This window comes from Hydra vulgaris, chromosome 06, assembly GCF_038396675.1.
Source record: "Hydra vulgaris chromosome 06, alternate assembly HydraT2T_AEP".
Taxonomy (NCBI): domain Eukaryota; kingdom Metazoa; phylum Cnidaria; class Hydrozoa; order Anthoathecata; family Hydridae; genus Hydra; species Hydra vulgaris.
In genome coordinates this window covers 55,463,132-55,535,220 of record NC_088925.1, presented here as the reverse complement: position 1 = coordinate 55,535,220, position 72,089 = coordinate 55,463,132, and the positions used below count along the sequence as shown (strand labels likewise).

Sequence of the window (72,089 nt, the reverse complement as noted above, 5' to 3'; positions counted from 1 at the left end):
GAGGAGGTGAATTAACAAAAAACAAAAAATAAACTTAAACCATCCACCTTAAGTTCTAAAACAAATCCTGATTTCAATTAATAACAGGCTAAACCAAAATTCCTCTAATAAAAATGTATTCAATTCCTTTAGACGAATATTTGAAAATGCCCTTAAAAAAAGTGTTTTTGAAAATTTTGAACAAAAATTTGACACTGAAAAAAAGAATACAAAAAAGCGAAATACAACTAGAAATGTAATTTGGTTCAACCCCCCATATAGCAAAAATGTTTCTACTAACATAGGAAAAGTTTTTTTAAAATTGGTCAATAAGCATTTCCCACCCTCTAATAAGTTACATAAAATTTTTAATCGAAATACAATTAAAGTTAGCTACAGTTGCACAAAAAATATGGAAAGAATTATAAAAGTTCACAATAATGCTTTGTTAAACAAAAAAGAAACACTAAATGAAAAAACTACAGAAAATTGTAGTTGTAAACAAAAAAAAAATTGTCCAATGAGGGGAAAGTTGTTTATCAAAAAATGTGGAATGTACTTAATAAACAATATATTGGCATAACAGAGGGTGAATGGAAAAAACGTTACGCCAATCTTCTTGCAACAAATCTTACCCTCAGAAGATAACAGCATGCCTTGTGATGACTACAGAGAATGTGCAGAACTTGTGCTCATACATCTACGAAAAACGCCTCCTCGTGGAGTGCACTGGCTCAAGTCTAGTGCACACCATCATGCACGCTGGATGGCAACTTTTATATACAGTGCTAAAATGTATGCTTTTGGTGATCAGCTGAATTATGATCCTGAAATAATGGAAAAGTTGCGTCGTATTTGCACATTCAATGCCCTATTTTATGTGAAAGCGTGGTTATACGCCCCTTCTGCAGCCGATGCACCATCAAATGATCTTCAGTTATGGCATGATCTACATATGTTCAAGAAAATTGACCCCAAGGTAGCTGGAGTGACAATTTCAGCATTGAACAAGCATATGTGGTATCTGGCAGAAGAAACGGTCACATTTTTGCTATTTTCAAATTTAGTGTCAGATTCAGAAAAAAAACAAATTGCCAGACAACTTATCAAAGCAAAAAAAGACAAACCACTAGATAAAGGTGTTCCTGTCTTCCCACAGCTAGTATCCTCAACAAAATTGGTACATCTGATTGGCAAGAAATCCTGGCTCCTGTTCAATTTACTTGGAATTGAAACAGCCTGGTAGCACTTGCCTCCAAAGCAGTGTGAAACCGACAATGATTTTCAAGAAGTGGCAATGTTTATACGTCATGCAAAAATTGTCAATGATTTAGCTGAGAGGGCAATGAAGCTCATCACAGACTTTGCAAATACTTTAACAAGAGACAAAGCGCAAAAACAGCATATGTTGCAAGCGTTGGTACAACCAGATTTCAAAAGAAAAACACTGAAAAATCTATGAAAAAACTTACATAATTGTTTTTCCGAATACAGCTGGATCAGTATTTTTCTTAGGCCTAACATTATCATATAATGGTAGCTAGGCTAGATCATTGTTTACACATAAGTTTTGATTGCTTAAATTCAACTTTTAATAACTCTAGTTCACTTTGAACAATTTTTGTTACTCTTTCAATGTTAAACAATGTGACAATCATTTTTGTCATGGTGGCAAGGCTTAGAGTTATTTTAAAACCTTGAAATATTATTTTTTTCACTTTAAATACTGAAAGGAATGGGAAAACACCGAGGGAGCAAAGTAATTTTGAGAAAAAAAAATTGGAGCACCCTAGTCCATATACAGTACATTCAATTTCTAAAAACAACTTGTGCGCTTTGGTAAACCAAAAAATTACTACTCTAAAGAAAACTGCAATGTTACTTTGCTTAAGTCATATAAAAAAAAAGTTTCTTCTTCCGCGTATTTTCTTTAAATTTCAAGATCACGAACTCTCAAGTTTAATGCAACGGAGCAATAAAATAAAAGTAACTATTCGAAAGTTATTAAAAATATTTGGAGCCTTTAGTGGAGTTGCAACTTGCTTGAAAAATATTGTCAATGCTGAAAAATGGAAATCTGCTTGGGTTATCATTTGTGCAGAAAAACATTCATGGTTTACAGTTAAACAAGCATTTTGGAAATCACATCAAATAATCAATTTAGTTGACTAAAAAAAAACCTAAATAACTATGGTTTCCAATCTGTTATAAATGCTCAAAAATGTTCAATTAATCCACACCAGCCAGTTAATAATGAACATATTCAACTTATGCATAATGGTTTGATGCCATTGGTTTCTTACATTTTGTCCTAATGGAAGAGTCAATATTTGTGATAGTCTTTATAATTCACTGAATCCTGTTTCTTTGAAATTTGTTCAGTCTTTATATAAAAACAATGCTAGTAGTAATGAAAACTTACTTATAACTTTTCTGCATGTACAAAAACAAACAGATGATTTTAGTTGTGGATTTTTTGCTATTGCCTTTGCAGCCGAATTACTAACAGGTAAATCACGTATAGAAACAAACTTTGATGTATTGAAAATGCCGTTATCATTTTATACTTATTATCATGCTTAACACTTGTTATCATGTTTAAAGTCTCAGCATCTTTCACCATTTCCTCAAAATAATTTTTTTTGTGTATAAATATTGTATTCAAACACATTAGCTACATTTGCATAATTTTATAAACTGTAAATATTTACTTTTATCTATTAATTATTTTTTGTACCAAAATTGCAGGCCAAAAATGGTTCTAGGTTCCACTATTAGCATTTTTTCAGAAAAGATAAGTTAAGAAGAAATTTCTAATAAAGGATTTTCTCATAATAATCCCAAAGAATCATAGGGATTCTAAATACTACACGATATAAGTGTTTAAAAGGGAAATAAAAAATTAACAATGGGAAACCCAATAAAATGAGCTAAAAAGGGCTAAGGCTTGTGTTTTAGGGATGGGGGGAGGGGGGGGGGTTCAAAGAGCCGATTACCAAAAAAAGCGGTACAAATAAAAAGATAAATTATCCTCTCGATAAAATTTGGAGATGCTACGGTATTTATAACAATATTTTCGAAAACTTTAAAGGAAGTAAGATAACAAAAAATACAGCCACTTTTCTATGTTAAAATACTGTAAAACCATTTGTTTTTTAACCAATGTAAAAACTAAGAAATGTTTTTTTATAAAAATTTACTGAATTAAATGCTTTTGATGCAATCACCAAGCTAGATTTTTAGTTATTAGCTTCATTAGATGCCGCTTTAGAGCCAGCAAAACTAACAGTGGAATTGCTTAGCAGAGAAGATGCAAAATTATCGACAGCAGTTACTGTTATTGAATTCATGCTTGCAAAACTATTTGCTTACAATTACAATTAAAACTATTTGCTTACAATTACAACGCTTACAACTATTTAATCAGTACGCATTAGAGAGATGCGACGTGCCACCTCAAATTCAATGTTATATTTGTTTATATATTTCAAATTCAACTTTAGACGAGTGCTTATATCCTGGAGGAGTATTTATATCCTAAAAAATAAATACTCTCTCATATAAAGATTTTAACGATTCATCAGATAATTGTGATCTGATTTTTGTGCAGAAGCTAGTGCACCTCGAAAAAATGCGTTCGATATCTGTTGATGTGGGTTTTATAGAGAGTATCGCATTATAAAAAATTATAAAATATTTTCAAGATTTTTTGTTCTTTTGCCCGTATTTCAGTACAACGAAAACTCTTTCTTTCGAAGCCATTTGAATTGATCAGTAAATTTAGGCAAGTAAGTGATGCTATTTTTATTGAGAAGTGCGTTTAATTCATTTATGTTGCTCACAGTGCTTTAGCTGTAGTGGTTCCTCATCATTAGAAGTAATTCTAAAAAGCCTAAACGCAAGTTTTCCAGCAAAATTTAAAGTATTTTTTAATGGAACAACTGAAGGATCTTTTGGGCACTTTAACAACTGCATAACTATTCTGTTAAATTTTTCATCGACGCATTTTTTTAAATTTGAATGCAATAAAGATTCGAAATCTGTATTCATAGCAAATAGTTTTGCAAGCATGAATTCAATAACAGTTACTGCTGTCGATAATTTTGCATCTTCTCTGCTAAGCAATTCCACTGTTAGTTTTGCTGGCTCTAAAGCGGCATGTAATGAAGCTAATAACTAAAAATCTAGCTTGGTGATTACATCAAAAGCATTTAATTCAGTAAATTTTTATAAAAAAACATTTCTTAGTTTTTAACAAAAGCGCAGTCATTAAAAAAGTGAATTCCAACGATGACGAACGCTCAGATACAGTTTGATTTCTTTACCGTTTTCCTCAGTAACTTTCTTCTGAAAAAATTGATTACGAACTGAGGCCAGTTTTATAGGTTTTTTTACATTGGCTTTCATGCAGGGGTACACCAATATACCTTCTCTTCATCATGTGTTAACCTGAATTTATGTCCCATTTGAGATTTTTTGATAACTTCTTGTTTCATTACTTTCTTTTTATCAGAAAAATCTTGATGGATTTAATTCATCACAGATGTTGGATTTTTAGGAAGATGATTTCCTCTTTGTTGAATCAATGAGCAAATTAATTTATCGTATCGTATTGTAGATTATAATATATATGTAGTTTATAATATATAAATAAATAGTTCATAAAGTTTATATCTACAACTATTTTTATTTTTTATATTTTTATTTTAATATTATAATATATATTATATTTTGCCATTTTGCTTTCTACACATTCCTTCACTCCCTTTGTAATTAAAAACCCCACTCAAACAAAAATGGAGGCAATAAAAATTTTTTCCGTTAATATAATCGGCCTAAATTATGACTTTTATCTTCTGCAACAAACCCACTTAAATAAGCTAGACTCAGAAAACTTTATGCGGCAATGAAATAATCCAGGTTTATTCTCGAGTGGTACCTCACACACAGGAGGTACTTTAATCTTAACAAACCAAACTAATTATAACTTTAAAATAATTGAACATACCGATGACAAAAACGGACATTTTAATTCTACCATTGTGAAAAAAGATAACAACACTTTTCTTTTAATTAATTTATACGCAAAATCCGGATCAAGCCAATCTGACCAGTTCGAAATGAAAAAGTTATTTAAAAAAATTATTAAAAAAATAAAAATAAACAATTCTAGATCCAATTTTATAATTTTTCCCTTGGGGGAAATTTTAACATGGTTCTGAAAGAAATAGATTGGGACCCACAAATAAATCGAAAAAAATGTCTGTCCATCGAAGCCTTTAAAATATTATTAAAAGAGTTTAACGTAGAATACACGTGGAGAAAATTTAACCCTTGCATAAAATAATATATTTATAAATCCACCAATAACACCACATTCTCCAGCTTAGATCGTTTATATATTAGCGAACACATGCGACAATTAATAAACATAGAACACGAGTCGGTGACATTTCCCGACCATTATAATTCAACATGCGCCACCGTCACTCTTAAAAACTTAGATATCGAAAAAGAACTATAAATATTAAACAACAAAATCTTAAATAACCAAAATTATAACAATAAACTAACAAAAACTATAAATTTAGCCAACCAAAAAATTAATCAGTCTGAAAATAAAACATCTGACTGGGATTCTCTTAAAGAAGAAATTAAAGTTCTTTCCAAAAAATTCAGCAAAACGGAGGCGAAAAAAAACCGTAAATAAGTATATAAACTTAAAAAACAGCTAAAAAAACTCTCTCAAAAAAGCGCCTTATAATCCCAGAATGAAACATCTTAGCAAAAACCTAAAAATAAATCTACAAACCTTCGAGATAAACAAATTAAACGGCGCAAAATTAAGCTAAAATAAAATGGAGGATGCATGGCAAAAAATGCAGCAGTTTCTTTTTTCAACTTGAAAAAGCTAAAATATCTAAACAAGCAATCATTAACATCAAAGATAAGAACGAAAACGAAGGAAATAAAACAGCTGATATCATTAAAACTTTTGAAATTTTTTACAAAAACTTTTATAAAAAATGCAAAAACGATGTCACGCTGCAAAAATATTTACTCGAAAATACAGACATGAAACAAATTTCCGAACAACAAAAACATAGATAATCCCGATTGATTTAGTCGAAGTCGAAAAAGCAATAAAAACAATGAAAAACAACAAATCACCCGGCAAAGATGGGCTATCCGCGGAATTTTATAAATCTAAAATTAATATTTTAGGAGAAAGTCTAGTTAAAGTCCTAAACGATATAATAAAGAAAAACGAAATGTCAGAAACCCAAAAATAAGCCATAATAATTTGCCTCTATAAAAAAGGGGGCAAAGCCGATATCTCAAACCGGCGATATCTCAACACCGACAACAAAATACTTACCAAAATAATCTCAAACCAACTAACAAATATGCTACTGTCAATCATCAAAGAAGATCAACCGTATGCATCACCCACAGATCCATTTACGAAAACCTTGCATACACAAGAGACATTATTTACATCGCCAACCAAAAACAATTAAGATGCCTCCATCGTATCCATCGATCAAATAAAGGCTTTCGATCGCGTTGACAGAAACTTCTTATATGACTGCCTATTTAATTTTGGTTTTAGCGTGCAATCTATAAACCTTATCAAAACACAGTACTTTGACATAAGTTCACATCTAAAAATAAACGGTTTCCTGTCAGAAAAAATAGCTAGAGACAGGGGAGTACGACAAGGATGTCCTCTTTCAATGACACCGTACGTTCTCCAAGCTGTAGTTTTTGCAGGATACATCCGTAAAATTACCGAAATAAAGGAAATAACTCTCAACAACAAAGAGACAAAGCTCCAACAATACGCCGACGACACAAACTTTTACCTCTCTTCAGACAACTCTATAAAAGCTCTAGACAACGCCCTAAAGGTATACAAACTAGCCACAGGAGCAAAACTAAATACCAAGGTCTGTTGCTCGGAACAAACAGATCTCTAATAAAAGAAAATTTCCTCAATTTTTCCTGGCACAGCAACACTCTCCAGAGCCTAGATATAACCTTCTCATATTCTCAAACACAAGTAACTACATAAACCGTCAATAGGATGAAAGTGTAACATCATTAGCAAAAAAATTGATAGCTGGAAGCGTTTCAAGTTATCCATAAAAGGTAAAGCTATCATAATAAATCAAACCCTGTGTCCTTCTCACATCACACTCATACGAATCTTTAAAAACTCTACCTCCGTATTACCAACAAACACTGAAAAATTGGAATAAATTTTACCTAAAACACAATAACCATAAAAACCTCACCATCGAAGAAGTACTAATACAACCAATATTTTTTAACCCATACATACACAACAAAAACCAAACTATGAAACCAACTCCAGAGTTCATAAATAATAACAAATTTAAGCTAGGGGACATATCAAAAGTATTTGTCCAGGGCTTTCTGGAAAGCCAAGTTATTGGTATAAAACAACGCCTCTTAACAACCATAATAAAGTCACTACCACCCCGATAGAAAAACATCATAAAATCCAAAGTCAAAGCTTCGACTACAACAAAACGTCGTTGTGCATAAACACCAAAAATAACCGTCGACTACGATTCCTTGACTTAACTCCTAAAGCAATTTACAACACTTCCCTAAGTAACAACGATAAAAGTACACCCAAAATTTTTTAGAGATGACACGACATTTTCAACAGTATGAATAATTCCTCAACAAAAGAATGGGCCCACTTGTTTATATCCGTACACACAAACGAAAGCAACAACAAAGCCAATGAAATTAAGTATAAGCTAATACATTTTTCACTACCCACCAATACACTTTTAAAAAATGAGGATATAAAGCTGAAGATCTCTGCCCACAATGTATAAAGAAATCAGAAAACATACAACACATGATATTTAGATGTGAAAAAGTTCAACATTTAGTACAATACACTTAAGCCCTCATTCACAAAATATACCCGTACAATATGCCTCATTAAAACTCTTTCAAATCACTTCTTTTCTTTTCATCAACTTTTGTAAATAAATTTTATATGGAAAAACTAATAACTAACGAACTATTATATACAATATATTGCAATAGAATGAGGTCGTTCCACAACAAGAAAATTTACCCCAGAAGGACGCTCATAAAGGAATTCCAAGGCAAAATTAAAAGAATTTTGTCAGAGGAATTCCAAATTTCTATAATTAATAATAAAAAGATTTCTTTTCTACAAAAATGTAGAAATATCTGGAGCGGGGAAGATAATATTAATCTAGAAATTATTAACAAAGTTCTTATAAATTGAAATGCCCAGATATATTTTATAAAAATTTTTTTTTTAAATTTTCTTTTTCGCTTTTTCGTTTTAAATTCTTCGATTTTTTATATAGTGATTTTTTTTTTAATCTTAAAACGTGAGCTCCCTGGGAATCTGTCTTTATGTGTTTTAATAGTGGAACAGTAGACTTGTAATTTTATTTATTTACTACTTTAACATTATTAATACTTCTGCAGGGCAAACGCTCGAGGAGAATAAACTACAATACGAGCAAATAAATTTATTGTTAGTTACCGTATTAATCAAAACACCATCTGTAGCAAGATCAGCTACAGTTTATTTAAGGTTCGTTTTTCGTAAAACTGTCTATGGTTTCACTTTTTTTTTCCGATGGTGTATTTGGCTGCTGCTTGATTCTCCAGTCAAAAGTCTATTGATAGTAATTCCATAACGCAAAATATGATTTCGTAAAGTAGTTGTGGTTCCACCGGAACATGTTACAACAGAACCGCATCTATTACAGATGCCTTAAACATCTCTTAAACTTGGAACTTTACGCCGGGCAACAAATTTCCAAACAGATGACATGATTTATCTGGAAGAAAAATTTATTTTCAAAAAATTAAATAATTGATAGAAACATTATCGAGAATTATTTTTATGACATACCTTTAAGTTAATATTTTGTTGAACCAAATTATGCACTAAAACATCCGTATGTTTTTTTAAGCAATAAAAATCTTTAATATAAAAAATAGGCCATTCTATGTGAATACTTAATATTAAAATATATTTGCGTATTTTGTTCGATATTCAAACATTTTTTTTGGAATGCTTGAATAATTTTGAGATTGAAAAGACACATTAAGCTTTCCAGCAAAATACAATCTAAATAATAAAATAAGAATTTAATTACTTACAAATTTGATTTTTTATACCTTTCTATAATAAATAAACATTCAAAAGACATTATACAAAAAACCCGTCTTTGAAATCGTCTTTGAAAACTGACGGTTTTCATTTATATCGGTTTTGACCAAAAACCACGGTTTGCGGTTATCGGTTAAAACCAATTCGAAATTCGAAAAAAAACTCGAAATGTGGTTAAAACCAATTCGAAATGGTGTTGCATGACAAATGTTTCTACGGTATTTTTTCTCCCCTCGGAAAGTATGTACCGGGACAAACTTTCCCCCCGGGAAGTATATTCTAGAATAAACATTCCGAGGAGATACATTCTTTCATCCCCACCCGTAATAAATATTCCTCCGATAAAATTTTTACTAAAAACTTTGTTTTTTTGATAAAACATTTGTAATTTTTGATATGCTTTTTTAAATAAAGCTATTTTAATTATTAAATCATACACGTTGTTTTTTGTGCTTCGTTTCAACGTAAACATTTTTTTTGGTAAGTGTTTTTACGAATGACAGGTTTAGGGAATAGGGGGTGTGTGGGCTCTGGACCACTAGCCACGGCATTGAGCAATATTATAGAAGTAAATCTTTTTACAACTTGTCAATTGAAGTATTTTTTACTCAACGTAAGGGCTTAGGCTAGGAGTGTTTTGATTCTCCAATACCTTGGTGCACGTATCTATAAAGATGTTTGCAAGATTGCGAATTTAAATCAAATTTTCAAATACTTCTTTGAACCGCTTTTTTCTCATTAAAAACTTAATTACTCTTAACCGCTTTTTTCTCATTAAAAAGGAAAAATCATTGAGTTTAAAAACTTGATTTAAAATAATAATTTCGTGTAGATATCTATTATTTTTACGTTCTTCGCGTTCAAATTAACTTTGATTAAAAATAGAAAACAAAAACAAAATTAAAATTACTTAATTAAACTTTTTGAACTAACATTAATATTAATTTATAAATTGTTTTATGTATGGCTGGTTAATAAAGTTAATAAAGGTTTACCATTTTTGAATAAATGCTCTTGTTTTGTGTCTGTCAAATAGGTTGAGCAATAGAAATTATATCGGCTTGTGTCAAACCAAAACCCCATTCGCTAAAACATTAAATTAATTGAATCATTAACTTTTCAGTTCCAGCTGATAAAGCTGTTTGCTTTCCGCTTCCATGTTGACCTGCGTTTTTACTTTTATTTCTGTCTATCCATATCGATTTTGGTACTTTAAACTTGAATGTACACTTTATTAATAATATTAATTTATTTACTATTATTAATAAAGTGTACATTCAAGTTTAAAGTACCTTTATTAATAATTTAATTATATTACTTGAATGTACACTTTATTAATAATATTAAACAATACTCCATTAACCGAAGTTTCTTTTGCTCCATTGAATACAATTAAAGAGGCTGTAAATAAAAAATTTAAATTTAAAAAAATCAAAAAAGGCAGACTTGAAAAAAAAAAAAATGAATTGAAAAGTGTTACAACTTATAAAGATATACCTTTTACAACGTCAAATAAATTAGTGTTCTTAAATATATTTTTCCACCTTTACCCTTCATATCCATGAAGGCCATAAAATTTTTCGAAAACATTCTAAATTTTTAAAAGATAATTTAACTGTTAGACAGGGCCGTCCCGAAGTAGTCTCTCATTGAGGGGGGGGGGGGGGAGGGGTTTGTATGTATTTTTTGCCAACTAGAGACACACACACAAAAGAAAAAGGTCCTCAATATTTGCAATTTACCAACTATAATTCAAAACTTGCTACATGTGTCAACTTAAATGATTTTATGACAGCTTTGGGGTGGTGGGACACCCGCTACACCCCCCGTTCGGAACGACCCTGCTGTTAGATGATTATTAAGAATTTTTTCAAATATTTAATTTAAATGAAACAACCTTTTTTGAAAATAAATTAATAATTAAAATATAAAACTTTTCTAACATTGAAATATAATTATCGGGGTGACCACATAAAATTTTTATAAGAAAAATAGGATTTTAGAGGAGATTTTGCATCTTATTTAAAGGATTTTTTCTGATTATAAATGATGTAAGAGTCCAATACTGTTCTTAATTACCTAGGCATCATTTTGTGTATTCTATCTTTGAAGACGTCCCACCAACCAATTGTAATTGATTTATCTGTAAAAAAACATGAAGTAATTCTAATATTAAGTTTGTGGAGATATATTATATGGTGGAAAAAATCACACAAGTGTAAACCTGAAAACAAAATTTTAAAAGAAATATATATATATATATATTTAATTAAGTTGAAACATCTGGTATAGTATATAAACTAATCCTCTTTCTTATAATAAATTACAATATTTCTAGGGGTTATATATACCCTCGTTATTCAAGTAATACTATTGATTACTTGAATAACGAGGGTATATATAACCCCTAGAAATATTGTAATTTATTGTAAGAAAGAGGATAAGTTTACATATATATATATATGTGTATATATATATATATATATATATATATATATATATATATATATATATATATATATATATATATATATATATATATATATATACAGTGGCGGCGTTAGGGTAGGGCCTGGTTAGGCGATGGCCCAGGGCGCCGAATATAAAGGGGCGAAACTAATTAGTTATTTTACCCTTTGCTTTTTTTTTGAATGGGGTTAAATTGAGCTAGGGGCGCCGTAGAAATCTCGCCCAGGGCGCTGGTAGTGCTAAAACCGGCACTGTATATATATATATATATATATATATATATATATATATATATATATATATATATATATATATATATATATATATATATATATATATATATATATAAATATATATATATATATATATATATATATATATATATATATATATATATGTATATATATATATATATATATATATATATATTTATATATATATATATATATATATATATATATATATATATATATATATATATATATATATATATATATATATATATATATATATGTGGTAGTGATGTAGTGGTACAGCGCTCGCTTCATAAGCGAGAGGTTCCGAGTTCGATCCCACCACGTCCCTGGAGAGGTTTGTATATATATATATATATATATATATATATATATATATATATATATATATATATATATATATATATATATATATATATATATATATATATATATATATGTATATATATATATATATATATATATATATATATATAAATATATATATATATATATAAATATATATATATATAAATTATGTTAGTGTATTTTTCAAACAGAGTGCTCAATGTTCTAAAAGAACAGAGCAATAATAAATTAGTAAAAACACTCATCTAATTTTTGATTACTTCAACACTGTGTTTGACCATCAGTAGGTTCATCAGGAAGATTTTTCCTGATGAACCTACTAATTTTTTTATATTTTATTATAAAAATTTTAAAAACATTTTTATTTTTAGGTATAAGAATTGAAATTTATATAATCCAAGCACATAAAAGTAATACTAACAGACCTAGTTAAACTAGCTAAATCTTGACATTTTATACACATTTATTAAACAATAATATTAGTAGACATTATTAGCAAAGATAAGATTTTCTTTATTTCATAAATTTATTATATTTTAAATTTATTTTTGTTAATATATTTATTATTCTATTATTATGCAGAGTTCTGAATATATTGTGTTCAAATAGCTCAAGGCATCTAAGAAAAATAATGAAAGAATCCCACGTTGATAAAATATAAAATCATTATTCATTATTAATATAAAATATAATATAAGGTATGTTATAAAACATCACACAACAATATCTAAGTTTGATTGATAATATAGAAGCAACAAAAATTAAAAAGAAAACATCTCAATAAATAATAAAATATCATTCAAACAATTTTAAAGACCAAAAAATAACTTGTAACTTATTTTTTACTCATCTTCTTGTAACAAACATTATATTAATTCCAATTTTTTATACCACATCGTTTTTATTAAAATAAAAAATATTATATCAGTTCGGCTTTTCTTATTTTACTTAAAACACTAACTCAATCCTAGGTTTTTTTCATAATTGAGTTTTTTTTGGGTAATGTTGAATTAACACTAAAAACTAAATATTAGTAGACAACAAGAAAATATTTCTTTATTGAAATATTTGTAAATATTTATAAAAATCAACATAATTTCTTTTCTTTTCCGACACCTTTTCGAAATGGAGAGTATTTTAAGAAGTCAGACAAAATGCCATCAATTAAAGTTTCAGTCGCTCCATCGTATTCAATAGAAGTTGTAAATAAAAATGAAAAAATTTTATATTTCTTTATACACCTTTCATAGCACCATATAAATTAGTGCTCTTAAAAAATACTTTTCCACCTTTCCCCTTCATATTCATAAAGGCCGTAAAATTGTTGGAAAATATCTTAAATTTTAATAGATAAATGAACTAAAATTAAATATGTGAGAACATATTAACTTTTTTTTCAAATATTTAAATTGAACTTAATTTCAACCAAATTTTTTCTAAATAAATTAATCTTTAAAACTCATCAATAATTAAAAATTATTTTGATTACCTCAGCATTATTTTGTGAATTCTGTCTTTTAAAGATAATTACACCAATTAATTGTAATTGATTCGACTAAAAAAAAAAACATGTAAAGCTAATATTGTTTTAAGTTTTAATTATCTTTATACAAATAATCATATACTTTTAAGTGACTGATAAAAATGACATTTAATTAAAATCACTTTATTTGTTCTGCTAAAAAATTTAATTAACTTTAGTCCTGCTCTAAAACAATACAAAAATGTTGTTTGTTTTTATATTGTCCTGGTCATGGCATTAAATTGATTCTATATTAGAACATGCATATTTTTCAGCAAAGCTTAAGACTTATCTTCGAGAAGGAAACCTTGGATATAAAACTCTTAATTTCATCGTAAGAGGAGCTTGTAAACCTGGTCTGGTAATTTTCTGGTAGTACAACAAGAAAAAAATAATCAGTCCTGATCTGAATACAGTAAACTCCCGGTTGTTCAAACCTCCAAGGGGAACAAGAATTTACTTCGAATAACCGAAAGTTCGATTAACTGAAAATATTCTTTAAAGTGACCAATTTCAAGTTACTATTAAATTTTAACAGTAGTGAAAAGTAAAAAAGAAGAAAAACTTTGGAATCAGATGCCGTTTAAGTCTTTACCTTCTAAAAAAAAAACAATCTAAAATAAAGAAATAAAATATTTACAATTTTTCGAAAAAATTGTCCATTTTCGATGGCTTTTTTGCCTCTAAAGAATGTTTACCAAACAACTTTGATACTAGGTTTAGCGATTGCCGGATTTCGACACCGTTAGTTACTAAAAGAGACCAATATTCAATTAAATCTATTGCACGTGCAACCTCTGATAATTTCGGCTTTACGGGAGGCAAATTGTTTGAATCTTTGTCTATCTCCTCATCTACCTCAGCACAATCGTTGATTAAAAAGGAATCCAGAATTTCTCGATCTGTGATCTATATGTTAAACTAGTTTTAAAATTTTTTAAACTACGGTTTAATAAAGTTTTTTATTCTGAATCTAATGGATATATTTATATTTTATTACCTTGTAATATAAGAATCCCAGCCGGCATCACTACGTTGTTTCAACGCGTTGAAACAACGTAGTGATGCCGTTGAACATATAAATTTTTTTATTTTTAAAACCAGTTTAGCATTTGAAATTTAGGAAGTTTTTCATTAGTGAAAATGATTTTTTTAAATTGATGCACCAAAATACCTTTTTACCCTCACAAAAATGTCATAAAAATAAATATTTTTTACATGTTTTGATAGATGTAGTCCTACACTATATAAAGTAGTGACCGAAAATAGTGACCAAATAATTCTATCATTTTTAACTTTTAAAAAAAAAAAAAATTTAAAGAAAAACATAAGTAAAATGACATAAATAAATAAATAAAAACTTAACATAAATTTAAAAAAAAGCAACATAAAAAAACATAACATAAAACATTTTTTACATACATTTTTTTTTTTATGCAAAAGAGAAAAATAATTTAAATTTGGTATAGAGGTTACAAGTAATTAAAATGCGGTGCTTCAAAAATTTATTCAAAATAGTATCTGAGCTAGGGTTGTTCGCCGTAAACAAAAACTTAAGAAAATTTCGCATTTTTATCTTCCGTGTTTCAAGTTGGTATTGCGGAAGTTGAACTTGCGCAAATTCACTTTCCGTATATATATATATATATATATATATATATATATATATATATATATATATATATATATATATATATATATATATATATATATATATATATATATATATATATATATATATATATATATATATATATATATATATTTATATATATATATATATATATATAGATATATATATATATATATATATATATATATATATATATATATATACTGAAACTTTAAATAAGTTTGAGGGAAAGGAAAACGCTCCCTCCTCAACATGTCTCTTTTCCAGTGTTTATATAAATTTATATTTATCAAGTACCAATTTTAGTTTACTCCCACCTTTCGGTTGTTTATTGCCTTTGGTATAGCAGAAATGGAGGTTTACTATTTATCTTCTCATATATAAAAACTTAGTAAAGTATTTGGCTCCATTACAAAGTTTAATTGAGCTTTAAGTGTTGTTTGACCGTTATCATTTCTTACTGAATCTTGCAATTAATTTATCACTAACTTTCAGACTAATTACAGTTTTGAAACTTTCAGCGCTTGTATAGTCCTGGTGAGCTTCTATGTTAAAATCGCTTCCAGGGACAAAGACCCGGTAAAGGGTTGCATTGTATGTGCTTGCTTTTTTGCTGCAAAACCTTGGAACTAAATTTTTACTGCTCTCCAAAATAGCAAGAGCTTTAAAACTTTCAGCAGTTGTATAGTCCCAACAACGTTGGGATGTTAAAAATTAAAACATTATCAGAGCCTACGACACAAGGTTCAACAAATACTCTTCCCACCCTGACTTTTTTTTTATATAAAGGAAAACATTTTTAAAAAAATCATTGAAAAGAATGTCTTTAAATTTTTTTTTAAATTTACTTGTTGTTATTGAGGTAATAAAAGTGAAAGCGCATATAACAGAGCACCTCAAAAATAAAAAAAGTTGAAACTGACTAAACATAAAATTATTCTATTTAAAAACAAGTGAGAGCTATTTTTATGCATTTTATTACATAATTAAGTTTTAGCATTCATCATTTAAATTAGGTCTTTTTTTTGATTTCATCAAAGGCATTGTTTCCCGATAACGCAATTGCATTCGTGTGTTCAAGTTATCTTCTTCATTTAATTCTTATTCATTAAATGACATTCTAAAAAGTATATTTTATGAAAGCCTTGACTTTTTTATAAAAGTTATACTTATAAAACGTAATTAAATATATTTATTATGCCGCGTTCGTAGGTTTTTTTCCATTAAGAACTGTTTCGCAAGTTGCGGTGCAAAAAGAGTTTTGTTTCGGTAGAAATTTGTTTTTTTATCATTATTTTTAAAAATCTAACTTTAAAATGTTCATATGTTGCAATACTGAAAATAAAAATTCATTATAAACATTTTGGTATAAAAAAGTTTTATTTTTTACAATTATATCCCTTTGGCCAACAAAATTTTTTTATAGACTTCAAAACGTCGTTTAGCGAAAGAGCTAATTTCGCAAGTGCGACTTCCGTAAGCGCTACTTTAGTATATAGCAAAATAGTTTTATTTCCTAATTTAACTTGCGGAAGGCTAAGTAAGTAATCATTTGCGAAATGAACATAGTCGGGTTTTTTCGCTTCATAAAATACGGTACGAAAAAAAAAAAAATTCCTGATTCTTAATATCCTTCCGAAAGAATTTTATTTTTCCGGAATTGTACGAAATCCTCCGGTTAACAACTCTAATCTGAGCCAAGTTGACATTGTTACGGAAATATTTCATTCGGAAAAATGAAATGCTTCACTGAAAAACCCATGTTTTTAACGGGTTTTGTTTCATATGCCCATAAATTTTTAAAAAAAAGTCAAACATTTTGCAACATATTAACTTAAATTGAGCTGGGAGTTAAATAAAATGGCAAATCGACTGTAGCAACTGTAGCAAAAGTCAATTTGTCATATTTTGAAACGACGCAATACACACACCCGAAAATTGATTACATATTGAGGCTATTTGACTGCAATCTTTTTATTAACAAGGAGGTCCATTTTACGTAGTGAATAACAGTCATCAAGCGAGAACCTGTAGCAAAAAAAATTGTGTAGCAAATATAGAAATTCTGTTAAATATTCACTCTCCGTTTATAAATATTCACTCTCCGTTTAAAAATTTTTTTTTAATGAAGTGGGTAGCAAACATCAAATGAAAAGGTTTTATAGTTACAAAGGCTAAATTAAACAGCACCGTTTGTTGATTTCTTTATTTAGTCTATTATGAAAATGGTGAAATTTGTTTATGTTTATGAAAAATGGCGAAATGTGTTTATTGCTAATCTACGAGTGGGTGTGTCTTAAAGACAAAATAACCCAAAACAACCCAAAATAACCCAAAGCAACCTAAAATAACTCAAAATAGCCCGAAATAACGTATGAATTAAGTGTTATAAACTTAATCTATTCAAATATTTGACCAACAATTTAAAAGAAACCCAAGTGTGGAGATTTGTGGGGCAGGAAACAAGTTGGTTCACGCAATCTGCCTTGAGGTGAATGATAAACTTTTCAATCTAAAGAAAATCCCGAAAAAGAATTTTTTTTGCCAGCCCGGTAGTCATGTTTGAAATAAATTAGATTAGAAGAAAAGTCTTACAAGGTATTTTTTAATAATTATTAGTATTATTTATAAGGTTTGTTCGAAAAACAGGGTACCCATGGAGGCAACCACCAGCAAAGCAAAGCAGGGCTCTTAAAAATTTATTATAAATTTAAATCTATTAAAAATGTTATTATGCAATCGTTTCAAACTTTCATTAAATAAAACAGATTATGCATGTATGCATCTATCAAATCTAAACCAACTTCAAGTCAATGTCGTCGAAAACACAACTTCGGCGATCAGATCTCATTTCATGATTGGAAAATTTAATATCCATTTCGCTAATTAACTAAAGTTGACCTCAAACTCTGCAGAAATACACACAAAGATCTACAATTGATGATGGCAACTGCCTCTTTTGGACTGTGTCACTAGCTCTATATGGTGCTGAAGATCATCATTTCCATCTCAGGGTTCTCACATCCATTGAGATAATATAGCACAGAAGTAAGACAAAATATTTATTATGTCTTACTTCTGTTCTATATCATCTCAATGGATGTGAGAATATGCTTCATGATATAAACTGCATTTATGAATTTACAATGTTTAGATTGGAATGGTTCATCATTCAAAAAATATGCACAAACAAACACGGATACCAGAATTGAAATACCAACGTATCCAGTGTTGTTGCGTTCTATCGTGTCTATTGGTGGATATAGAGAACTAATGCATATTTATGCATTAAGTGCTGTTCTCGCAATGCCAATTCATTCTGTTTTTCCTGCTGATAGCAGTTTCTGCAATTTTGCACATCCCTACAATGTAGTTGTTTATGGACGAGATTTTAGAAAAATATTGGATCCTGAAATTGCAATACTGTGGACTTGTGCGAGTGAAGAAACAAAAGTATACAACCATATTGTATATCTTGCCAAGCGTCTACCTGCAAGTGAGATTGACTTTAACATTTTTGATGAAATTCTTTCAGACAGAATCAGGTTAATTAAATAACACAATAAACAATTATTACAAACAACAAATAAAGGTCAATCAAAATGCAAAATCAATATATTTTATTAAAAAAACAAACAAGATATAAATGTATAATGATAAAACCCCATCATATTTTTTTTTAGAAGCAGTACACCACTAGCAAATGAAAAGATCTCACATTAACCTTCAATGACACAGATATATGAGACGATGAAACAGAGTAATATTTGCAAAAACAAACAGAAGATGCCAGTGACCAAAATATAGTGCCACTGCAAAATTCTAGCAACAGTCTTCAGAACCTAAAATTTTTAGAAGCTGCTGAGGTTATTAATATATTGGTCAATCCATCAGAAACAATTCCAAAAGGTCCAACATAAAATGTCTATTTTCCTGTTAAGAATAAAGAAAATACTCACAGACATGCAACTGGTTTACAAAGTTGCTTTGTTGATGACTATGGGACATGAACTGAAGCAAGTGGAGCTTCTCCAGTTTCTTTTTACATTCTTCTATCTTCAGGTAACTAAAAAAATGTCATAAAAAGGACTGATAAATATTGTAAAACTGTTAAACGTAACAAAAAGTTTACTTACATTGATTTAGAGCCACATCCATAGCCATCTGAATTCATACAGCTTCATCGACACTATACATGTTTGCGAGCAAACAATAAATTTAAACGACGCAATAGAAGAGACATTGTCAAACTCATAATATGTCTGCTTTGTTGAACACGTTGGAAAACATCCTGGATCATTTCCACATGGAAACGGCAAAAATGCACTATCTATTTCTGTGCGTAAATCCAGATCTGCCATGGATTCTATTGCCTCACAAATAAAACCAGACATCTTAGAAAGATCTACCAGGATCTACTGCTAAACCATCAAGAAAACGATGCTACAAGGGATTCCAAAGAGATACGCGACAAGAAATATTACGATAAGATGAAAAATATGACATTAAGATTAACAGAAAATCAAAGAAACTTTGCAGACAATGATTAACAAGTCAGTTATATTCTTCATGATCACCACTTTGTGCAGAGTTTAGAGCAGACAGAGAATAAAATTCCAAATATAATTTTTTATATGGAAGAAACGATACAGCAAATGGAAACTATGTGTTCAAGTGCTTGTCCATCAATCATTTAAGTTGATCGAACTTTTAATCTAGGAGAAGTGTATGTCACATTACAGTATTTAAGATGCAGGTTGTAGTCCGCAAAAATCTTCAATTCAATCCGATCTTCATTGGGCCATTGTTCCTGCATGGTGATGCATTTGATTGTACATACGCCCATTACTTCACACATTTACGTAATAAATTCAAGTTTCGTGCAAAACTGAAAATTTTATTTTTGGAACTGATTAGGACAAGCCTAAGATGTCAGCAATAAAATTTGCTTTTCCAGAATCTAATCAGGTCTTGTGTATCCAACACATAAAACAATATGTAGAGTCATATCTGGCAGAAAAAGTTGGACTGGAAAAGAAAATGCGTCAAGTGGTTATGAATGATTTGTTTGGAAGTCAAGGTGCAGTAATGTCAAATGATTTGATAGTATTCGAAGAACGAATCAAGTTTGTCTAAAACATCTGCAAAAACAAAAAAGAAGTCTTGTTCCGATACGTAAGGAAAATGTGATGAGACCTCGTCTGGACAGAAATGTCCAAGATAACTGAACAATAATAATGCAGAATTAGCCAACCATATTATAAAATGTGCAGTTAACTGGAAACCACAACCACTAATGGAACAAGTCGCATAAATTTGGAATTTTGTACGAGTTCAACAAAAAGTAATTGCCATAATAATGCTACTTACAACCTCATAGACTATATTGAAAAACTAATTTTTTTGTTTTGCAGGAACTGCAGCGAGCTATTACTGGTACATGGTGTTGATGTTACATATCAACAGCATGTTATTTCTCCACAACAATGGTCACAGATGTCAATTGAAGACAAAAATAAAGCAGTGAAAAAGGTATTTTGCGAGGATACCAAGCACAATGTCAACATCAACTGACGGAAAACTCAAAGTTCCTATGCCTAAAAACAGTAAGTAACCAGGTAAAAGGAAAAATCCAACAGCTGAACGATCAATGACAATGCGGAACCAGCAAAGAAAACATGCTTTGGCAAATAAACAAAAATGAACTGGATTGTCTTCTTTAAATATAACTTTACAACTTGTAAATAATAAGAAATTAACGGATGAGTGGCAAACCCAAGAATGCCCAGTTTTCAATAAATGTTCAGAAAAACATTTTTTATACGACTGAGTTTTTAATACGCTGCATCTTTTTTTGGGTTTCTTATAAATTGTTGGATGTAAGTCGGTGAGCCACTGTTGCAGTATCTTTTATACTCCATTTGTTATCAATACCAGTCAACAATAAGAGTGATAGTTTAAGTCTATTATTTTAATAGATTAGGTTTATCAAATTTAATTCGTACGTTACTTTGGTATATTTTGGGTTAATTATTTGTCAATCATATCGCATGTTGTCTTATCGGTCAATTATTTGAATAGATTAAGTTTATTACAGTTAATTTGTACGTTATTTTGGGTTATTTCGCTTATTTTGGGTTATTTCGGGTTATTTTGGGTTTATTATTCGTCAATCATATCATATAATATCTTATCGGTCAACTGTTTGAGTTGATTTTTAAGTGTATTACAGTTAGTTCGTGCATTATTTTAGGTTATTTCGGGTTATTTTGGGTTATTCCGGGTTATTTCGGGTTGTTTCGTCTTTAAAGCGCACCGCTACGAGTGATTTATCATTGAAGAAGTCAAACGATTTAAAAACGTTTTAAAATATTTATAGATTTCTTAGAGACAAAGAGGAGAAAACACGTTGGATAGAATGTTTACCTAATGCGAGTTTTAAAACGTTTAGCAACACTTTATTTTATGATCTGATTGACATCAAAGCTTCAAAAGGATTAAACTAAAATAAAATTTTGCACAATTTTCCTCTCAGATAGATTTTTAGTTTATTCTAAAATTGCAAGAAATTTTCTACTAGTTTTTTTTTAATTTCAAAATTGCAACTTGGAACTAATATTCTCTGTGACAAGGTGTATGTTACAAACATATTATTGTATCTGGAAGTTGCTGTTTTGGACAACCTACGATATAAATTCTCGTTCGAAAATGATTATAATATAAATATAAATCAACGTAATAAATATCTTTCTGTGTTATTGACGCATTTCCAATTAAAATGGAAAGATGAGTATTTGAAGAATCTGCGCGAATATCATAAATCTTCCAAAATTAAAGGCTCAGCACAAATTAAAAATGGCGATATATTTTTAATTAACAATTTCTCTAGGAATTGTCTAACAAAGCTATATCAAAGGAACTTTCTACTACTTTTTTTTTTTAATTTCTACTAGGAACTATTGTTCTCTGTCACAAGGTGTATGTTACAAAAATGTTATTGCATCAGGAAGTTTCTGTTTCGAGAAAACTAATGATGTAAATTCTCTTTTGAAAAGTATTTAAGATGTTATGATAACTTGTAATACAAGTTATATGTTTGATGGTCCTAAATTTCTTTTGAAAATGTTGTGAAAACCTGTAAACAAATAAATTCCTAATTTTTATGTGATCAAATTCATTTAACTTTAGAATCAGTAAAAAAGTCAAATGGCAAAGCAAAGGTAATTATATGTGATAAAAATCTAACTCTAACATTTGATGAAAAACAATTTAATGAAAAAAAAGTTAACTAACTAGAGATGGAACTCTTTTGTTGCTTGACTTTTGTCCGCGTTATCAAAAACATACAAAATAATGGACTCAAAAGCTAAACTTTTTTTTCTGATATTACTTACTATGCTCTTCTTAATCACCCTGAAACTTCTACTATTTCAAGTGTTAACAAGACTGGTGATTTTATTAAACTTGCTGTCACATAATGGAAAACTTTTAATCTAAAAAGTGTGGCCATATATTTTAGGTTCAATAATGATCAAAAAACTTCCTAAGATATCTTAATAATAAACAGAGAAAGTTTTTTTGGTTTTTTGCGATACAGCATTTTGCATGAAAAAAATCAGAAAATAAACATAAAATATCAACACATGTCACAAGGCATTTCACAAATTAAACACGTGAAAATATAGTCTGATTAAAACGCTATTAAATGAAACACTTTTGTTACAAATATGTTATGTTAGGAAAACTTGTTACAAAACTACTTGAAACAGAATTTAGAAATTTAAGAAAAGTATTTGTAGACACTTTTTTAAGTGTTCTTTGAAACCAAAGAAGTCTCTTGTTTACATTAACATATGTTTTAAAATTATGGTTTGCTTAATAAATATGACATTTTCACAGTATAATGTTTTATTTTTTTAAACTTTGGTCAATATCCAAAATCATTTGAAATAGGTGGATTAAAAATTCCTTTTGACAAGACTGTTCAATAGCTTTTCTTTAACTTGATTAAAGATAAAGTTTGTTTGACTTCCTTATTCAATACTTTTATGCATTTAATGCATTACTTAATTGAAATTGAGTGTTATCATCACAATATACTTTCCTATATTCATTTATAAAAAAACACTGAAACTTTCTGCACCAAAATCAAACAAAGAACTATGTTGTTTTAAACAAAGAATGACCATATTAAGTTTTTTTTGGAAGGTTGACATTTATTCATTGACACTTATTTTTATTATTTGCTGACATTTGTTGATTGTATCGTTGTTAATTTTAATATGCCTGAAGTTTGCTGTTTTGGAATTTTAAAAGCATTGCTTATTTATTTAAAGCAATATATTTTTATTGATAAAGTTTAGTTACCTTTAGAAACCTGTTTCTTTTTTTTCTTTATTTGACAAAAAGTTTATTGTAAAGAAGTAATGAAGTTTATTATTAAAAATATGAAAATATTTATAAATTGTTTTTATAAATTTATATAAATCTTTACAGTCTATTTTTATTTTTATAAAGTAGGCCAATTTATGTTTTATAAAGTAAGCCATCAAATAAAGCATATCGTATTTTAAAACAAATTTTATTTAAATAAATAAAATTAAATTTTAAACAAATTTAGATTAAATTTGTCGTTTTCATTTTCAAATATACCTCCAATTTTTTTGCAAACCAAAACAATTTTACAACCACAAATATTTTGTTGATTTAAATATATAGATAAATTTACATGATAATGTTTTGTGTATTATTTGGCATAAATACATTGACTGGCAATAGGAATATCAAGAACTAAATGTAAATTCATCGACTGAGAATAAGGCTTCGGTCAGGGTTTAATCATTAAAATTCATAAAAGACAAGTAAACTATAATTTCGTTAAAAAGTATTCAGTTTAACTAGATGGTTTTAACGTCGCGTAAATCAAGTAACGTTCTTCCGCTCTAAACGGACGAAATTTTTTTGTAAGAGTAAGTTATTTCAATATTGTTAAAAAGTGAAAAAAAAAAAAAACCAACCTTGCGCATGCGCGAAATCTGACATACTATAGCGATTAATGAAATGGTCAATTAAGAAGGTTCTGTGTCAATCTTGTCATTTTCTGAAGAAAGGCTCTAAAGATAAAAGCAGTTCGTCAACTTACTCCTGAAGCCAATTAGCCTCGGTCTCCCCTACCTTTTTTTTTTTTTCCGAGAAAAAAATATTTATGGCATTTTTGCTATAGTCAATAAAAATCCTGGATCCGCTCCTGATAGTAATAACATATATACAAAATGGTCACAACATATAAACAATATGGTTATCATGTTACAATAGCAATTATTTTTATTATTGACGAAAAAGTTTAATCCATTAATATCAAACCATAGTTACATAGACTTAAGTTGAGGATCTTTTTTAAATTTGTGAACTAAAATGTAATCAATATCACAATAAGAATTTACAATTACAAACAAGTAATACTTGTAATACAAGTAATACAAGGATACTTACAAATATATTTTTTAAAACATATGGTACTTGGATTATTATGAACCAAAACTCCATTCCCAATTTTATGTCTTGAGATTCATTTTATGATTGAATATTTAATTAATTTTTCAGCAGATTCTAAATAAAGTATATCACACGCTGTGATAAATTAATCATTTTATTATAAATAGATGACTTTAAAATGTTGCCACAGTATGATTACAATTTAAAGCATCTTAAACATTTTAAAAAAGATGCACATTATCAATATACCACTAAAGTATTTTAGATTGAACATATAACATTTCAGATTATTAACATATACTTAATTTTAATAAAATATTAAAAACAAAGAACATTACATGTATGTTCAAGTTTCAATTTAAATACTTTAAATTTTAAAATATTTAAATTTTAACCCGAACATAATGTTCTTCATTATTGGCAATATCCAGATGAAATCTGTTTATCTAACTGCAACACAAACTTGTCTGTAAGGGAACAGAGAAGGATTTAAGTTACTACCTGTTTGTGATAAGTATAAGGTGTTGGGGAGCACTAGAATTGTTAGGAGACTTAAAAGCTACATTGAGAAAAAATTCATTAAATTTGAATAAATAAGACATTTGTGCAAATTTAGACATATATATGTATACGTGCGTGATGTGTAAGTATATATACTTATATGTTTGTATGTTTATATTTTAGTAAATAATTATATATGTATTCATAGGTTAATGTTTATATAAGTCTTATTAAACAATTATTTTTTATTTAAAATCCGTTGAAACAGTTCTCGATAACAAGATCTTATGATCTTTTGCGAGTATCCGCGTTCTTATTGTAAACTTAACAAAAGTTATAACTCTTATTGTATGTATTTTATGCATTTTATTAATTCTTTTATTGTAAAACTTAATTGAATAACAAGAACAAAAAAAAAAAAAAAATTAAAAATTAAAATGTCTTTCTATCTTCCTAAATACTTTTTATACACAGAAACTATTTATATTTTCTATTATTATATTATTACTATTAGTAATAGTAAAAATAAAGATAAAAAAATTTGTTCTACGTTTATACACTGAAAGCAGAAATATTAATAACTTATTTAATTTAATGTAAGCTTACCAGATTTAGATTAACCATTTAACTTGGCATTGAGATTTGGCATTTTTGTGTCAACATTATGTTTATTGCCATGTTATTGTCTGCTACATTTTTGAATCTTTAATTAACAAACACTTAATCTTTCATCTTAAATCTAATAACTTGATCATCAATATGGATTTTTAATAATTTGATCATTAATATGGATTTCGATCTTCTCGTTCTACAGCCGATATGCTAACAGTAGTAACCAATAGGTTTTATTGTACATTAGATAGAGGTGAAGAGGTTAAGGCTATTGTTCTTGACATTTCTAAAGCTATTGATAAAGTTTGGCATGCAGGTCTTCTTCATAAGCTTTCTTCTTACGGTGTATCAGATAACTTCTTTAAGATTATTGATTCTTTCCTTTCTAATCGTAGTATAAAAGTTGTCCTCAATGGACAGCACTCTTCTTCATATCTCGTAACTTCAGGGGTTCCTTAAGGTTCTATTCTTGGCCCTCTACTCTTTTTTAAATGTAAATTAACGATCTTCCAGATATTCTCACATCTAATGTGGGATTGTTTGCTGAAAAAGAAGCCAACACTCTCCAATTGCTTGAAGGGAGCATTTGAGCTTGAAAAGGATCTCACTTCTGCTACAGCATGGGACTCACTGTGGCGAGTGAGATTTAATTCAGATAAAATCCTATTTTTTTCAGCCAATCGTTACCGTAATAGTATAAATCTTCCTTTATTTATGAACGGTAATGTACTCGATGAGTCATCTACCCTTCATCTTCTAGAATTAACTCTTACTTCTGATCTGTCTTGGAAATCATATATTAAATCTATTGCAAAATTAGCATCTGCTAAGGTTGCATCTCTTTATCGTGCTCGACACTTTCTTACTCCGAACTCTATTCTTTATCTCTATAAATCTCAAATCCATCCGTGTATTGAATACTGTTGCCATATTTGGTGCGGATCTTCCAATGATGCTCTTTCTCTTTTAGACAAGGTGTATAAACGCATTGCAAACATAGTTGGACCTGTACTTGCAGTCAACCACCAACCATTATCACATTGTCAAAATGTTGCTTCTCTTTCTCTGTTCTTGAAATACTATAACTCGCACTGCTCTAAAAGCTTGCGTCTCTTGTGCCATCTACTAAAATTCATTCTTGTGTTACTCGTCATTCACCTAAGTCTCATGCTTTTGCTATGACTGTTTCTAAGTGCTCCAAAAACTCTTATTTATCTAGTTTTTTTCCTTAAACATCAGTTATTTGGAATTTGCTTCCTTCGTCTTGCTATCATGATTCATATAATTTGCAATCTTTTAAGTCATCTTTCAATCACTATTTTGCTCTATAAACTTCAACTTTTTTCTTCCAGTAACTTCCAACTCTAACAGTGGTTGCTTGCAGCCTTGTTGGAAGCAAAGGCGTTGAAAAAAGGTGAGGGGTTCGAAAAATTTAGAGAAATCACTGACATCATTTATGACAGCCCCTAAAATTCTTAAATATAATAAACCAGTTAGTCACGATGATTATAATTGCAACGTAATAATCGACTTTTATGATGTTATTAACGATATTCTTTTTAAAGTTTTACATTGTTCAATATCCTGGGAATTTTTCCTAAAAATCTTAAATTTGCCCGAGTTTTACCGATATTCATAGTAGATGATGCAATGTTTCAAATTATCGCCCAATCTCCATATTGCTCGTTTTTTCAAAAGTTTAAGGAAAGAACTTTATATAACTTAGTTTTCCATCATTTATTTTTGAACAATTTACTTTATGAAAATCAGTACGGCTTAAAAAAAATTTAATCAGAACATGTATGTATATGAGGCTTTTGATAAGCAAATAAAAACTCAAGTTGGGAGTTTTATTTGCTTATCAAAAGCCTCATATAAAATTGATTACAAAGTTCTATTCAAAAAATTAGAGTACTATGGAATTAAAGGACACGTTTTAATGCTACTTAAAAGTTATTTAAGCAACCGTAAACAGTTTGTTAATAGTAACTCAACTATATCATCCGATTTATTAGACTTAACTTGTAGAGTTCCTCAGGGCTCTATACTAGGGCCCCTTCTCTTTCTTATTTACAATAATTATCTCCCTGATCTTTTATTTGCATTAATGACCGTTATGTTTGCTGATGATACTAATCTCTTTTTATCTCATAAATGCATAACAACATTGTTTCAAAATAAGAATATTGAGTTAACAAAAATTTATGACTGGTTTAAAATGAATAAGTTGTCAATTATTGTTGATAAAATAAAATGGACAGTTTTCGTTCAACTTCAAAAAATAAATTCCTGCCTAATGAAATGGCTGTTCTTTTTACAGACATAATGCAAATAAAAAGAGAAATATATACTAACTTTTCAGGTGTTGATAAAAACCTTAGCTGGAAATAACACATTGAGCTTTTGTGCAACCAAGTTGCTAAAAGTTTTGGAATAATGTATTAAGCATGAATGACTTTTAATAAACACATTTAAAAAAAACTATATTTCTCTTTTATCAATTGCCATATAAATTATGCATACACTTCCTGGGGTAATACTAACAAATCTATATTGCTACCACTTAATTGTCAGCAGAAGCATGTTGCTTGTCTAATCAATTTTAAAGGTAGACGTCAAGCCTCTTTAATTTAAAGTGAAAATTATTAATATTTATCAGCTGAATAATTTGAATAATTTGAGATTTTATTTAAAATATTACAAGTTTGAATCAAAATATCGTTGATCGACGTTGATCAACGTTATTTCAACGTTGTTTCAACGTTGTTTCAACGTTGTGTGCTGGGTTGAATCAAAATATCTTTGGAACCAGACATAATAAAAGCAAAAAAGAATTTTTAATTAGAATCAAAAATAAGAAAATAGCTTGCCAAAAAAAGAAGTGAAAGAGTTAAATTTAAAAACATTTATAGATAAACATAAAAGTTCACTTAAAATAATCACAACAGATAATCTGTCAAATAAATTATTGATCTGTCTACAATATTACTTTGCAATTAACACCGTTAAAAGGTTTGTGAACACGGCCACGCTTCATTTACGCTCTATTTTTGTGTCAAAAGGTTAAACAATATATTTTACGGAGTTTCCTAACCAGTTAAGTCTATAAACTATGACTGCAAGACACGATGAACATATAAATAACGAAAAACTATTTGCTTATTATTTTTACTTGTTTTCCATAAAGCTAATGTTCTACCCTATGTTTCTTATAAATCTTTATTACATTTACTGTGTAAATCTTTATTACTTTCTTTTTGAACTTTTATAGGAAGTTTATAATTGAGAATTTTTATATATTAGTAAATTTTGAGCTTAAGATTTTACATGAAAGGCTTTCTGTGTTTGTAAAAAATTTAAACATTTTTTTTTGATTTGCTGATATAGTTAATATACCTTTGTTTGAAATAGATTTCTAAAAACATTTTAATTTAAATAGTCTATATTTAAATGTAAATATTTATTTCAACTAATAATTCAGGTTATTACACGTCGACGTTAAGAAATGTTGGAATAGTATAATCGAAAGCTTCAAAATCATCTTTATATATTTTGTAGAGTTTTAAAACATCCGGCTTTGGTATATTTGAAAAGTACGATTCTATAAGGTCACTAGTTTTTTTTTCATACCGATCAGTTGAATTTTCAAGAAAAGGATATTTTTTATGTAATCCAGTACTTTCTAATATTGCTTTGGAATCTGCAACAAGAGTTTCCATTTTAGCTATATAATCATACTTATAATTGCACGGTGAACAAATGTCGGTCATTCTGTTCCAGTGCTCGTCATAAAACCTAGTGCTTAAAATGTATTTAATAAATTCTTGAAACGTAACTCCAACACCAGCACGAATTTGATCACTAGGTAAGTTTCGTCGGTATTTTCTAAGAATACGAGAACCATATAACTTTTGGAAAAATGACGTGTACGGGTCTTCAAACTTGTTTCTAAATGTTGCTATCAATCTTTCGAAAGGATGCCGAGTTATCAAAAACGAATAAAAATAATTTTCACGAAATGTTCGTTCGTCATTGTTTTTAATGTCTTTCAAATTCTTGTAATAAAGTTTGTGGACCTAAAAATATAAAAAAGTTAATTTTATTCAAAAATGATGAAAATTACGAAAATAAAAAAGTATCGGTTAAATATTTTCCGAGCGACACGACGAGCGACATGACGAGCGACATGACGAGCGACATGACAAGCGACATGACGAGCGACATGACGAGCGACATGACGAGCGACATGACGAGCGACATGATGAGCGACATGACGAGCGACATGACGGGCATAAAAGTCCTTGTAACTTTTCTGAAAACAATGAATTTTTCTAATAAATAATGAATATTTTGTGAATATTTTTTTAGTTTACAATGTTTGTCGTGATACAATAAAACTACCAAAATACTACAAATTTACAAATACGTACTGATAATGTAAATTAGGTTTTTTAACGTTTTATAACTTTTCTAATAATCATACTAAAGAAACAGGTGTTCTTATATTGAGAGATAACTTGGTTTAGTGACAATATCATTTCAATATCAAGATATTAAAGACCTGTATTTAAGTAAGACAAATTTATGTCTTTGTGTTTGTAACTTAAGGAAAAAAATATTTGCACAATTTTAAATAGTTTCAATAAATGTGTAAATTATATTTGTATCGTTTGAGCACTTAAATTTTTGGTATTAACTTGTTTTAAAATGAAAAATTTGCCCAATAATATGACAACTTGTGATTTTTTTATTTCTTATTTTATTTAAAAAAATAAATATCGTTAAGTGAAGTTTTTAACGCTACAAATAAAAATTAAAAATGCGTTGTGTTTTATATCTTTTGCTATAAATTATTTATTAAAGAAGAAAAATTCAAATTATTCAAAAACGTCAACTATTAAGTTTTTTGGAAATGAAGAAGAGAAAACGCGTTGAATAAAATGTATTTCTAATGCAAATTTAATTGTGTCATAGCTATGTTCTTTGACCTGCATGGGCCCCAAAACTTTGAAAATTAAACATCCCAAAATGAAGTCTTTAAAATTAACTAAACGTGCATCTTTTGCCAGGCGAAATTCTTTTAACAAAATCATTTTATCTTTAACAACAAATCTTTGAAACGAAAACATTGATTTCGACAAGTTTAAAGAAAATTTTGATTCTTTTGTAACACGTAGCAAAATAAACTTTTCCCTGAGGATTTTAATACTTTCACTTCAAAGATTTCTGTTCAACCCACAGACTTCATTATTTCTTTAACGCCAAAATTTTTTATTAAGCTTGATACTTCAAAACTGAATTCCATTTCAATGGTATATACTGCAGAAAAGTATATAATGTATAAATTGCTATTCCATTTCAATGGTATATACTGCAGAAAAGTATATAATGTATAAATTGCTATTACGTAATTTGCAAAAATCTTGCAATATTTGAACCTTTTGACATCAAATGATAAAAAAATAGTTTTGAATGAAGAAATTATTTCAATTAACATAATCAACTAAAGTTTAGGCGTAATCATTAGAGGATTTGAGTATTTTGCTACCTCGTGTACACTTTATAAAAAACTATGTGATGATTTTAAATTACCTTTTAAACGAGCATTATTCACGCGAATTGCTTTTAATTGAGCATTATTAACATGAATTAATTTTAATCGAGCATTATTAACACGAATTGATTTTAATCGAGCATTATTAACACAAATTAGTTTTAATCAAGCATTATTAACGCAAATTAACATGTGTTTGATTTGTGACACTTGTCTGGGTAGGCTGCCATTTTAAACAACAAAACTACACTTTTGATAATTATTTTGCAAAGATTGTTTAAAATCAGTTAAATTTTTGTTGAATTATATTGAAAAACATTGTTGAATGTTATGTTAATAAGAGGTTGTTTGCATCCAGCTGATTCATTTTTCTACGTGTGCGGACAACTCTTGACAAGATAAGAGCGAAAAAGTATTCCGTGCAAGCAAATCGTATAATGTGCGATATCTACAAGGTATACATCGGCGTGCCGGTCATGAACCAAGACGAATCTTAGACACCACATTCCTCATGCGAATATTGCAAGAAAACACTTGAAGGTAAACTGAATAGTTGCTTCTCGCTTGGATGTGTTTTAATTTATTTTCATAAAATTTCAATGCTTTAGTTCTATTTCATTTCAAAGAGTTGAAATTTACAAAGTTTTGTCATAAGTCGTGTACTAAAGACAAATACGTTCCATCTTGAAATCGCTCCATATTTTGAAATTTTCTTTATTTATTATAATTCCTATGTATTATTATGTGCTATGTTACAGGTTGGTACAGAGAAGATAAGCGAGCCATGAAATTTGCTAATCCACAAATTTGGCGAAAGCCGACGGACCACTGAATCAACTGCTACTTCTGCATGGCAAACCCAAAAAATTGTCGTACGGCAACAATGCTCCGCAGATTGTTTATCCTGACTTAACTTCTTTTACCGCCTCAGTACCAAATATCATATACTAAAGTTATGGACTACGATTTCGCAGATAAAGTTGGGGATAGAAAGTCGTACTTCCCTAACCAGAAAGACGTAAATATTTTAATTAGGGACCTCGGGCTAACAAAATTAAATGCTAAGCTTTGAATTTCCAGGCTCAAACAGTGGAACTTGGTTGATGCAGAAGTCAAAGATCAGAGAAAGCGGCATCAAAGAATCTCCGACTTCTTCAGTCAGCGTAATTCCAGGCTATAGGTATCACATGTAATATTCATTGACAGTTCATCTAGGAGCCTCTAAATCGTATTGCTTCACAATAGCCGTGTTGCTTCACGAAAACTATTCGTCTTTCCCAATAGCCCACTCTGTGCATTTCAAAGAGGGCTACACTAGTGTCAAAATGTTGCTGAGCGCATTATAATATAACGACTACGGATGGGAGGTCATTGGTGACTTTAAAATGGAGTCATTCCTCATATGTCTTCAGGAGAGTTTCACGAAATTTCTTTGTTTCTGGGACAGCCGTGGAACTAAGACGCATTATTGCACAAAGTACTGGACTCAATGGACCGAGTTTTCTGTTAAGAAGAGCGATGTGATGTGGGAGCTGCTGACAAAACCTCATAAAATACGTACGCCACCGCTGCACATCAAGTTAGGCCTGATTAAGCAATTTGTCACTGCTCTTGACATGGAGTCAACAGCATTTCAAACCTCCAAAATCATTTTCCAAAGCAGTCTAAGACTAAGGTCAGGGCTGGTATATTCGTCGGACCACAGATCAAGAAAATCATAGAATGTGATGAAATCGAAGCCGTTGAAAAGGACGGAGAGAGCGGATTGAAGCATTTTTGTTGCAATTTTTCAGGGTTTCCTAAGTTATCACAAAGCTAAAATCTATGTGGAGTTGGTGCAGACTCTCATAAAGAGTTATGCTAAAATGGAATGCAGAATGTCTTTGAAAGCTCATATTCTTGATTTGCATCTTGACGAACTAAAGGAGAACATGCGTGCTTACTTTGAGGAACAAGGCGAGCGCTTTCATCAATCATGTTGGAGATCTAACGTCGTTACCAAAGACAGTATAATTAAAACATGATGGGGGACTAAATTTTGGGTCTACTTTGAGAGGGTGATTTTCAGTACAATCGTAAATCGAGAAAATCTAAACATTTCTGAAACTTGATGAGTGGTTTTGTACTGATATCAGATACAGGTGTCGACAGATATCAGGAGCCTATATAGTTTAACTATTTAGATAATTCAATCAATTTTTGCAACCAACAGTCAGGCATTTTAGCAATTTTCAGCATTTTTACCTATATCTTAACTTTATTTTGCTTTAAGTGTCAAAGTTACACAAGTTCCAATTACGATTTAGAAATACAAGCATATACTGTTTCGGGTGCCTAATTAACGAAATTAATAAGTGAGGGTAATAAATTAAGAAAATAAAAATTAATATAATTAACGAGTTGTAGGAGTTATGGTTTACGTAAAGGAAAACATTGTACATAAGGCGAAGAATAAAAAAATTGTATGGTTGTGCTTAACGTTTTTAGAAATTCTGATGGTGATAAAAACAACAATTGAAATTTTTAGCTATAAGATTTTTAAGATCTTCCATATATATCATAACAAATTATTTGAGTAAAAATATTATTGCATAACTTACACTCCATTGCAACACTCCATTGCAATGGAGTACATGATTTGAATTTATTCTACATTCAATATTGAAAGTAGTGCAAGGAAATAAGTTATAAATTAGATTCCAAGAGCCTTTTGTTTTCATTTATAAGTGGTTGCGATCTATGTATCAATTTAAAAAAAATGCGCATAGAAATATAAAGCTACAGCAGATAGTATTTAATTTTTTTTTTTCTAAAAACTAAATTTTTTGAAATTAATAGGTTGCCTCTCCAAACCAAAGCCCTCACTTCATATAACGGCTTTTCTTGCATGCTCTACCTATTTCTCAGTCAATGTATGTACACTCCTTGTGTGTTCTACCTATTTGTCAGTCAACGTATGTATAAAATATTTATACTATAAACAACTATTACATTAATATATCGTTTATTTTATGCGCTATAAAAAAAATATCTCAAGGGATTTTTTCTCAGTGGGAAATTTTTCCTGCTACCTAACTTTTTAAGTTTATTTTTATTTTTTTTAAAGTAAAGGTTTTATTTATGCAAACTCCTTTGTTTAACAATGATTACGAAACAATTAAACTTTTTAAATACGCAATGCATTTTTTACTTTTTTTTTTTTTGATTACCAACATAAAATATTTACGTTTCCGTGATTGTGAAGTCAGCGAGAGACAGGTATTAGAAAGCGAAAATATAGTGACAAGTCTTTAAAGTATGACTTTAATTTCATAGTTGCAGCAGGAATCGAAAAATGCGTTATTTACAACCAAATAGTATCAGTCGAATTCATGAAGCCACCCAAAAATAAACACCGTTTTAATACAAAACATCCTAACTATACAGGCAAGAATATCCAGTGTTGTAAGAACAAAGCTGATAGTGTCAAGAAAAGCGGAATTGATTCTGGTGGCCTGTAACAACAGCAAAATGTAGCAGCCATTTCAGCTTTAAACCTTACGCCATTGCCAAAAAACTTACTTTTGCCAGCAACCAAAGACACTGTTCGAGTTATGCTTGGAGTTAAATATGTTAACAAATTGAATACACTACTATCGTTTAATAACACCATTATTAGAAGAACAGATGACATGTCTGCTAATATTCTTGAATCAACAGATGGGGCAAACTGTTCTGAGTTACTGGTTTACGTGAGGTATATTAATGAAGTCGAATTAAAAGATGAGTTTTTTTTTGCAAAACACTCGAAACTACAACTTGGGCACACGACGTATTTGATACAGTTGGTTCTTTTTTTTCAAAATTGTGGCATCCCTTGGAAAAATTTTTATGGTGTTTGCACAGATGGGGCTCTAGCAATACTGTATCTGGATTTCAACGTCGGGTAATTAATGCATCACCAAATGACATTGTATGGTTTAACTCACTGTGTGATTCATTGACAAATGTTAACAATGAAGACACTGCAACACGAATTTCTAAAAATATTGAAAAGCGTGAGTAAGATATGTAAGTGTCTTGAGTTTTGTAAAGTTAAATGCTTTAAGTAGCCACCTATTTTCAAAATTTTTGAAACGTGTTTTTAATCTTCTTGATAAATTAAAAAAAATTTTAATCAAAAATCTAAACATCATTTTGAAGCAGTTTTTGTCGAAAAAATCCAACTGCACAAAATTGGTTATTGCCAACCAAAGTTAACATCAGTGCAATCTTATACGAATTGATTTTATCGCTCTAAAGCCTTAATGCAACATGCCTTGATTAGTTAGAAAAAGTCTGAGCATTCCAATTAAAACTTCAACTTTGGAAAAAAAAATTTAATTAACATTGAACTGATTTTACATGCTGTCAAGCTTATCTTTTTTCTTTAAGAAAAATATTGAACATGAAACAATGAAAAAGACAATACTTATTGTCAAAAAACGCTTTAAAATTCTCGAAAAAGAAACTTCAAGATATTTTTAAAATTTTCCTGAAACACCATATGTACTAGCTAGAAGTTTATTCATTGTCTGAGTTGATGATGCAAGATTTCCCGAGAATACACAAGAGGAGTTTATTGATACCATTACCAGCGATACAGCAAAAAATGATTTCTTTTCAATGGCAATTAACAAATTTTTGGTAAGTGTTTGCAGTTGTGTTCTGTCTCAAATTGTTTTGTGCCTACTTTTTCCTTTTTCAACAACATAACTTTGTAAAACAGGCTTTTCAAGCTCAAAAGATCAAATCCTAATACAGAAGTAGGCTTATTGCCGAAGATAATCTGCGTTGTGCTCTTGCAAAGACCGCTTCAAGAATTTGTGATTTAGCTTGATAGAAGCCGACACAGACTTCTCACTGACGCTCTTCTGTTTTTTCAACTCCAACATTGCCTTTGTTATAATTGCTCGTAATCACTTTTTGCATTCTTCAGCTTTAATTATTTTTAAATCTTATAAAATAAATTCTCAGCTTTAAAGCTAATAACTTTGATAGTGTGTGACTCTTAATTGTATAATGCATATTGCAAAATGCACGCATAAAATTTTTTCAAGTTCAAAATGTTTTAAGTGAGCATTGTGTAATCTACGTTATACATTTAGGAGTTGCACACATTTGAAAATTATAAGTTAGAGTCTTATAAAATGTGCGCAAAGTAATCATTTTGTTCTTTTGCAATTATTAACCACAACATTTAATTTTTTCGTTGATAAACTATCATAAATCAAATATAAAAAAAATTGTAACAAAAGACAACGATAGTGAAGTACAAAATATAACTAAAATCAAATGTTTAGAAGTCAAAAATTAAAATAATTAGCTGCAATAATGCAGTAATTCAGAAGCAACCTAATAAATTTTATTTTGGGGGTCGCCGCAACTTAGCAAATGTTATCAAGGGGTCGCAACATCAGATGGTTTGGAATCGCTGCTGTATATAAACGAATTGAGGTGATTTAATTGTAAAATTAAAACGGTAAAAGAATTATAATAAAGCTTTAAAAGATGAACACAAAACATATTTAGCTATTATTATAAATTATATTAACAAAAAAAAAAGCAACAAAATAAAAAATATATATATATTTTTCTTAATTATTGATTAAAATAAAAACTCGCTGCGAATTATTGCAGTAGTTTTATCAGTATTATGTAGTATTTTTTTGTGCTGTATACTGAAATTAAAACCTAACGATTTAATTAGGAGATGTGTTTTTGTTTGTTTGTATGTATCTAGCTAAATTATCAGATTTTTGCTTTATATAATATAATTATTTGAAAAAGAAGTAAGTGAACATATTTTACATATATTTGAGAAATGGGAAGACAGCCCACTCCTGGTTGAAAACATTGTAACGTTACGTCACGTAAACAATGAATTTGATGTTCTTGGATGAAAATAAAATAATTTCTATGACTTACTTCGTTCTTATCAATCATTGAAACATTTGCAAATGTTGTTGTGTTTTCAAATATTAGGAATAGTCTTTTCCATGTAGTGCTTGCTGCTTTTGGTATATAGCAATAAAGTAATTTTTCATTATCGGAATAGATTAAATAACGCGAGGAAACAGTTGTACTAAGAGTCTTTGATTTGCAGTACTTGTAAAGTGACCTTCTTCTTAAAATCTGTTTTTGCAAAATATCCGCCTGAATTGAAATATAAGGGATATCCTAAAAAAAATAAAAAAATTTTTTTTTTTGTCTCAGATTTTTCTTAAAAATGAGGATTATTTTAGCGAGAAATGATTTTATTTTAGTATGCATTAATACGATAACTTTTTTTACCTTTATTTTGCCTCTGTTTATTAATTTCTATTTACAACTTTTATACAGAAACAAAAATTCTGCGTCATTATATACAAAAGTAGCTTATGACTTAACTAATAAATTACATCAATTAACTTTAATAATATTATGAAAAGAATTTTATAAACGTAAGAATAAAGTTTTTTAACAATCAGCTATTATCACAATCTCCTTTCTCTGGTTGATCGTCTGATCGCTGGTAATAAATTATCAACAATTTCTCTGCCGTCAGCTTCCTCCTCAGCGTTAACAACGGTTTCTTTGGTTTTTTCCTCTCGTGCAGCCATTATGTCTAAATCTTCTAAATCACTTTTATCACTCTCAACCTTTAAACTGATAATAATTTTAACTGAAGCATTTGAAGAATTTGAGGCAGGAGCTATATTCACATCTCGCACATGTCTTGGTAAACCATGAATTTCAATATTTGTGTTTGTGAGTATGTCAGTTACAGTACCAATTTTCCAGCCTGAAATGCACTTTGCATCAATGGGGCGATCATAAATTTTTTCTCCAGTTATATAAGTTTCCATAACTCGTTGTTATCTTTCCTGAGTTTAGTGTTTTTTTTCTCTTTTTGGTAGACGCCAGACGTATTTATTTTTTTGAGAAGCAGGTGCAGATTCCTCGTCTGTTACCATCGTTGGTGTTGCAACGATGGTAACAGACGTTGCAACATCAACGACAAATGGACATATTTGTTCCTTCGCAGCTGAATGTTTTACTATGCGCTGGTTTCGCTCTACAATCCTATTTCTTAATGGTCTATATGCATATCTATCCTTCTTTTTTATACACCGTTTTTCACATACGTTTGAAAATTTACTGGATTTAAACTCCGCTCCATTATCCATCAACAGTTCTTGCGGTGGGTCATGCTCCCTAAATATGGATTCCAAATGACTTACTACACTTTTGGTATCTTTGCGAGGCAATTATCTCCAAACTGCAAACCGACTTGGTCCACAGCCAATCATTGTTAAATATGGCGACCCTTTATAGTGAGCCACTTCACAAGCAATTCGATGCCATGTGTCTGGTACCTTTAGCACTCCATTTTCCCATTTTATTGGTACTGGATCAATTGAATTAAATTGACAACATTTGCTTCAAAGTCTTTTCTTAATACGTACGGAAGTCTTCGTTGCACTCTAAACATTGTCCGATTAAGGCCAAGTTGATGCTTTGAGTGACAATTACAAATTTCTTCAGCAATCTTACTCCACATAGTTCTTTAGTATTTCTTTGTAAAACCTCATTAACCCAAGTCTTTGGAACTTTTGTCAACACGTCAGCTTTGTTTTTGGAGGACGGAACCCATTTCAACGTGATGTTTATATTATATTCTTTTATTAAATCTTGTAATAGAGAAAGTCTTCTTTTAATAAGTATTTCTGATAAAACATTTAATCGAACCTTATGACTTTCAGTCAGCATATTTTTTAACCACCCATGAACTAAATATAAGTAAATCAGTAAATACGGATAAATTCTTTATACCCCACTTAGCAACTAGGTTTATCCCACGCACCACAGCATCTAATTTTGCAATAATAATAAATATGACATAATTTATACTTCGAATCCAGGCTGCATTTTCAATTATTACGCCATCTTATTATATAGCAACACCCATTGCCATGCTGCTACCATCACACCCCGATGTTGCTCCATTTTGAATCCCTTCAACACTCCATTTTCCTCTCATAGAATCACTAACTTCCAATTGGCGCAATATTTCGATCAACCATGACTGAGCTTGATCTCCAATTAGATCATCCTAAGTATCTCCTCGACTATGACGTTTTATAAAACTGCAGGCAGTTCTGAGCCACTCTCAACAGGGTGACCTAATAAACGTCCACATATTGAAAAAAGTTTCCGTCGAGTTACTTTCTCAGTTTTGACATCTTGTGACTTTAGAATGATGTTTCCACGTTTTTAACAAAACTCCTTTTTTCATTTCTAAATAGTTGCAAACCCAACAATCGTGCAGTATCACGTTGCTCCGGCTCTTTGGTTACGAATCCATAACGCACCAAATGGTTGACGACCTTTTCAACTGATGTCTTTTCCAAATTAACGATAAAATCGTCAATGAAGTGGTCAGTTGCTTCACTAATACCTGCATCGAGATTCAACACACTGCCTAAGATTGAAGAAATTATTTTTGGGGCAGAATTCAACCCAAAACCAAGACGTGTAAGATAGTATTTTTCTTCTTTTTAGACTACTCTTTGATGCTCCCACAAACTCGGATCGATGTGTATTTACACAAGCGTTGCAAATTTGTCACCTACAGTTCTCCATTTTCTAACTTTTTCATCACATGCGTCACTTGAGGCATTATGTAAATTAACATACTGATTTAGTTCGCGAAAGTCCAGAACAGGTCGTATCTTTCCTTTATTTTCCTGCTTAACAGCTTTGTTGCATGGTTTCAAGCAGCCATTTTCTACCCATAAGTCAATCTCATCATTAAATTTGATTTATCAACTGGGGTTTACCTTTTCCTGCGCGATAGAATTTCTCAGTTGTAGTTGACCTTGTTTCCATTTATATTTAGCAGTCCACTTTGTACCATCTAAATCCTTGTTCTTTATACCAACAGCTTGTTTCTCTGTATAAATTGAAACAAAACCAAATTCGATTTTTTCATTGTACAAGGGCACTCCTCCATAGCGATTAATTAAATCCCTACCAATAATAGCATCAATACCGTTGACAACACTTTTTAGAATCATTACTGATGTTTTGAGTTTTTTTTTCTACAATGATCAATGTTACTGTAGCTTCTCCCTCCGTTTTCACAAATTCTCCATTAACAGTCAGCACCATTAGTTCATTTCTTCTGATACGAACACCGTTTTTCTGAGCCATGTTGTATGAAATAATAGTTCCAGTACATTCGCTGTCAACCAGTGCTTTTTTTAAAAAGGTGTTCACCTGCACAGAGCATAATGAAAACGCCGTTAGTTGTTTGGGAAAACAGCTGGCGCTAACGATTCCCCATTTAAGTTTCCCTGACGCAACGAAAAAAATTATGCAATTGTCCAGATTTTTCACATCTGAAACATTTTACTCTACCACTAACAATTTGTTTCTTTGAAAAACAGATTCGAGCTACATGTCGAGGCTTGCCAAAATTGTAGCAGTTAAAATCAGTAGCGGATGGTTTCTTAACATTTTTATAGAACCCAGAGATTGTTGTTGAAACATACTCTGCTTTTGTTACTTTCGTCATGAGTACTCTTGCATGGTTTAATGCATCCTGTAAACTGATCCCAAATATTTTCACTTGTGCTCGTAGCTGCTTTGAAATTTGACCCGGCAATCCAGTTATAAACGCTCGTAACAATAATACTTCGCTTCCAATATTGGTCAAACCCAAACGCAAACTGGCCAAATACACATCAACAGATTCATCATCGTTCCATCTCCGATCACTGAACTGCTCGTAAGCTTGAAAATCATCAACTGCAATTGCATCTAGGAGAGCTTTTTCAATGTCCGAAGCAGAGGTTTTTTGGCTCTCCCCAAGTTGCTCATATAATGCGAATCACTGCCTTCAAGAAACAACAAAATCGATCAATGAAAGATTGCCTATCTTTTGTAGCTCTCCCGCTAGTTTGATCTTTTTCAGCCACACTACAACATCTCCAAATCCATCAAATTTTCCAATCAATTTTGTCATGGATGTCGTACTGCCGAAATAGCTTGTTAATACGACAACTTTGTTTACTTTTATTTTGACTCTGTTTATTAAATTCTATTTACAATTTTTATACAGAAGCAAAAGTTCTCCACGGCGTAATTATATAAAAAAATAAAATAGACTTGAATAAATTACATTAATTAACTTTAATAATATTATGACAAGAATTTTAAAAATGTAACAAAAAAGTTTTATAACGATCAGCTGTTATCACAGTATGCTCTTTTTTTATCTTGCCCCTAAGAGGAACGTGAAAGTTCTATTTTAGTCACCTAATATTTCCACATCATGTTGCTATAATTGAAAAGTCTTTAGTTGTCTGTCTGAATTTTTTATTTTATCACAAAATTTTGTTAGTATATTAAAAGAAAAAAAACTTAAGTTTATTTTAAGTGCTTAATTATTGTAAAATCCAGCAAACTTTATCTTTAAGTTCCACTGTCGCTGAAAAAGATCTTGGTGTAGTAATTACCTCTGAATTAAAATAAAAAAATGAAAAAACTCTATGTTCACATCAAGCAAATAAAGTTTTGGGTATGTTGATGAACAAATTTTTAGGTTTAAAAAGTGAATTACTAAATATTATATACACTACAAGAATATCATTGCAACAAGAATATCATTGCCGCTAAAAAATCTTATGAGTAAAAATCAGATAAGTTTAGATGAATCTCACTAATTTAATTGTAAGACAGATTCGGGGTGACTTATTTTAAATGTTATTTTTAATGGAATTGAAAAAGTAATTTTAATTAATAAAGTTTTGCCTAGAAGTTATCAATTAGCAAGACGTCATAAAATGAAGTACAATCTTGAAATAACTAGTTTTTTGTCTCGGTTTTATAAACTCAACACAATGGTATATGTTGTAAAAGCTCAGCACAATCATATATGTTGTATGAACGAAACACAATAATATTTTTGTTGTAAAAACTTAGCACAATAAATTATGTTGTATGAACTCAGTACAATGATATATGTTGTTTAAACTCAGCACAATGACACAGTTTTTTATGGTAAGCTATTTTTTCTTTTTAAAAAGATTAAGAATTTTAGATTAACGGGTGATGCAGAAGTTTTCGGACAAATCCTAATTTCATTATTTGAGCATAATAATTAGTTTTTGTGGTTTTATGCCTAGGCATAAACGTTCTATAAAATATAAACTTTATTATTTGAAACACAATTATTTAAAATAAGGTTAAATGCAGCTGAACGAGAATCTTTTCGAAAGCGACTAAAAATGTTTTTTGTAAATAAACCTAATATAAAAAAAAAATCGTAAATCATTTTGAAAAAGAAGGATTTGCTCGAAGTACAATATATGATGACCTAAAAAGACTTGAAACTGTTCTATCGTTTTCTGATAGAAAGCACCCTGGTCGTCCGACATCCTAGACTAGAGAAAAGAAAGCCGAATTAACGAGACTTGTCAACAATCGAAAAGGGGTCAGTCAGAGAAAAATAGGTATTAAATTCGGTGTAAATCAATCGACAATTGGTCGTCAGTTTAAAAAAATGAATATGAATTAAATATAGAAAACGTGAAAAGACTCCAAAATACACTATAGAACAACAAATAAAGGCATAGAAAAGAAGCAAAAAATACTTTTGTTTTGAAGGGGACAACATGCCTGGAATTTCTGGATACTACACAAACAACAAAAAGACATGCCCAGAAAGTGTTCGTTTTATAGGAAAAGAGAAATTTTCAAAAAAATCATTAATGTGGATAGCCATATCTGACCGTGGTATGTCCGAGCCATTGTTTTGCACTTCCAAGGCTGTAGCGATCAATTCATCAATCTATATTAATGAATGTTTAGAAAAACGACTTCTTCCATTTATTCACAAGTATCATGGAGACTTTAACTATTTATTTTGGCCAGATTTAGCAAGTTCTCATTGTTCTAAAAATTCTTTAAATTGGATGGACCAATATGTCTATTACGTGCCTCAAGCACGACCAATTGAAAATTTTTGGGGACATTTGGCACAGAAGGTTTACGAGGGAGATTGGCAAGCTTCAACAGAGCAAGTTTTGATTGATCGCATTAAACTAAAACTACAAGAAATTGATTTAAACTTTTTACAGTCGCATATGAAAGGCGTCAGAGCAAAATTAAGATCAATTGCAGATGGTGGTGTTTTTTCATATAAAAAATAATATATTTTTATTAAAAGATGAATGCTTTATTTAAAAAAAATATAATAGTAGTTTGTTTTATTATTTATAAATAAGTTATTGACGTTTTTATTTTGTCCGATAACTTCCGCATCACCCGTTATACAGTGAACGCTCTATATAAGCAACTCATTTAAACCAATTTCAATTAAAAAGTTTCTTATTGGGAAAAGTTGCTTATAGGGATTAAGGACTATAAAAATACTCACCTTTATTTCTTTTACTAAAACTAACAATTTAGTTAGTAAAAGAAATAAATAAATATTTTTACTAATTTCTTTTTTCTAACTAAACTGTGTATAATAAATAAATTCAGTTTTATTTTGCAAAAGAAAATATTTTATTATTATTATCATATAAGCGTAGTTAATAATTTTATTTAAAAAAATAATTAAACAATCAAATTTTAATAAATCTTTGGTTTAGTACAGCACTAATTGCCAAAACAAACAAAAACAATTACATATATTTGTTCATAATAGCTTCTTCTTTTATTTTTAGTTACAAAAGAACCTCGTTGCAGATTAAGTCATTTACTTTTGCGCATTCTATCACCAAATTAAAAGAATTTATAACATCATTGATGTTTTTATTAAAGTCATCCAATGTTTTTTCATTTTCTTCAACAGGAGTAGTTTCACTTTCTACTTCAGGATTTTCTTCAAGGTTAAATGGATGATTTGCTTCGCTTGTTCCACTTACCCACTCCATAATTTCAGTATCTGCTAAATTACAATAATTAAATATCGAATTATACAACCTTGCCAAGGGAATATCATCTTGTGATTGGAAGGAATGTTGTATTGAATTTAATTATTTGACAAAAAAAGATGTTTAAATGAGTTTCGTATAACTGACACAGAAATTTCATATAATGCCTGCCCCACTAAATAAATAACATATTTCAAATTTTTTTAGTGCTGAAACTATTCCATCAAAATATTCCTAAGACTGCAAGACATCCAAGTAGATATTTGCGATAGCATTGTTGTAGAGATTTTATCACATTTTGATCTAGTGGTTGCAATAACGGTGTGTTATTATTATGTGTTATTAGGAGGGAAAAACATAACTTTAAAATTCGGGTTACCAGTAAAATTATTCTTAAATCAATGGCAAGTTGTACTATCACAAAAGAGAAGGGCTTTTATGAGAAGGTTTTTAGTTTCCCAGTGTCGAGTTACTGAAGGTATGAATATATCATTATACCAGTCATTAACAAGTGTATAAGTTCGCCGAGCATTTTTTGATGGTTTGTAATATACTGGCAAATTTATATTTTTGAAGCAACGAGGAGATTTTGATTTTCCTCTCATCATCAAATCTAATTTATGCATACCTGTAGCGTTAACGCATGGCATATTTGTTACTCTTTCCCTCAGTGCTTTTCTTCAAGCAGAGGATTTTCCAAAAAATTTGTAACATTAGTTTTATTGGGCAAACTTTTATAGACGAGACCAGTTTTGTCGCAATTATATATTTGTGTAGGCAAAAAGCCATTTTCAGCAACATAATTTTAAAATTAATCTTTAAATGAATTAGCTAGCTTCACATTGCAAGACATAGGGCAGAGTAGGTAATGGTGAACGCGGGGTAACTCTGAACATGGTAAAAACAGCATTGTAGAAAAATAAATTCGACAATTTCTTTTTACCTGCTGAGAAGGATCCTATGCTCAGTTCCAGACGTGCAGTTGTGTAATGAAGCTGCGAATGTTGTTTATTATAATTTGATTTTAACTTTTTCTGATAATTTTATGCAACTTTTTTCTTGAGTAACACTCTGTTGTAGCTTCTATGGAAATAAAGCCTTTTTTTTTTGTTGTTGCATAATATAATTTTTTAAAGACTTAGTTATTACAATTAGCATTTTATTTGTTGTTACACGGCAGTGTTTGTGATTGCCCCCCGATGTGTTTGGAATTATCCCACGTAGGTAGGGTAACTCCGAACACCAATGGTTTTATTTTTGCCATAAATTTTTATTTTATAATAAGATTTTTAAAAATTGCTATCCTAAACATGATACCAATTTTAAAAAGCTTTTCTTTCGATATATAATCGATGCAAAATACTATATATATAATACATATTAAGACATAATAATATATTATATATGCAAAAATATTATTTTATAAATACAATTTTCTTCCTACTTGCAACGTCAGTTGGGCCGAGTGGATTCCGCTTAAGGCTTAACTTAACCAATGTTTCCGGGTTCGTCTCTCGGTAGAGAAATTTTTCTTTTTTTAGTTTGTTCACAAGGGTTGTTTTTTTTGTTAATGCACACTTTTATCCACTAACTAAATAAAGCTCTGCACTTGGACCATATAAAATCGAAGCGCGTAAAGTGCACTACTCATACACTGTTACGGCTGTTCCGTTAACAGGCTGTTTCTACTTCGTTAACGGAGTAGTTACAGCCTGATGTATCTGCATGTTGGTTTTATAATCAACATGTAGATACATCAACTGAGAGTTAAGGTTTGGTCAGATACTCTTTCAATTAAAAAAAAGTCTTCTCTAGATTTAAAACTAAAAAAAAAAAAAACGTTACGTCACAAAATTGAGACAATACCCCTCCCCCTCGTAACAAATCGACACAGAATTGCCTACCCTTCCCCCCCTCCCTAAAGCTTGACGTAATTTTTGGACGACTCCTAAGTGATAATTAGCACGAAGACATATTAGATAGACATATTAGAAGATATTGAAACACACGGAGCGAAAACACATAGATTAAAGCACATTGAAAATACGTTTAAAATAAACATTTAGCAATCATAATTAGCAGGCTATAATAATAATGAAAGAAAAAAACAAACAAATATTAATGATAATTGTAGTAATAATGAAAAGAAAACTAAAAAAATATTTTTATCTAAAGTATAAATAAAATATTTTTCAGAGTTTTTTAAAATCGATTTTGTTTAAGATATTAAGACTCATTCAAAACGCAAACAAAACTTCTGTTCTATTCACAGGGGTACTGATAAACAGTAGAACGTTTACCATATTTCTATGTTTTAAAATATGGTACATTTAGCTTTCCATTGTATATATTTCTTGTAGAATAGGAGTGTACTAGTCTACTTTCTGTGAACAAGTTTGTAATGGAAGATGGTAAATTTAAAGAGTTTATTTAAGAAGTCAAAAGCAAACTGTTACTTGTTAATGCGATTGTTTCCAACTCAACCTTGACAGCAGTAGTTAAGATGAGATAACGCATAGTAAATATTCTTACGAATAACTTTATCGACATAATGAAAAATTGTTGAAAGCATAACACTCGAAAGACTGCAGTCAATTATAACACCGAGATATTTAATAACTCTCGAAGGATACAACCGTTTGTTATTAATTTTGGTTTTAACTTCAACCTTTTTATAGTAACAATTTTTCATGGAGATGAAAAAAAAAAAACTAGTTCAGTTTTTTCGATGGTAAGACATATGAAGTTGGCATTTAACCAGTGAGCTATACCTTTTAGATCCGAGCTTATTTTTTACATAAAGAAAGTATAATTTGTTTATGCGCAAGAAATTTTTATCATCAGCAAACAGATGAACTGACGCGAAGTGAATAGAGTTGGTTAGGTCGTTAACGTAGATTAAAACCAAAAGAGGACCAAAAACAGAACCTTGAGGAACACCACACAAAACTGATTTATTACTATAATTAAAACCATTAATACTAACAAATAGTTTTCGATCTTAAAGACAAAATCAAAACCAGTTATTTACAATACCGCGAATTCCGTAATTTTCTAATTTAGAAATTAAAATACTACGATCTTCGGTATTGAGAGCTTTTTGTAAGTCAATAAAAACATCAGAAACAATATGACCAGTATCAAGAGCTTTTCTGATTTTTTCTGTTATACTTATTAATGCATGGCAAGTAGAATGTTATGATCGGAAACCAAATTGAAATTAATTTAAACTATTAAATGAGTTTAGAGAAGAAAACATTCTAGAATACATAAATTTTCAAGAAGCTTACTAATGTTAGATTAAAGAGAAATAGGTCTATAGTTGGTGCATGAAAGTTCAGGGCCTTTTTTAAACATTGGAATAATGCAAAAAAAAAATTTTTAGTTTTATTTAGGTACCCTAAGAAGTCCTTACGGTCTTATCACAGAGCACCGCGGATGAGCATTTAATTGGAAGTTTACGTCTTTTTCCTAACCGTTGTCGCAAAACTTGCCAATAGGTGGGGTTTGAACCACGGATCCTTTGTTTCTATCACTGCTCGACGGCTGCTCTAAAGATAATTTCAAAATATCAGGAAATATTCCATATATGAATGAGGTATTAAATGGTTTAAAAAGAATATTTGAAAATTCATATTTAAGTTCTATTAAAATGTTTGTGACAATTTTGTTTGAACCTAATGATTTTTTTTTTTATTTAATTTAGAAACAAGAGATGAAATTTCAGGAATATTTGTTGGAGATAATAATAAATTTGTAATAATAGTAAATTTGGATATTTAAGATACTTTTGATAATTAACGTAAGACGAATATTTGATTTAAGTTTATGAGCAACATTTGTAAAAAAATTGTTAAATGATTCAGAGATTAGATTCGGGTTAGTTATTTAAGTTTAATTATCTTGCAAACAGTTGGGGGATAATTTATTAAAATACTTGACATTTATTAGATTTTTAATGCCTTTCCAAAGTTTGCAAAGATTTTGACATTTTCTAAGAAAAAAATTCTAATTAGATTTTTTCACCGCAAAGCCGACGACAACGGGGGGATGGTGGCACGTGTCTCCCTCCCCCTTCTTTCCCTATCACACTTTTTTTCTAAAAGACTTTTTCTTTTTTTTTTAAGAAGGTTCTAGATGTAGAGGACTTTTTTTTGAAATTTACGATTGTGCCCCCCCCCCCTCCTTCTGTTGAAAACCCATGTCGTCGGCCATGTATACGTCGGCCATAATAAGTTTAGTTAATGCAATTGCCATATATTGCTCTTAAAAGTACTTTCAAATTTGTTTATATTAATAAGATCTTTAGATCTTGACATTTTTTGTTGAAAAAGATGTCGCTCTCCATGGTTTAAACCGCCGTATAAAGCTTTTGATCTTTTTTTTTGAAGGGGAGGGGGGCGTAGCAATATAAAAGCAATGTTGTTTCAGTAGTAAATGTTTGGAAACATTTACTACTGAAACAACATTAAAATGTGATAAAAGAGCGAATATTATACAAATAAAGTATTAAAAAAAAATCTGATTAAATGTCATTATTTGGTTTTATCAGATCAACAATAAATTTACTATAAGACGACAGATTTATTTTCAGCCGATATTTTTTGATGTAGAAAAAACATGACATTATTAAAAACATATCCATGCTAGAGTGTCTATAAATGCAACCAACAATAATATTAGACTTTTAAAAAAATTTCAACAGATGTGGATTCTAAACAATTAGGTGTGTGAATCATTAAATCATCTCTTCGTTTGTATATTAGTTTTTTGAAAAATATAATAATGTACCACCACAAAAGGATTCCGTTGGTGTGTACTCAATTTTGTAATTATCAATGAAAATCAGATGAATTTAGGATGTTCTTTTTTTTACCTTTGTTTCAGTTATACCAATAATGGAAAAATGAAAATTAATTAATGATAGTATTATGTTTAAATCCTCAAAAAAATTTTGTGAAGATGATATGCTGAGATGAAAAAAGGAGAGAGTGTTAATTTTATTAAAGTAAAGATTACATAATTTGCATATCTCATAGTATTTACAAAGTATGCCTAATGAAGAAGTTTCTTCATCGGAATCTAAAACACGAAATGAATCTAAAACATAATTATTAATTAGATTAAAGACTTTATTTAAATGAAAAAACGGGAAAAAAACGGCTATGCTTATAAAAAAAGGAAAAAGATTTTAGAAATTTTAAAATCGCTTTCTTTAGGGGGTACGGAAGGAAATAACACACCCGTAGAATCGCACCTGTGTACACCTTTGTAAAATTTATTTATAAACTCAAAGCGACTTTTACTTTTTTATTGTGTACATCTTGGTAAAACTAATTTTTAAACTTATAGTAACTTTTAATTTTACCTTTTCATTGCGTACATCATGGTACTCACAGCGACTTGTCATATGAAATATTTTGATGGTTGTAATACAAAGCAAAAAAAGTCCAATCTTAAAAAACAAATTTTTCATCGTTATCTTCTTTAAAGTGAAACATAAAGTTTAAACACAAAGTATTCAATTTAAAATATTTTTCTAAATTGAAAATATCTATTATAAAATTTTTATCAAAAAAGAATGAGGTAAAAAAATCAATTGGCTATATAAATAATTTATAAAAAAACTAATTGTTAAAAATATATGAATATTAAATACATAACATCTCTAAAATGTATAAAAAACAGCGGGTTATTCATAAAAGATGATGAAAACTCAACAAACATGAGGAGGGCCTTATGGAAAATAGTTTGTGGTTAAAATCCTATTCATGAGTGTTATATTTTCCATTCATTTCTTAACTTTTTGTTTACTAGAATTTGATAGTTGTTTACTAGAATTTATAAAAAATTTAAAGCATCTTCTATATATGATAATTATTAACAAACAACGTCTGTCAAAGATTGTCTTATTAATGAATGCATTTTAAAAAATTAAACGAAGGAGAAATCCTCGGAAAATCTCGGTTTAAATGTCGCTTAAAATTAGTATTTCTGATTACTAATAACAAATAACATTATTTATTTTACATTAAGCAACAACAAACACAACAATAAATTATTTATTTTCAATTTATAACCATTTTTTCAGTAGCAATGAAATAATAATAATGATAATAAAAATAATAATAATTTAAATTTTAATAACAATAGTAATATAAATAATACAAAAATAAATTAAGATTATGAAAATGTAAGATGATAAAATTAAGAAAAGTAATCAATAATACAATAATAAATAAATAATAACAATATATTAAAAGAAGTTAAAGAATAATCATTAATATTGATTGTTATATGATGAATAAACATTAATATTGAAAGTTATAATATAATATTATTTATAAAAATTAATTTAACAATTTACAGAAATGGTGTTACTCATACAAAAGTCTGATCAAAGTTTCACTCCAATGAAGTTTTTTTTTAAGTGTGTTTTTCTTGTGTGTTTTTCTTGTAACAATAAAAAATAGTTTTTTTATTAAAATCTGAACAAAGTGCTTAAAGCAATAATTGGGACATGATAGCAAAATTGAGTTTTTAACTCGATTTTATTCTTTAATTATCTTTGCCCATTTAAGCATTTTAGATGGACTTTACAATATATTTATTTTTAACTAAGAGTATTTGTTCCATAAAAATAGAAAAGAATGTTTATAAAATCGGAAAAAAATTGATTAGGATAACAAATGGGGCAAAAAGTAAAATAAAGGGCCCCTAAGCCTGTTAAAGCATTTTAGTTGCCCATAACAAAAAGAGTATAAATTAGATTTTTTTAACAAAGTTTAAATTAACAAAAAAATATATACAATATTAATGTATATACTAGGGGTGTCCAAGATAACATTTTTTAACTATCTACCCGGATATCGAATACACAAATATTTAAAAATTATCTGGCCATATATCCGACTGTATATCCGGCCGGATAATGTAATTCAAATCCTAAAGTACGTATTTTATTATGAAAAAATATTACTGTGATAAACCTTCAAAATAGCGAGTTTTGTTTGGAAGCTTTGCAAAATTAATGATAGTTGAAGTTTTACAACAATTTGCATTCTATGTGGAAAGCAGATAAGCAGGGACGCTTAAAAAATTTCATTGTAATTAGTATGGAGAGGGAAAAAAAATTAATGCTGAATCTTCTTCAGCTGCATAAGAAAGTTTAAAATGTATTAAATTCTGATCAAGTCTCCTTTTTAAAAGCTGCTCAGGGAGTTGATGTTTTCTTTAATTACTCGATTATAGAAAAAATAATAACGTTTTAAATTATTGGAAAGATGAAGCGAAGTTTAGAAAGAAATGTTTAAATTTGCGGGGATCTATCTTAAGACCATTATTGTTTCTAGTGTATAAAAATGACTTATTTTTAGCATCTAAAAAATTATATCTTATATTGTTTGCTGACGATTTTAATCTGTTATAATAATAATTTTTATCTTTTATATGAAATCTCTTAAAATATTTCCCTACTTTATAAAACGAAATCATTTTTAAATACTAGAGCTCTAAAAAAAAAATATATATATAATTTATCCACAACTATCTTTCTTAATGCAACATTGTATGGGGAAGTACGAACTCAAAAAAATTTATAGTAAACAAAAGCGTGCTTGTAGGATTGTATTTGGGGCAAGCAGAACTGTGTATTGCGAATCACTATTGAATCGTCTCAAGGTCCTTAATATTTATAAACTAAGTATTTACAAAATATTACTATTCATGTTTAAAATGAGACATGGAATATCTCCACTTATATTTCAATCTTACTTTGTGAAATATCTCTTAAGTATCCAACAAAGTTTTCAGAGAATAACTTTATTGTTCCGAGAATTAATCTAAAAACGAGTTCTTACCGAATTCAATATCGAGGACCTTTTTCATGAAAAGATTTTATTAAAAAGTTCAATATAGAACACTACTCACTAAAAAAATTTAAACAGATTCTAAAAGAATCTTACTTCAATTAGATTTTAATACAATAGACTTTAAATATTTTTTTAAAAAGGTGATTTAAATATAGAAGAAACGTTTTCATTAGCACTAAATATATATTGTTAAACATTTATCAATTATATTTGTATACGAAACTTTTTTTATTTTTTTATTTTTAAATCAATATAAAAGTCATTTTATTATTTGACAAAAGTTTTATAACGTTTTGTGTTTATTTTATTTTTTGTTTATAAGCACGGACAATATGTAAACAGTCCTCGGTGATAAGACAATCAATGTCTTCTTCTTGCTTAGGCCAATATTTATATATGTAATATGTCTTTATTACAAATATATGAAACAGCAAAAAAAAAAAAAATTAGATTATTTAAAAATATAACATTTCTAGATTTCTTTCAAAGTTTAAATGACATTAACATGAAATAATCGGTATATAAAAAACCGGATGAAGTTATTATCTGGCCAGATATTGGATACCGAATTATACTCCTATCCGGTCCGGATATTCGGTCGGATAGCTTATCCGGGACGAACCCAGTATATATGGTACATAATCCAGTTAAAATCAAGTAATTTTTTACTCTGCTCAAGACCAGCATATAAAAGTTAACACTAAGTTAAACTCTTCTTCCATTAAAAGTAGTAAAAGAGTCGCTCTCAATGTTGAGTAAACTCTTCTACATGTTTCAATCTGTTCGATGAAGGCTTAAATTTAGAATGAAGCATTCACACTGTTTAGGGTTGAACATGTGTTTAATATATGTTTTGTACATTTAATGAAGATTTTTTAAAGGTTATGTGTGTAATTAAGTTTAGGTAATAAAACATGCGTAATATAAATTTCACACCAAGATTTTAAAGATCAATAATTTTTATCAATATTTATATACAGTATCGGACAAAACGAGTGCAACCAAATAATGCTAATTTAGTTTCTTTATATAAAAGTGCTGCATTTTTTCAATTTAGAGAAGTAACTATGTAACTGTTTAGAGACAAAGTTCTTCAAGTTTTATTCATCACAAACTTCATTATTTGTGCACGAAAATTAATAAATTAATCAAAAGTATTATAAAAAGTTGATTTCCTTCTGGACAAAACAAGTGCAACTCAACAAAATGTTGACCAAGCTGTATTTCACTATCAATATTTCGTGGCGAATCCTTTGTTGTGGATCACAGCCTTCCATCTTCGAGGCATAGATTCGATCAGGTGATCAATGAAACTTTGTGGAATCGCTGCCCAGGCCTTTTGGATTTGTGCAAACAGTTGATCCTTATTACGAACACCTTCACGATTAATTCTGCGTTTGACGATCTCTCACAGGTTCTCGATAGGGTTGAAATCTGGAGATTGAGGCGGCCAATCCATCACCGATAGGTGATTGTCTTGAAACCACTGCTTGACTACTTTTGCAGTGTGTTTTGGATCGTTGTCTTGCTGAAAAATCCATTTTATTGGCATATTCCATTCTGCATGAGGTAACATAACATCTTTCAGGATATTTTTATACATGAAACGGTCCTTTATTCCATCGTTTCGATGTATTGGACCTACACCGTTAGCAGAAAAACACCCCCAGACCATTACATTGCCTCCACAATGCTTCACGGTCTTATGGCAGTAACGTAAATCGAGGCGTGTTCCGGCCGGTCAACGTACACGGCAAATGCCATCGCTCCCAATGATGTTGAACTTCGATTCATCATTGAACAGGACAGTTCGCCATTTCTTCTGAGATGTAGCAAACAGGAGTCTTTTATTCTGGTTTTTTGGTGAAATCAGCGGTTTCTTTGCAGGGCGTCGAGAAAACAATCCGGCCTCAACAGCACGTCGTCTGATTGTTCGGTCCGATACAGGCAGCTCTAATTGCTTTTTTATCTCAACTAATGATATCCAGGGATCCTTCTGGACGGATCTGACGATCATAGAATCCTCTCTAGAAGTGGTGGAACGCGGTCTTCCACCTTTGTTATTTGCTGCCAACTTCCCCGAAGAACGATATTTGGAACATAGTCTTGATACGGTCCATTTTTTCACGTGATATTTATCACAAATACTTTTTTGTGACATTCCACTTACGTAATCGCCAATAATTTTCTTTCTTAGTTCCAATCCAAGGCTGTCGGGAGCCATTTTTGCACTTGAAGTCATAAAAATAATAAAAATAAATAATCACACTTCTCAAGGTTTACCTTGCTACATTTACCTTGTGGAGATACAATAATGCTCTGTGGAACACAACGTCTTGGTTGGATATGGACTGTATTGATGTAATGAAACACTTGTTGTATTTCACTTCTTGTATTGATGTTCTTTGATAAAACACTTTGATAAAACTCACTTCGATAAACTGTCTTGATAATACTGACTGATTGACTTTCATATACTGACTGAATTACATGTCGATTTACATGTCTCTTATATAGTAAAATGAACCTGTGTGAACCTGTTCTTGAAGATTCTACATGCTTCTTTTCGGTGTTTCTGGAAGCTTCTGGATGCATCTGAATGCTTCTGAATGTTTCTGGATATTTCTGGATGCTACTGGATGCTTCCAGATGCTTCTTCTGGAAACTTCTGGAAGCTTCTGCATGCTTCTGGAAACTTTTGGAAATTTCTGGATACTTCCTTTAATTATCAAAAAACTTCCGTGACGTTTACACGGACCAGTCTTAAGAAAATGAAACAAACCAAAAAAGGTTGCACTTGTTTTGTCCGCTGCAAAATGGCACTTGTCAACGAAATTCTGCCTGTGTGCTGTCACCTGTCAGCTGATAGCTCATGTCATGGCATGCTATGACTCCAGACTCCTGAACTGTTTGCTGTGGTAGTACATTTCGTTTCGTTTTTAAGACATGTAAAATTAGGAACACTTTTTAGCATTGTTCGATGTTGGTTGCAAATGTTTTGTCCAATACTGTATATAACGTTTTTACTAATTTTTTAAACAACACAATTAAAAAGGGTTCAAGTAATAGCAAAAATTGCAATGAAATATGTGTTGCACTTTGGTTTTAAAAAAAACTAAAAATTTTTATATACCCATATACAAGTGGTTTTTTTTTACAAATTTCTCCTAATAAATATGTAAGTTCATTTAGGAACCATATCATCAATAAAGCAATCAGTTAGAAATGATGAATATAATTTTATTAAAATAACTTCAAAAAAGGTGAAAACAATCTTCGTTTTATAGAAATGTAAGTTTTTGAGAAAATTTTCTTGTTTAGTGTTTTTGAAAAATTTTTGACACCTTTATTTCTGCTCTCCTGGGCTTTTTCAGATAAGAAGCCTGGAACTGGATTGTCTTTTATAACCTGGTGTTGGATGCCATTTAAAATAAATTTCAAGTTTGTTAATAGTAACTGTTTGGTATGAGTGCTAAAATCCAAGTTTAGTGTTGTATTATACTAATTTAAAGGAATATTGAATATTTTTGTATTATACTTATGACGCATGCTAATACAGCATGTTATACAATCACTATAAACATCATCTGCACTACTATAAAGATTAAAAGCAGTTTAGAACTCTAACCGACGCTAATTATATACTAATTATATACGCTAATTATATACTAATTATATAATTATATTAAAAATCACTTTTTTTTATGTTTTCAAATTGTTTTGAACTCCAACTAGTACTTCAGGTCTCAGTTTCAATGAGGAGGTTTGTAGCAATCATCTTGATGAGATACCCTGAGAAAAATCTTTTTTGGATAACTCAAAGTGATACTCTAACGAGAGATGCTATAGTGTCTAAAACATTTGAAGTAGATCTGCTTGTGGGATACAAGTCTAGAATGAGAGCTAGAGGTCCTCTTGTATTTATACCGTACCATGAGACACTCATTCATACATAACTATCCATGGGACATCCGTGCGATGCATAAATCTATAATATGTGTTTATCTTGATAGTAACACAGTCCACATGAGAATTATTTATTAAAAAAAATATTTAAAAAAAAATGTCCCTCCTCTGACCTTTTTTTAAACATGCCAATTTCTACTTGTGGCCATGACCATTTTTATTATTCTTTTAATTTTTACTACATTTTATAATATTTCACTCTATAATAACTTTTTATTTTCCACTGCCCAGGAAAAAAAATTTATAAAATTTCCATAAACTTTTGGAACATATGGTCTATAGAAATTTTTTAGAATTCTATAAAATTTCTATAGAATCTCTGTTAATTTCTATAGAAATTCCAATAGAACTTTTTTTCTACTTTTTATTTTATAGAAAATAAAGTTTTATAGTAATTTCTATAGAAATTAATAGACATTCTATAGAAATTTTATAGAATTCTATAGAATTTTTTATAGACCATATTTTCCAAAAGTTTATAGAAATTTTATAGAACTTTTCTTCCTGGGTGGACATCTACCCTTTTGTTCCTTTATCTCTCTATGATTCCTTTTTTCATTCTTTATTTTTTTATTTTATTATTATCATTACAATTTAATTTATTGAGCTTTACTAAAATACCATTTAAAATAAGTTCTTAAAATGTTTTTAGACTAATTTTTCCAAGTTAAAAAAATTATTTATAAGAACTAAAATGAATTTCATATAAACAGTCTAAGAAGTTTAGAAAAAAGTAAAGCTTACTAATGTCAAATAAAAGAAATGTTGGAAATAGGGTTCATATTGGCATGCCAATATGAACTTTTTTTGTAAAGTTCGAACCTAAACAGTTTCGAACTATTGTGGAAAAAAATTCGACCTTTTTTGAAGTTTTTTTATCTTTTTTTTTTAAATAAAAAATGAAAAATAAAAGGGCACTACAAGAAGAAAGTAGTAAACTGTTTATTTATTCATAGTGACTTATTCTTTCTCAACACTAATTTAACTTTTAAAAAAAACTGTTTATTTGACAAAAAAAAAATATACATAACCACTCAAAATTTTTAATTGTTTGTCTAAAAAAGTAATTGCATGTAAGGTAACATCCTGTATCGAGCTTTTTATTTTTGTTGCAAATAATCCTAGACTAGAAAAAGCCATTTCAGCATCCACAAATGTCGGTGGAGTAGTTTTAAGGGAACTTAAAAGCATACACAATTTTCTGGGGTCTTGATTTGCTTGCTTCATAAAGAGCCATTAGGTTTGATCCAATTTCACTTTTGTTGTTTGTTATATTTCCAAATCAGACTTTTCAATTAAACATTTCAGTTTTTGAGCTAAAGCCAATTCATTGCTTTTATTTTTAATTTCATCAGACATAACGCAACTAAAGAATTCTTTAACAGCATTTGAATCTTCTTCACTAGACTGAAACAACCTCTGAATAAGATTGGTGGCAAGATTTGCTATATTTTTTCTTTTTATTTTATTCCCAAACCGATCATCTTAATTTAAAACATTTGGGTTTAACAGATTTTTGTTAAACCCAAATGTTTTAAAGTTAATAGCAACACAAAAGCTATTAACTTTATCAAATTCATCTTTGAAAAGAAGAAAGTCAATGTTTTTGCCTATCAAAACTATTTTTATTTCTTTTTGAACTTTTTGAAAAAAAGGTTCTAACATAGCGATTGTGTTGCTCCACGTAGTCCTTGGTCACAAATTAAAGTCTTTTCTTTTCCAAATGTTTTAACAATACTTGGCTGAAGATCATCATTGTTGCTTACAGGTGATCTACAAAATATACAAAATATTTAACTATTTTTTTTTAATTTCGGCTAGAGGTTCTCGAAATTCAGTTGACAATGGTGGTACCAAACCTTCATTTGATATTTGAATATTTTGAGCACATTCGATTAAAATTTCATCATCACCCTCACTGTCATAATTATCAACATCATCATGAATAACAGTCTCATTGGTATCTACAGGTCGATTGACAACATCATTGTGTGTTAATGTTTTTTGAAAAGCACATCAATTACGCATATATGCATCGCATGATTGTAACACATTTGATGTTCAAGTTTAGTGTCATAGCCAATTTTTTTCATTAAATTGGCTCCATCAGTAACTTTGTCTAAATCTAAATTAAATGAACCAAGTTTTTTAGTAATTCGTTCGATGGCTTTAGCTGCATGCGCTCTAGACATTTCAAGAGGTTGAAATCCTCCGTTGTAATGAATATTCAAGTTCATGCATCTCCTATTTTAAACTTATGTGCATTCGTCAAATGTAAGGCTAAATTTGCCATAGTTAGAATGATTTATTTCAATGAGCTAATTACTTGTCTCTTGACTGAGTAAAAATATTTCATAACCACGAACGGCTTTGCGACATTTTGGGATGTTATAACCTTGAGCACGAAACGCTGATCGTAAAACTTGACTATTAGCAATTGTAAAACTTAATCGATCAAATGCAGTCAATCGGCTCAAAATTTCTGGTAAAGTTTTGAGTCCAGAAATAAAAAAGTTTTCAATTTTTGGTATTTTATGAATAAGACTAGTTTCAAAAGCCTCAGTGGGTGAGATATTGCATTTTAGAATGTCAACCTTATGTTTCGTTTTCAAGTGTTATGGTCCAATTAGTTGAGTTTTTAATACGACTTTGCAAATTTTACATTTTGATTGTTGCAGCTTTTGAGAAAATTTAAAATAATACCAAACTTCAGACTTATAAGGTGTACTAACGTCCTTAAAACTAGTTATTTTTAATTTTGAATCGATATTTTAATTTTGATATTTTTGCTACAACCTTTATTTTTGTTTCAATGAAAAAACAATATTGCTACAATAAATGACAATGGCCATGACATCTTAATTCTCTGCGGTTTCAGCCAAACAAAACACAAATAGTCAAAAAGATAATATATTGTTTTAAAAAACTTTTTTTTGAACTTTCAGGAAAAGTAAGTTCGAACCTGAACGTTGAAATTTTGGTGAAAAGTTCAAACTTTCGAACTCGAACATGTTCGAACTAGCAGCCCTATTGACAAATAATATTGAGGAGGGCGAAATGCCAATTTTTCCGACGGTCACTAGAAGGCGAAGTAATACAATGACAGATGCACAAAGGAGACTTATTATAAAAAAGTTTGAAGATCATAAAGTACCAAAACAAACATCCAAAGAGCTTGAAATAAAAGTTAAAAGTGTTAAGACAATCATAAATCTTTTTTAAAATAACTGGTTTATAATTCATAAAAGATAAAATAATTCATAAAAGATAAAACTGATACCGATTGTTCGATTTGTTCCGAATCATCCCAAAATCATTTATTTGTTTTCCTGAATAGGGGCTGTCCATAAACGACGTCACACGTTTAAAGGAGGGAGAGACCAAATAATATAGCAAACAAATCAAAAAAACACTTAAAATCAACACCATTCAGCCATGGTCTTGATTTTCAAAGATTGCTTACACTCAAGGAGTTTGAAATCATTACCAGAAGTTGTATTGATTGATTGGTTAAACCAAATTAAGTTTTAACAGTTGATGGTGGCCCTGATAAGAACCCAAAATACCAAAAGTAACAAAGATTGCAGAACACCACATTATCGAGCATGATTTTGATGCTTTATTTCTTGCTACAAACGCTCCTGGATGATGCGCATTTAATAGAGTTGAAAGAAAAATGCTACCACTTAGTATAGAACTTGCTGGATTGATATTACCAAATGACCACTATGAAAGAGAGAGGTGGTACAATTGATGTCAATGCAAGAACCACTCTTGCTGAAATTTGGTCAGACTTGATTGCCGATGATTATCCAACAGTGGCAGAGTACATTGAACTCACAGAGATCAAAAGTGTAGAGATAGTCACATACGAACGAGCCAATATTTTACGCAGATTGTTATTTTTTAATTTCAGCAACATTTCATGTTTTATTTGTTACAATTGGTTCAAATAAGATTTAAATACTATAAATATTTAAGTTTGTTATAAATATTTATAGTAATATTTTAAGGATCATTTTATTCAATTATTCCATTTAGAATGCGGAATAACTGCGAGATATATATACTTAACAGTAGTAGAGATAATAGTTACTTTATAGTAGAGATAATAGTTACTTTATAGTAGTGATATAAAATAGTTTTAGTTACTATTATATTTAACTATAATAAACTACAATCGTTGGGTAACGAGGGGATAAAGTGTGACACTTAAGCTCTAATTTATCTAATACCGTCTGAGAACTTTTGAAAAAAAAACTTTTCTGTTTTTCAAATCTTCTACCATCCTACTATAACCTTAAAAAATATGAGTTTTAAAATTGTGGTGGTTTGGCCATCATTTATTGACAACACCTATCCTGTCTCATTTTGCCGCGCTATGTGGGGGAAAATGAGACAGATTTTTTTTAATTTATTAATTTTTAATTTTATAATTTCAAATAACTAATGATAAACAAAACAGATTTTTAAGAGGTTTAGCAAGATAGATATTTTATATTAGTATTATCAAAAAGTTTATATAATTCGTGTTTTAATATTCTTGCCAATAAAAATTTTTATAGATATTCTTAACATTAACTTATGCACATATATATTAATTGAGACTAGTCGTCGTAATCAGAAATCTCCATCTAATGCTCACAAGTTCATAACTACTGCCTGGGGTGAGGATGCAACTTCCATTCAAACAGTATATGAGTACTACCGAAAGTATTCTACATCAAACATAAATGATTATAGTTAGTTTTCAGATGAATCGAGGTCAGGTAGACCCAGTACCTCAACGACTATAGACAACATTGAGATCATTCAACAACTGCTTGATGAAGACAAATTTTTAACAATAGAGCAAATTTGTGATGTCATAAACATTTCTTTTGGTTCAGTTTATTCAATAATCACCGAAAAATTGATGAAAAGATCAATTTGTTCACAATGGATCCCATATGGCCTCATCCCAGCAAATCAAAAAAATCGGGTTGAACTTGCGCATAAATGTCTGACCCTCTTAAGAGATGAGTTGAATGTTAAAAGACGTCTAATTGTTGTCGATGAGAAGTGGATTTACCACAGATTGATCGGGTGCAAACGCAGTAATTGTGCTTGGATTTCAAGTGGTTAAGAAGCTCCGAAACGTATCAGGAGATCACAATTTGATGCAAAAAGTGTGGCAATTTGCGCTATCTTATTTGATGGCAAGGCCTATGTTGAGGTATTTCCAAATGGATAATCGGTCAATTCAAAATTGTACATGCTTTTCCTATTAAATATGCATTCTAATTTTGTCAACAAAGGCTTGAAAAGAGTAACATGGAAAACAATGCTCCTTCAACACAATAATTCCAGGCCGCATGCGTCTGCTGCAGTCAGAGATTTTCTTGCTGAGAAAAAAGTCAACCGTGTCATTCAACCTCCATATAGCCCTGACTTTAACTTGTTGGACAGACATGCTTTCTCTTCATTTGAATTTTATCTCAAAATTCATACAAAGGAAGAGGTTTAAGAAGGCAAAGAGACAAAGTTAAGGTCACATTCACATGATCATATGCAACGGCAACTGGAAAAACTGAAAACAGATTTAAATAAGATTATTTTGAAGCAAGGCGCCTACTTATGATCCACTCTTAATTTAATTGTTTTATGCTTATTCTTTGTTTAAAAAAAAATTGATTACATGAACTTTTTGATAGACCCTAGTAATATAATACAGCTCAAACAAATATAATACATAATAAAACTGTCATTAGTTAATCATATAATCAAACACACTGTCACTAGTCACATAAATCACATAATGCTTCATCAGTATTAACAAAAATTAACATCAGTCTGAATGAGCCGAGGTTGTAAATTTTAAACATTGACTCTGCTTCAATACTTTTGCTGCCATTCTCCATAATCCACTACAAAAACATTCACAGTTTTCAACACTTAAACTTTTAACTCTTTTATTACCCTTTCCTAATACCCATCTATTTTTTGTTCTTTTAACTTTTGACATTAGAGCTTTTATCATTGTTAAACTTAATGTCCCGACACAAAAGATAAATTCTAGATGTACAAAAGCCAGAATAGGCAACTTCTACAGAGGCAGCTTTATGATATGCTTTAAAGAATATACCTCTAAGTTGATCATTTGTTATTTTCGTTCAGGATGCTCATGTTACCATGATCCACATCATATATTATAAAAATTTTTAAGCGGTTTAAAACAACAGTTGTCGTTACACCTCAATCACCACTAGTAACAGAAGAAAAACAATGTTTTCCTTTTATTGTTATAACTTCAACAGACTTATGAACAGTTGTAATGCCGGATTCATCACAGTTAAAAGTTTGATGAGGTTCAAACTTGTACTTTTTCATAACAACTTTTATTTCATTGAAATAAATATTCACATAACTGCTGTTTAAACCATAAATACAATTTAAAGACAACCCTTAAGGCTTTCTGATTGAAAGGCCTGGATGTCTCTTTAAAAACCCACTTACAACCTTTAAAAATCTTTTCCTGCAACACCATTATACTTATTTAATAGATGAACTATTTTGTACTTTACATACTATTTTGTACTTTACATACTGGCAACTCGTTAAATTTTACTATCATCTGGCAATAATTGAATGAAACAAGTGATTTTTTATGCTTAATAATTGTCTAAACTCTTTAATTTTCTTTAAATCTTTCAGTGCAAAGCATCTTTATTTACAATAAATGTCAAAACTGCTATCCTCAATGAGATTTCTTCTAATTTTAACATAACATGTTCTGTTCATAAAAATTGCCATATTTAGTTTATCTCATTAAGTTTCTAACCATATTTAACTTTCTAAATAAACATAGTTGATATCAACAAAACAAAGAAAACCAAAATGACTTGTTTTGCCCCGCAACATGTTGGCATCGAAATTGTGTAATTTCCTGACAATTTTGTCACAGAAATGAAATATCAATATATGGAAATGAAAGAGCAATGCCTAAAGATGATAATAAAACACTAACTTTGAATATAACATTTTTTCCCACTCCGAAAGATAAAAAAACACTGAGAAAAATGGTTGTCGTTTTCTTTATCTTCTTCATTTCAAGGTGACTCAAGGTATTTTTTGTAACAATAAATAATTTAAGAACACAATTAAACTTTTAAAAACCATTAAAACAATATATTGCGAGGTTAGGATAATCATAAATGCGATCTGTCTCATTTTGCCCCGTCGTACCCTATATATTTATAAATAAACTACAATTGAACATTTTGAAAATATTATATCTTTATGATTATAAAATGGAATTTTATAAATCACTAGTGAATAATTGATACTAATTTAATAATGATAAAGGTAATAATAATTTCCTTTATTATCGCTGCCCATTGTAATTTTCCCATTAAACATACATACATGACAATCATTTTGAAAAATATTTTATATTTAATTGACTATCGAAATAATGCAGTATTTATTGGGGGAGGGGGAGGGGTCAAAAATTGCAATAAATTGCGTGATGTCGTTTATGGACGGCCCCATATTGCAAATTCGTTTAATTATTATAAGTTTAGAAATTACAGTTGATTATATGCTGTATCACTTACGGGACGCAAAACAACCTGTTGTTTTCAGTTGAATATTTCAAGACAAATATTTAGCCTACATAAACAGATTTCTCAAATTAAATTAAGTAGTTATTACTCTGCGTAAAACTATTCAAAAGATCGTTTTAGCTATTTATTTATATATTTTAAATCAAGTTACTTTACTTACAAGGACAGAAATAAACGTTACTTACGCGACATAACTTATCAACAATTAAAGCAAACAGATATTTAGATATTTAAGTTAAAGAATACATCTATTTGGCCATTATTATGTATAATATGAAAATGTTACATTTACTGTTTGTTTGGCAGCATTTATTTCTTCACTCCGATTTTTGGATTGGTTGTATTATTCTAAAAAAACAAAAATAAATTGTAAAAATTTTGTCAAAAAATTAATTTTTATGACAATATTGAAAAACCTGATTGACAAAATGCATAATAACTTCAATTTTGTTTCTTTTCATTTTTTTAGCTATATTTACTTTTGGAGTTACTGTTTCAGACTCTGAAGAATATCGTATTAATTGAATGCAACCATCAAAAAAAAAAAAAGTAATGAAAAGGGGAAATTCCATTTACTATATTTGATTTTTGAAATATATCTTGTAGATTTAATTCAATACTTCTTTGAAGAATATGTTCAGATAAAATTAAAGAAATTTGAAATTTTGGGCTTGTCTTAAAACAACGCGATAAAAGTCTTCAGCATTTTTAATAACAGTTTTTCTGGTAGGAATCCGATTGGATCCGATTGAATCCGATTGGAAGTAATTCTTTTAACAGCTGCTCCCAAGCTATCTACAGGTCCTTTACCAAGACTAGTTGCACTGTAGTTTCATTTTATAACAATTCCATACTTTTTTTGGAGAGCTTGAGCACCCGCCATAATAAATTTGTTTTTAAACTGACTTGAAGGGCCATCTGTCCAAACTCCTAACTCAACAACGTCTTTTGCTAGGCTTTGAATCAATTTATCGAGAATTACAAGTAATGTTTCTTTATCATGATTTGTACAATCACTAACAACTGCATGACAGTGTTTCATGTATTGGAACCACGTTACAGAAATAAAAATAGTTATCTGCTGTTGATTCGAGTATGCATTTTGAACTTCATCTTGTGAAAAACATTTGTAGTTTTCAGCATAATCCATTTGTAACACTGCTATACTATCCACCTCTTTTGTGCTATTTCTGTCAGATTCTAAACTCTTATGCTGCTGTATTTAAAGAAAACATCCACAAAGTAATTGTTAATTCGACGCACGGAAATGAAGAAATTGACCACAGCGCAGCTGGTTGTTCTATGAAAAGATTGTGATGACGGATGACCTGAGTCATCACAATCTTTTCGTAGAACCCCAATTTTTATATCAATCAATTGTTTCATTTTATCTCATTCATTTGTCTCATTCATTTGTCTCATTTTATCTCATTCATTTGTCTCATTTTATCTCATTCATTTGTCTCATTTTATCTCATTCATTGCTACATTGGTTTTCTTTCTTCATTAATGGCTTTACATGCTCAAATCAATTTTTTTTGGTATATTATTGTGCTAGCATGTTTTTTCTTACTTTGTAGTTATAAAATAAGTTAAATTTTGCAAAACAAAAGTTAGGCTAAAATATATAAATTCAAGACTTTGAGTATTTATGAATGGACTAAATTTGTATATCACATGCCGGTTGCTTTTTTTATTTTTGATTCAATGTATTTTATTTAAGAAAGCCAAGGTAAGTTTTTATCTACAAAAACTCCTAGGAATTTTAAAAACTTCTATTTTTAATTTGTTTTTAATTTATAGAAAGTTGGTAATTTAAGTAGCACCTTTTATCTTTTTTATATCAAATATTTTTTTTTAAATATGAAATTTACATTATGCATTCAAAAATAATATTTTATAGAAAACGTACCACAGTGTTTACTGAACCTTTTTCGGAACAATGTTTTTGAAAAATGTGACGTTCTAAAGTCTTCGAAAAAGTATTGTTGTTGATTCTTCACGAAATAAAATTACAAAATGTGGAGATTATGACGAAGATTCTTCAATAACAAAAAAATACTCCGATGCAAATATATACAAATGAACTTTAATGTAACAAACTCCGATGTAAATATTTCGGGAAAGAAAAATATACAAAATCCAACGTGATAAGCTCTTAAAAACTTTAAAAAATACGTATCTAAACTCTAATAAACTCTTGAACAACAACCAGTATTCTCCTCTTTTGCTCTTTGCCTACACAGTCTTTTCACTCACATTTATATACCAGATGTTTCTTCTTTCCGAATGTTCTTTTCTTTTCCACAACGGACTATATCGTACGTTCGCATCGGATGATGGATTACAGAATGGAACATTTGGCAACGCAGTTACATTCATCCTTGATCCTTATGCATTACATTCAAGAACAACAGTTATCGGAAAGTTAGAGAGGCACTCGCCGTTTTTGATTGCTTTGGCTTAGGGGAGATAAAATAATGCATTAAAATATGCATTGAAGGTGGCGGATTATCTCAGTGCTTCCCTATGAATGTGATAGCTGACGCCATACTGCGGATCTTGAGGGGCCGCAGTCAATTGAAGTTTCAACATTTTCATCCACCAACCTGGCACTCTAGTTAACAAATTGGTTAAGTTTTCTTTGAATGATATCAGCTTCACATCGATCTCCAAGCTGTAATCGTAGACTTTTTTAACGATCTCTATCGGGCATCAAAAAGAATTTCAACTATAATGTTTGCTGATAATAGCAACTTTTTTATCTCCGGAAAAATTATAAACAAACTGTGCGTAGAAATGAATCAAGAATTAGAAAAAATTTCTGGATGGTTTAGGGCAAATAAACTTTTTATTAACTCAAGTAAAACGAAGTTTTCTTTATTTCATCCTTCTTATAAAAAAAAAGAAGAATCTTCTCTTTCAAAATTGTTTATTGAAAATAAAGAAATAGGTAGGGATAATGTCACTAAATTTTTAGGTGTTTTTATTGACGAAAATCTAAATTGGAATAAACATTTCGCCTATTTAGGTAGTAAAATATCTAAAAGTATTGGAATAATATACCGATCACGCCATTTATTGAAAAAGCCGCTACTCAAACAAATCTACTACAGCTTTGTTCAAAGTTATTTAAATTACGGCACTACAGCATGGGTTAGTACCTATAAAAGCAAACTAGAACTTCTCTATCGTAAACAGAAGCATCCTATACGAGTAATTAATTTTAAAAATAAAAAAGAACACAAAAAGCCTCTTTTTGAACAAATGTCTTTACTAACGTTGTTTGAAATAAATATATATAATGTTCTAAGTCTTATGCATTATAGCAAAATGCAAAAAACTCCTTCAATTTTCTTTAGTCTTTATAAACAAAAGCCAGAGTATAAATACCTGTTGCGCACAAATAGTACCCTTTTAGAGCCTTCATGCAAAACTAAGCTTGAGCAAATTAAAATTACTTATCGTGCAGCTCATATCTGGAATAAGTTTTTATAACTTAATCAAAATATTATTAACCTTGAAAACTTAATTGGCTTTAAAAAAACAATTAAAAAGAGTATTTTAAAGTAGAAAAATTTACTTACTGATTTTTTCTAAATTTGTTCACTAGCTTCTTATATAAACTCTTATTTTTTAATATACTTTAATATATATTTCAAACGTTGCGTTAGCAACAAATGTGGTAATATTAAGAAAAAGTAACGATACATGTTTGTATAATTGTTATCTTACACTTTAATAAAACTATAATGTAACAATTTAACGTAAAAATTTTGTAAATATTTATTGCGTTTTATTTATTTATTATTTTATTTATTATATTTTACTTTTTTTAACATGCTGCTTTGCAAACATTTTCTTTCACTTCATCTCTCTCTCTCTCTCTTAGATGAGAGGATGAACTAATAAAACTTTTTTAATTACTCGGGAGACAGTATTGTGTGCTTTCAAATATTTTATGCTATGCGCTATTGTTGCTGTGTTTTGTGTTGATAGACCTAGGCTGTTATAGCTATTTTTTACTCTTTATATTTTCTGTTATACTATTATCTTAATTCTACTAACAACAAAATGCAAATAATACTTTTTTAATTAAAAATTGTAACTTTTTTTTATTTCTTTTTTTAGGTTTTTGCAGGCTTTACTTGACTTCCATTTTCTGGTACCTGTGTTGTGACAGATTTTAAAAAGAACTTAACTGATGTTAATGCAGTCTTTATGTCGTTAACTATAAGCAATGATATTGCTGATAGAGAGTCAAAGTTAAAATATTATTTATAGATAAATTTGTATTTAATTTTTTAAATAATATATCAAGTTATTAATGTGTTTTTGTGATTAATGATTTAATTACTCATAACCCCTATCAAGGGTTGCTTACTGCTAGTTTTTTTTATTATTGCTACTGTTATAAATTTCTACTGTTATTATTATAGTTGTAGTTGTTATTGTTATTACTGCTGTGATTATTACAATGATTATTACTGTATTATTACACAGGTCAACAAAAAAAAAATTTTTTCTGGTGCCGAGCAAACAATTTATTTTTTGTATAGCATTTCTCATTTTGATTTCAAATATGCAACTCATTTTTCACCATCACCTCAAGTTGTAAAAATAGTTGTAAATATTTATAACATTTGCACTTTCAATTAAAGTGCAAAAGCGAATTTAAAAAACCAACTGTTTTATTACTGTTGGGCCGTTAATGTACCATTAACGGCCTAACACTTAGCCAACAGTTTATAAAACAGTTAGCAAAGTGTTGGTAAAAGCGTTACGTTTTTTTCACGGTACCAACTAAATAGCCAACTGTTGGCCCAACTGTAGCTAATAGTTGGTTATTAGGATCCGGCCAACTGTTTACTAACTGTTCAATGTTTACTGGTACACTCCATGTTTTTTTAGTGTTTCTTTACTTAATAGCTTTGCATAGTAAAGCTTTTTTGAGTTCCTTTTTGTTTTTTCAAATATATTTTTATAATTTTTATTGGTCATTTCGTTTTTATAAGTTTTTTTTTTCAAATACTTATCATAACTTTTGTTTTCTTTTTGAAGATTTTAGTAACCCGTTAGACATCCATGGAGTTAAAACAGTTTTGATTTTTACAATAATTTTTTTTCAGGAAATGCTTGATCATATTTCTTGCAGAATTGATTTAAAAATAGATCATATGCGTTGTTAACGTCATGTGACTGCAATACCAAATTCCAATCAACGTTGTCTTTTAAAAGATTTTGAAATTTTTTACCGAGTTTTAATTGATCTGTCGCCTAAATATAATGGATTGAGAAGAAATACTGTTAAATAATTTAATGTTAGTAACTAGAAATGTTGGAAAATGATCTGATAAGTCAGTTTTGATTATGTCTGTGTAAAGACATAGTCAATAACCATCTTAAAGTTATTAAGATGGTTATTAGTTATTATATTATCAAGAAGTGTAGAAGAGTTGTTAGTCACTCTCGTTGGCTTGTTTATTGACAAAATTAAATTATTTTAAAGAAGAGTTTTTATAAAATTGTTAACATGCATGCTTTAACACGCATGCATTTAACATGTGCAGAAGTACAAAAGAATTGTAGAGTTGCAATCTTTAATACATTTTTAAAGACAATATAATTATGCAAGCCATTAACAATTTTCCAAAGAGAATTGTTTTTGTAGCAATTTTTACAAATATTACATTCGACTTTTGATATCTATACACCAATCTTGTAATACCAGAGATATAACAGAACGAATCCGTTTTATTTACACAATTTTTTGACATTTCTGATTATAATTAATAAAATAATGTCACTATTTTTTATAATAAAAGCTGAAAACAGTTGAAAGCTGAAACAGTTAAATTGAAAACAGTTAAAAGCTGAAACAGTTAAATTGAAAGAAAAACATATGACACAAAGAACACAATTAAAGTAGAAGTTAACACATCCAATGAAAAACCATAGACAAGAACTCTAGTGATAACTTTGAAACTAGAACTAAACAAAAATTTTTAACATCAGATTTCCAGTTAGCACCCTTAATTAAAATATTTCAGCTATTTTTGTTTTTGTTACAATTTGTCTGTAGACCAGTGATATTTGAGACGTTAAAGAGACGAAAAAATAAAACAACATCAAAGTTTTGTGCTAAGTTACCCAAAGTTACGGTACTATATTGACACAATTAAGAAATAGCATTTTATTAATCGTATTTGTTGCAAATGCAGCAGACACATTATACTATAGAAAAAAATAAAAGAAGTGAAAGCCATGAACCTAATGTTTTTTGTTTTACTTTCTTGACCTTTGTTTTCGTTGTATATATTTGTAATTTTTATGAATTTTTCAAACGCGTATTGCAGTTCAAAGGATGGCACACTAGTCTGAAATGGCTTAAAACTTGAACTTGAGTTTCCAAAGAAACCTTTAGGTGATTAAAGTACTCATGCTTCTATTTCAAAAAAACCAAACATTGAAATCAAACTATTTCGTCTCAGGAAGAAAATTGATTTTGAATTTTTAACATTTTATGAAGAAATGCCGGTCGAAATAATTATTGAAAAAAATGATTTTGACTCATTCTAAACTGGAAATACCATCCAAATGTTTCTATATGTAGCATATTTGAGTGTTTGGAAATTAACATTTATGTTGTTGTGTTTAAAAGTTTATAAAAATCTTTCATTTTAATAAGATTTTCACTCATTCCTAAAAAATCTAATATAAGAATATTAATAGTCATTTTTCAATTGGTCAATTTTCAATGTAATATTTCTAAACACCTCATTTGTAAGTTCAAAGTATAAGTAATTATAACAGGACAGAAATAATGCTTTTTGAATTAAGCTAAAAATGCTAAATTTGTAGTTTGCACAATGTCATAATAAGGGTGGCAATCTGGTAAAATGTTGTTTTTTCTTTTTTCGGGAAAAGGCATTGACCCTTAGCTGCTTTGGTATATGAATTGTGTCAAATTAAGTTATTTTATTAAAAATGCCTAACTCAGCTAAATTCCATGATGATTGCAGAAAAACTGTTTGTTTTCTTTGTATGAGAAACTTTGAAAGAGTTTTTACCTCCTTCTTGATTGAGCGAGTCAGAGAAATATTTTCTGATAAATTTGATTTTGCCCATCAAAGGGTTCCTTTGAGAGTTTGTGATCGCTGCAGAGTTAACCTTCAAAAAAGGCACAATGGCAAAAATGTGACACTTTCAAGTCTTTTTAACTTTGATCAAATTGAAACCCGTCCCTCAAAAAGAAGCCAGGACTGTGATTGTCTCATTTTCAAAATTGACCAACTCAAGCTAAATGAGAGTCACCTCTTGGAAACATCAAGCATTTCATCATCATCATCATCATCATCATCATCATCATCATCATCATCATCATCATCATCATCATCATCATCATCATAATCAAAATCTGAGAAAAGATGTTCAGACTGCTTAACAATCATTAGATGAGGTTTTCCACACAATTGCAGTAAATCTACCTTCAGAGAGAATATGAAGCTGCTTGCATCTAAAGATTTGAAGGTTGGAGAGCAAATTGCATCATCTTTAATTCTTTTAAAAGATGCATCTCCCCATGGAACCATCAAAATAAGAAGACCTGGGGGTGGAAGACCATTGCCAATAACACAAGGTATTGTTTTAGAAGATTTATTTTACTTTTACAGATATTTTTATAATTTCACCTATGAATTTAAACAAAAAACTAACATTATGATTTTTTATCAACTTCCCATGGACAATCCTTTGTTTAAAGGATTACAATAATACTTACCTTTGTACAAAATTGATGAAAAGGAAAAGAAAATTCTACATAGAATGGAGTATTTCATTTTTCTCACTTCTACTACATTTTTAGGCCCTGCATGTCAAAAGGAACTCTTCAAAAAAGAATCTGAGATGACTTCCCAAAATTTAGTGCGTGTGCAATTTAACACAGGATTGTCAAATACAGGAATTAAAAAACTTGCTACAACTCTCAATCAAGTATCAAAATCCAAAATAGTTAAGACCAACTTTTGTGAGAAATTCTCTCAACTTGGTAAGCAGCTTTCTGATCACTTCACCCAAAAAACAATTGATGTTCATCATGATCAGAATAAAATCAGTCATCAAACAGTGGTCCACTG

The 72,089-nt window shown here is 29.5% G+C and overlaps 1 protein-coding gene across 1 annotated transcript; it reads right to left on the bottom strand.

Annotated features, from left to right (window-relative positions):
* Window positions 1-29,460: 29,460 nt before the first annotated feature.
* Window positions 29,461-50,066, bottom strand: LOC100211069 (carbohydrate sulfotransferase 11). Its single transcript, XM_065800515.1, has 3 exons — window positions 49,882-50,066; window positions 37,516-37,767; window positions 29,461-30,091 (listed from the first exon to the last, which is right to left on the bottom strand). The coding sequence occupies exons 1-3, from the start codon at window positions 49,987-49,989 to the stop codon at window positions 29,501-29,503; spliced, it is 951 nt and encodes a 316-aa protein (XP_065656587.1). The 5' UTR covers window positions 49,990-50,066; the 3' UTR covers window positions 29,461-29,500.
* Between the last annotated feature and the right edge of the window lie 22,023 nt (window positions 50,067-72,089).

Excerpts from the sequence above, each read along its gene's own strand:
- LOC100211069 (XM_065800515.1), bottom strand. The coding sequence starts at position 49,989 with ATGAAAAATTTGTTTTTTAAGATTGGACTTTTTTTGCTTTGTATTACA. Across the intron at positions 37,768-49,881 it reads ATGATGTACGCAATGAAAAG|GATATCCCTTATATTTCAAT; the intron begins GTAAAATTAAAA and ends TATTTTTTTTAG. Across the intron at positions 30,092-37,515 it reads CAATGATTGATAAGAACGAA|GTCCACAAACTTTATTACAA; the intron begins GTAAGTCATAGA and ends TTATATTTTTAG.